The 72,089-nt window shown below is 36.8% G+C and overlaps 4 protein-coding genes across 12 annotated transcripts; 2 read left to right on the forward strand and 2 right to left on the reverse strand.

Annotated features, from left to right (window-relative positions):
• Window positions 1-11,346: 11,346 nt before the first annotated feature.
• Window positions 11,347-24,628, forward strand: LOC127126923 (probable purine permease 11). 3 transcript variants are annotated; one of them, XM_051055958.1, is made up of 2 exons: window positions 11,347-11,376; window positions 23,241-24,628. In XM_051055958.1, the coding sequence occupies exons 1-2, from the start codon at window positions 11,370-11,372 to the stop codon at window positions 24,326-24,328; spliced, it is 1,095 nt and encodes a 364-aa protein (XP_050911915.1). In that variant the 5' UTR covers window positions 11,347-11,369; the 3' UTR covers window positions 24,329-24,628. The 3 variants fall into 3 exon arrangements, with proteins under 3 accessions (XP_050911915.1, XP_050911914.1, XP_050911916.1); XM_051055957.1 differs by lacking the exon at window positions 11,347-11,376 and adding an exon at window positions 22,648-22,916; XM_051055959.1 differs by lacking the exon at window positions 11,347-11,376 and adding an exon at window positions 22,950-23,138.
• Window positions 24,629-24,774: 146 nt separating this feature from the next.
• LOC127126925 (uncharacterized) lies at window positions 24,775-26,013 on the reverse strand. The gene is made up of 2 exons (XM_051055967.1): window positions 25,870-26,013; window positions 24,775-25,651 (listed from the first exon to the last, which is right to left on the reverse strand). Exons 1-2 carry the CDS (start codon window positions 25,999-26,001, stop codon window positions 24,974-24,976), a joined length of 810 nt encoding a protein of 269 aa, XP_050911924.1. The 5' UTR covers window positions 26,002-26,013; the 3' UTR covers window positions 24,775-24,973.
• A 187-nt stretch (window positions 26,014-26,200) lies between these two features.
• On the forward strand, window positions 26,201-38,148 carry LOC127126924 (uncharacterized). Of its 7 annotated transcripts, XM_051055961.1 has the most exons (6): window positions 26,201-26,419; window positions 26,514-26,652; window positions 26,746-26,808; window positions 27,907-28,098; window positions 35,787-35,852; window positions 36,091-36,859. In XM_051055961.1, the coding sequence occupies exons 2-6, from the start codon at window positions 26,539-26,541 to the stop codon at window positions 36,736-36,738; spliced, it is 1,083 nt and encodes a 360-aa protein (XP_050911918.1). In that variant the 5' UTR covers window positions 26,201-26,419; window positions 26,514-26,538; the 3' UTR covers window positions 36,739-36,859. The 7 variants fall into 7 exon arrangements, with proteins under 7 accessions (XP_050911918.1, XP_050911917.1, XP_050911919.1 ...); XM_051055960.1 differs by lacking the exons at window positions 26,201-26,419; window positions 27,907-28,098 and adding an exon at window positions 35,331-35,522 and having other exon boundaries at window positions 26,426-26,652; XM_051055962.1 differs by lacking the exons at window positions 26,201-26,419; window positions 26,746-26,808; window positions 27,907-28,098 and adding exons at window positions 34,518-34,580; window positions 35,331-35,522 and having other exon boundaries at window positions 26,426-26,652.
• On the reverse strand, window positions 32,529-33,955 carry LOC127126926 (uncharacterized). The gene is made up of 2 exons (XM_051055968.1): window positions 33,696-33,955; window positions 32,529-33,453 (listed from the first exon to the last, which is right to left on the reverse strand). Exons 1-2 carry the CDS (start codon window positions 33,825-33,827, stop codon window positions 32,797-32,799), a joined length of 789 nt encoding a protein of 262 aa, XP_050911925.1. The 5' UTR covers window positions 33,828-33,955; the 3' UTR covers window positions 32,529-32,796.
• Window positions 38,149-72,089: the final 33,941 nt, after the last annotated feature.

Below are 72,089 nucleotides of genomic sequence, written 5' to 3' on the forward strand. Positions count from 1 at the left end.
AAATGGCAAACGGTAACACAATATCAACGCAATTTCCATCGAATGTACCATTTTTCAAAGGGAAGAACTACGAGAGGTAGGTTGTGCATATGAATGTTATCTTCAGATTTCAAGATGTGGCTGAAATCGTGAACGATGGAGTGCCTGCATTGGAAGAAAATGCAAACGATGTTCAGTAAGCTGCGCACAAGGAACGAAGAAAAAAAGATAGAAAAACTCCGTTCTTGGTCCATTAATGTGTGCATCCTAAAGTGTTTGAGAAGATCATTGAAGAAGAAATAACAAAGGAGCGTGTGACAAGTTAAAGAACTTGTACGAGGAAGATGAAATATTGAAGAGGGTGAAGTTGCAGCAGCTGAAAAAAGTAATTTGAGATGACTCAAATGAAAGAAGATGAGTCAGATTTAGAATTCTTTACGTGTGTGGTATCACTAATAAACCAGATGAAGGCGTGTGGTGAATTAATCAACGATTTGCAGAAGATTGAGAAAGTGTTGAGATCTCTGACTGTAAATTTTTATTATATTGCAGTGTCTATTGAAGAGTCCAAGAATCTAAACGATGTCGAGATGATCAGATGAATGAAGGTAATATGGATCATCGTGATTAGCCATGAAGATGATCAAGGAAGAAGAGAAAGAAAGATGATGAATGAAACCATAAAGCAAAATAAAAATATATCTAATTATACCATATTGTAGTATTGAATATGCATGGATAAAATTACAAAGATGGTGATGATAATGATGTGATTCAATTGATTAACATGTGATACTTCCACATATATAGGTGTAAAAGCTCAAGCATACAAAGTAGTTACAAAGGAACTAAAAACAATTAGTTAGTTACAACCAAATCAATAATTAAACTAACTTGCTTCTCAAATAATTAACTTTCTAACTAACTATTGCAAAAGATCTTAACAACTATTGAGATAAAATATAACACGTATTGTTGCTCTTGGTTCTCAACCACTTCCAAGCTGATACCTTCACTTCTTCGAGCATTTCCTCCAAACATAATTCAGCATCGCAAAAAACCATTCCATTTCTTGTTTTCTAAATGATCCAAATCCAAGCAAACCATACCGCTGACACGTAATGAGAATACTTCATTCCACTGCTAATCGGTCTCATGAACGGATTGAAATGCATTAAATTGTCATTATTAAAGGAAATTAACCAATTGCAAATTTTACTCTAGATACCTGAAAAAATTAGACCTTCAAAAAAGAGATGCAAAGTTGATTCTTCATCCCCATTATCACTCACACGACGTCTATACTCTTGGCTAAGAACTCCTCGCCTAACTAAATTAATTTCAGGGACAATTCTATCTTGAAATAATCTCCACGCCAACAAAGACACCTTTGACGGACTTTAAAAGAAAATTATTTATGTTATGTTACATTGTATTACCGACGTGAGCATCTCAAACTTCGACTCTAGGTCTCACTATTGAGTTTGTTTTGAACTCAAGTGTGAATTTTCTTAATAAATAATTAATGAAATATTTTATTTAGATTGAGCTACTTAAGCTCATAGAATTACAAATAAAAATATATCTAATCTATCTCAATAAGTGGATTTTACAATCCTAAAAAACATTTAATTTAGACTTTTATTTTAAATAAACAATAAAAAATATAATTTATAAATTTTATTTGTTATAATACACATAGTTACTCCTATTTTAAATTTAATTTATAAATATTGTAAAAATTAGTCGCATTGATAAAGTTATATCAAAAAATTATGTTGTATTTATATATTTATTGATGAAATTAAAGATAACGCACCGACACATACCGTATAAAATAATTTTACATTGTCATCCAATAAAAACTCATTAATTTATTATGTCATCAAAATAATTTTGAATTAAAGTGTGATGTGACAGAATTCATATCGTTGACATTGTAAAATTATTTTACATATTCTTGGTGTATATTTTTTTCCCTTTATTGATATCATATGAGAAAAAGAAAATAATTTATAATATTTAATCAACTTTTAAATAAAGTTTTTTAAAGAAAATTATTAATAGACGTTAAATTTTACAGTTTTTCCATGTTAAAGGGCAAACAAACAAAAAAAATCTCATAATTAAAAAAATAAAATTTAATTTTAACTTATTACAACAATCAAATTGATGTCATATCGATCGAACATCATTTCCCTAGCATCCTTATCAGTTTTCATTCGCACCTAACCAAAGATACTGTCGAGTCTCTCAATACTTCTAATTTTTTCCCCTTCTGGTATTTTTCCATCTAACCAACGAACCAACTCCCTCTTCAGTTGATCGAACATAGTGATGTTCCAAAACAACATCAACATCTAAGGTTTGTCTCTCGCATAAATCACCTTCCCGTATCGGCGACGAACACCAAACTGATTGCCAAATGATGAAATGAGATGAGGAACAATGATTCACACAACACATCTATTTATAACCAAAAAAAATGCATTTTACACTGAGGCACCAATCCAATTGGCGTCTCCTCTCAACTGATACACATGGGCGCCAATTGGATTGGCTAGGGCATGTGCCATAGCCAATCCAATTGACGTCTCCATTCAATTTTTAAGAGGAGTCGCCAATTGAATTAACGCCTCCTCCTAAAAGTGGGGGACTTTGGATTTTTTTTGAAATCAGGGTTATTTTGGGAATTTTCTTGAAAAATTGAATTATTTTCGTAAAAATTCTCTATAGGGTAATGCTAACTTGTGCCCCAAAGACACATGTTAAGAAACCCACAAATAGAAAATTTGTATTGAAAAAATAAATAAAATTATTAATTATAAACTTCTAATAAATTCAATACACAATTTTCAAGAATTATTTCTATATTGATCTCTTAACTTGTGCCCTTGGGGCACAAGTTAGCATTACCCTTCTTTATAATCCTCCAAAACACTTAATCTAGACTTTTATTTTAAATAAACAATAGAAAAATATAAATTTATAAATTTTATTTGTTATAGTAGACGTAGTTACTCCTATTTCCAATTTAATTTATAAATATTGTAAAAATTAGTCGCATTGATAAAGTAATATCAAAAAGTTGGGTTGTATTTATATATTTATTGATGAAATTAAAGATAGTGCATCTACACAAGTGTAAAATTATTTAACACTGTGGTGGAATATATGTCGTTGATTGGTTGGAAGTGTAAAATTATTTACATTGTCGGTGTATATTTTTTTTCCTTTAATATCATATGAGAAAAAATATAATTTATAATATTTAATCAATTTTTAAATAAAGTTTTTTAAAGAAAATTAGTAATACGCGTTAAATTTTACAGTTTTGGCAAACAAAAAAAAATCCTATTAGTTTTGAAATTATAGAAACAACATGATAAATTGATAAATTCCTATTAAATGGTAATTCTCTCAATAACTATTTTTAGAATTAATTTTATTACTAGTTGAGCCTTGAGATTGAGAGTATTGACAGTTCATTTTGGAGTTTTTCCTGAATTGCAGTATAACTAAACCCACACGCGCTACCCTTCTCGGTCGTCGCATCACACTCAGACTAGTCAGTATAGTTTTGGATTTATTCATCTTACAATTAAACCATCCAAATTTGTTGACTGAATCTTATTCTATTCATTTTAACCTTTTATATCTCACCAATAAGGACGTGTTCTTCAAACCCTTTCGTCAATACTCTTCAAAACCCCTCTCTCCTTCACTTTCAACGTCAAAATTCATTCTCCCCTTCTCCACAACATGCCTGGTATACCTCTCTCTCTCTCCACTCTAACCTAATTTCCATGTGATTTTTTAATAAATTCATTAAGTTTTTCACATTTTTATTATTATTATTAGTGTTTTTCATAATTCTGATTGTTTCTAGACTTCCCTTTTGACTTTAGATTCTGCTCAGCAGTTCTTACGATGGCTAGCAGTTCAGGAAGAGATTTGTCCATATCATTCATATTGAAATTAAGGACAAATTCACTGAATCTATCTGACAACGATTGCAAGATCAAATCAGTCGCAAGTTCCTTTCCGAGAGGAAAACCCAATCTCTCAAGGTTCTCCACATACCCAATCATCTTAAGCATGTGGCGACCTACAAAGGCTCCCTCAACTAACTTGCCTTGAAAAAAGGCTTTTAAAACTTCAAACCTTTCATGCCTTGCTTGCTCTTGATAGAGCATCTTCAAGTGTTCGATCATATCGAACGCTGCCATATTCTCATGTTGTTCTTGCAACTCTGAGTTCATGGTAGCTAGCATGAGACAAGCAGTTTCATTGGCATCATCGACATACTTCTTATAAGCATCTCTTTATGCCTTAGGTGCAGAACTAGGAGATTCCTCTTTAGGAACAGGTTTCTGCAAGACATACAACTTTCTATCATGTTTAAGGACAATCCTCAGATTTCGGTGGCAATCCAGAAAATTTGTCCCAGACAATTTTTTCTTGTCAAGGATTGATCGCAAAATATTGTTAGAGGTGTTTGTTGTCATTGTAATCTACATGAAAATAATGAAAATATAAGTATCAATAACATATTTAATTAAGCCTTTAGTTAAATATGCTCCCACTATTTTACTTAAAACAAATGACCCTCACCATTTGATTCGGAAAATCCCGTTGGAATATTTTCTAGTGGGTCGAGATCCACATTTCACTTTGTTTTAAGTCCGCGTAGGCGGATTACACAAAACTATGTTATTTAGGTAGGAACTCCTTCCAATTGTATCTAATACAACTCTCGAATATTTTAGTTGGGTGAATAACTCCTTATTCTAATCCATCACATGGATCATTTCCAACTCTTGCTTCTAAACATATATAATCTTATTATAATTTGTTTAGTTAAGTTTGACCTATTGTTTTAGTAATTGGATATTACAATTATCCCATCGCACCTTACTAATATAGAACATGCACCTCGCGTAGGCGAAACCTACATTATTCAATACTAGTCTTGATGAGTGCTAAAACTTGGAAAGCATAAACTTAATATTTAATTTGAGGGAATTTGCAATTTATTCTTATCTCACCGGCTTATTTATCACATAAATCGTCTCTCACATGCATCAACATACATAATGAAACAATTATGGCCCATAGCGCAATTGTTCTCCCAAGCCAATGAGAGAACCTAAGCTAACCTAATAACGATCTAAGCTTCTCCAAACAAGATCTTCAAGGTTTTCCTCCTTTGATATTGAATTCTTCTCTTTATTCATAATATTACATTACATAAAAGAAACTCGTTTTACATACGAGGGAGTGAGATGAGAAAAGAAGTTACATTAAAAGATTAATAGAGAGGCACGACACGCAGGTCGTATTTTAAAATCCCCAAACAAAATAAAGGAAAACTAAGGCCATAACCGATCACCATAAGACAATAATAATAAACACATTATTATTAATTTAAATTATGTTAATTAATTAGAACCAAATTAAATTTCGGCGACTGATCATACTACGCAGAGTTAGCCGGGGGTTCCGTTGCCCGATCAGTGGACGGTGGTTTCGCTGACCGTTCGGCAGACGGGGTTCAAGGGGGCAGCGCCCCGACTCAAAATTTTAATGAACAATTCATTTGAAATCGAAATTATTTTTTGCATCAACACTTGATACTTTAAAGCATAACTCTTGCGCAATCACAACCCTAATCACGTAACTCTTTGACAGCACAACCCTTGTGCCGTTATAAACCCTAATGCACCAATTTCAGACCGTCAAACACACCTCGATTGTTAATTCAATATGATTGATCAACACATCATTGTTTCACCATACTAATGTCGGATCAAGAAGCAAATGACCATTGATCGCTCAAAGGAAAACAACCATTAATTGTTTGAATGAACGAAACAGAAACAATATATCATATATACCGTATTTTTGCATAAGGATTACTTATATCATATATATAACTTGATCGATCTCAATTGCGTAACCTATGGACGATCGATGTATCGCTGCTTCACCATACTAATGTTGGATTCCGAAGCATAGTCAACATCAATCATCCAAATCGTACACACATGATGCCAAATTTAATTACTCGTTTATTCTTTGATTCATTCTGTCTTTTAATCGTATTAATACAGAAAATATAGAAAATAAACAGTTATCAAATGCATGGTTTCATAAGTGGCCCTGTTACCACTGAAGGAGAAGAGCGATCCAAAACGCAGCGGAATTTAAAATTTTCTCCTTTAGTGATCCTTATGAATGGGCATGATCAGTGATTGTAAACTTTGATGCAAATCAACAGAGCGATCACGAACGTTGAACGATGACAACGCCTCTACTCAGTCCACACGAACAGATTCCTTCAATCTCAGTGCTAGCTGCTAGGGGTGTTCAAATCCAATCCAATCCAAAAAAAAACCGAAAACCGAAGCGAAAAAATCGAAAACAAAAAAAAACCGATTTTTTTTTGGATATGTTTGGACCACCTTGTAGAATAACCGACCGCTTCGGTTCGGTTTTCGGTTGGCTGCATGAAAACCGAACCAATCCAAACCGAACCGATATTTATTCATATAGGATTCTCATTAACTCTAATTAATTAAATACAATAATTGTTCTTGATTTGCTTTTCTACAATGATGATGATTGTTGTTCTGTTACATACAGGAAAATTGAATTGTTTGCAAGATTCTAAAGTATATTAAATTCAATTAACTTAAATTCTTTATTGTAATTCTATTAAAATCATATTAAATTTATTGTTGTTCTTTTGTTCAAATCCAATTGTTGACGGAAAATTAAATTGAATTGTTTTCCTGTCATGTAAATTGATTGTTCCAAAAATTCACCAAGGCATGTAAAAAATATTAAATTGTTGTAGGAAAATTCAATTTAATATTTGAAGTGTCATATTGGAAAATTCACCATCCACGGATTCCACGGGCATGTAAAAATTAAATTGGTTTCATATATATATATATATATATATATATATATATATATATATATATATATATATATATATATATATATATATATATATATATATATATATATATATATATATATATATATATATATATATATATATATATATATATATATATATATATATATATATATATATATATATATATATATATATATATATATATATATATATATAATGTCATATAGAAAATGTCTTTGTCAGAATTTAAAAAGAAATTAAAATTAAAATTATTTTAGATTTAGAAGTAGTGTTTGTTTAAAAACCGAATAAAACCGATCCGAAGTAAACTGTATAAATTGAATCGGATCGGATTGGATTTTTTTTATTGTCATCCAATAACCGAACCAAACCGTATGCTCTTTGTATCTTTGGATCGGCTGATTTTTTGTCTCAAAACCGATCCAAACCAAACCGCGAACACCCCTACTAGCTGTTATGAATGAAGACTTTGAGTGAGAAAGAGAGAGAGAGAAACGAAATTGCAACTGCACAAATGCTTCTGCATAAGGGTTCTATTTATAGAACCACTTGTGTGAGCTGCAAGCTAAAAAGCCCACTTAAGTGTATGTGGCCCATATTTTATAATATGCCAAAATCAGTTAAGTGCGTGGTACCTTACCATATTTCGTATTCTACTTAAGTACACTGTACCTTACGATGTTCTATAATTTACTTAAGTGCACCGTACCTTACGGTGTTCCTTAGTTACTCTATCTTTCATCAATCCGTCCTTTTGTGTGTGACCCTGTAGGTTTTCGCGGCATTGACAATTATATTAAATCACGTATTTAACATAATAAACAGTGAGCAGTGTCTAGCAACACATCACTGCTACCCAAGACACGAAAATGTCATGTGATATGACAAATCCTCTTGTGATAATACTTATGTGTACAATTACCCTTTTACCCTTATGTCTATATTGAACACAAGGCATAGACTGTGTCATCCTTGTCCAGTTCAATATTGGGCCCATAGACATTTATCCTGTTACGCAGAATGGGCAAATTCCATCTAGGTCACTTATGTCCCTCAACATGCTTCGTGGAGTACCCATCAACTGTCTTTATGGTCATCCAGTTACGGACAATGTTTGATCAACAATAAGGCACTTGACTCTACATCTAGGATCCATAGTGGTTTCAGGATGAAAGGTGGTATACACCATTATCACCATGAGAATAACTTATGACACTTTGCATAACATTCTATATAGTATTCTCATAGCGGATCAATCCAGTATAAATATTACTCTTAATATTCATACCTATGTTTAAGACTTGATAACTCCTTATCCATGATCCATGAGATGTGATCATCAGTATATATACATAATAGTCTTAATGCTTTAATATTATCCCACTTCACAATAAAGCTCGAGTACGGATACTTTAAGAATATTGTCCTTATGTTTAATGTGATATCATGATTAAGTCACACTTGATACATTAAACAGACTAGCTATTTTAAGGACTTTATTAAACAAACATAATAAAGAAAAAGCCTTTTATTATTAATAAATAATTTGATACAAGTACCAAAAGTATTAGCCTCTAGGGCTTACACCAACAAGAATTGCCACGGTTTTTATGGGCACTAAAAACACATGTCCTAGGAATTGTGGCAATTATGGAGACATTGCCATCAATGATGCCAGACGGAACCTGTGTTACAGGTAATAGAATCTTTCACCGTCTCTTTTGGGCGCTTAACACATGCATGGTTATACGACAAATACAAGGGTACTTTGCTTATGGCGGTTGCACAAGACGGCAACAACAATGTCTTTCCCATTGCCTTTGCTCTGGTTGAAGGTGAAACAGCTGGTGGATGATGTTTCTTTCATCGACACCTCAGAACGCATGTGGCTTGACAAGCCAATCTCTGTTTAATTTCTGATAGACATGCTACCATTGAGAGTGCCTACAACAACCATGACAATGGATGACATTATCCTCCTTCTACCCATGTCTATTGCATTAGACATATTGCACAAAACTTCATGCGTGTAATAAAAGATAAGAATCTTCGCAAGAAGGTGGTGAATGCTGGGTATGCTCTAACTCAACCGTCATTTCAATATTATCGTGATGAAAGTAGACTGTCCAATGAAGATGCAATAAGATGACTAAATAACATACCAGTAGAGCAATGGACAAGGGCATTTGATGGAGGTTGTCAATGGGGCCACATGACAATAAACCTTGTAGAATGCATGAACGGGGTATTCAAAGGAATTAGAAATATGCCAATAACCGCCTTGGTAAGATCGACCTATTATAGGTTGGCTTCCACGTTCGCAACCAGAGGTGAAAGATGGAGTGCGGTGTTAATGTCTGGGAAAGTATTCAGTGAGTGTTGCATGAAAGTCATGAAAGAGGAGAGCATTAAAGCTAGCACACACGCTGTAACAGTGTTTGACCATCATAGGCAAAATTTTAGCGTCCATGAAATAATGGACCACAAAGAGGGGATACCAAATTTAGCCTATGCTGTTAGACTAAACAGAAGTTGGTGCCACTGTGGAAAATTCCAGGCCTTCCGCATTCCTTGCTCCCATGTCATTGCAGCATGCGCATATACTCGTCAAGACGCTTACAACCATTTATCTGATGTGTACAAGGTCGTCACCGTCATGAATGTATATAATAAAAGCTTCTCGGTACTACCAATGGAGGAATAATGGTCTCCATACGAAGGTGATATAGTTTGACACAATGACGAGATGCATAGAAAGAAAAAAGGAAGGCCAAACAACACACATATCAGGACAGAAATGGATTCGACAGATAAAATGATAAGATTATGTAGTATCTGTCGTCAACCAGGACACAACAAGAACAACTGTCCCAATCGAGGAGCATCATCTGAGTCATAAGCTTTTTGTAACATTGTATTTCCGCAACCTTCAATCATTATATATCATAAAGTTTTTGTTACAACAGGGTTCACAACAAACATCAGTACAAAATAAGCTAACTGAAAACAAAAATATTTTTAACTGATTACAACAATCAAATTGATGTCATCTCGACCGAACATCATTTTCCTAGCATCCTTATCAGTTTTCATTCAAACCTAACCAAAGATACTGTCGAATCTCTCAATACTTCTAATTTTTTCACCTTCTAGCATTTTCCCATCTAACCAACGAACCAGCTCCCTCTTCAATTGATCGAACATAGTGATGTTCTAGAACAACATCAGCATTTGAGGTTTGTCTCTCGTAAAAATCACCTTTCCGTATCAGCAACGAACACCAAACATGATTGCCAAATGATAAAATGAGATGTGGAACAATGATTCACGCAAGACATCTTTTTATAACAAAAAAATGCATTGTACACCGAGGCGCCAATCCAATTGGCGTCTCCTCTCAACTGATACACAACCAATTGGATTGGCTAGGGCATGTGCCATAGCCAATTCAATTGGCGTCTCCATTCAATTTTTAAGAGGAGTCGCCAATTGAATTGACGCCTCCTCCTAAAAGTGGGGTACTTTGAGATTTTTTTTGAAATCAGGGTTATTTGGGGAATTTCCTTGAAAAATTGAATTATTTTCGTAAAAATTCTTTATAATCCCCCAAAACATTTAATTTAGACTTTTATTTTAAATAAACAATAGAAAAATATATATTTATAAATTTTATTTGTTATAGTAGACGTAGTTACTCCTATTTCCAATTTAATTTATAAATATTATAAAAATTAGTCGCATTGATAAAGTAATATCAAAAAGTTGTGTTGTATTTATATATTTATCGATGAAATTAAAAATAGTGCACCTACACAAGTGTAAAATTATTTAACACTGTGGTGGAATATATGTCGTTGATTGGTTGGAAGTGTAAAATTATTTACATTATCGGTGTATATTTTTTTTCCTTTAATATCATATGAGAAAAAACTATAATTTATAATATTTAATCAATTTTTAAATAAAGTTTTTTAAAGAAAATTAGTAATACGCGTTAAATTTTACAGTTTTGGCAAACAAACAAAAAAAAAATCCTATTAGTTTTGAAATTATAGAAACAACATGATAAATTGATAAATTCCTATTAAATGGTAATTCTCTCAATATCTATTTTTAGAATTAATTTATTACTAGTTGAGCCTTGAGATTGAGAGTATTGACAGTTCATTTTGGAGTTTTTCCTGAATTGCAGTATAACTAAACCCACACGCGCTACCCTTCTCGGTCGTCGCATCACACTCAGACTAGTCAGTATAGTTTTGGATTTATTCATCTTACAATTAAACCATCCAAATTTCTCAACTGAATCTTATTCTATTCATTTTAACCTTTTATATCTCACCAATAAGGACGTGTTCTTCAAACCCTTTCGTCACTACTCTTCAAAACCCCTCTTTCCTTCACTTTCAACGTCAAAATTCATTCTCCCCTTTTCCACAACATGCCTGGTATACCTCTCTCTCTCTCTCTCTCTCTCTCTCTCTCTCTCTCTCTCTCTCTCTCTCTCTCTCTCCCCACTGTAACCTAATTTCCATGTGATTTTTTAATAAATCCATTATGTTTTTCACATGTTTATTATTATTATTATTAGTGTTTTTCATAATTCTGATTGTTTCTAGACTTCCCTTTTGACTTCAGATTCTGCTCAGCAGTTCTTAAGATGGCTAGCAGTTCAGGAAGAGATTTGTCCATATCATTCATATTGAAATTAAGGACAAATTGACCAAATCTATCTAACAACGATTGCAAGATCAAATCAGTCGCAAGTTCCTTTCCAAGAGGAAAACCCAATCTCTCAAGGTTCTCCACATACCCAATCATCTTGAGCACATGGGGACCTACAAGGTCTCCCTTAACTAACTTGCCTTGAAAAAAGGCTTTTAAAACTTCAAACCTTTCATGCCTTGCTTGCTCTTGAAAGAGCATCTTCAAGTGTTCGATCATATCGAACGCTGCCATATTCTCATGTTGTTCTTGCAACTCTGAGTTCATGGTAGCTAGCATGAGGCAAGCAGTTTCATTGGCATCATCGACATACTTCTTATAAGCATCTCTTTCTGCCTTAGGTGCAGAACTAGGAGATTCCTCTTTAGGAATAGGTTTCTGCAAGACATACAACTTTCTATCATGTTTGAGGACAATCCTCAGATTTCGGTGTCAATCCAGAAAATTTGTCCCAGACAATTTTTCCTTGTCAAGGATTGATCGCAAAATATTGTTAGAGGTGTTTGTTATCATTGTAATCTACATGAAAATAATAAAAATATAAGTATCAATAACATATTTAATTAGGCCTTTAGTTAAATATGCTCCCACTATTTTACTTAAAACAAATGACCCTCACCATTTGATTCGGAAAATCCCGTTGGAATATTTTCTAGTGGGTCGAGATCCACATTTCACTTTGTTTTAAGTCCGCGTAGGCGGATTACACAAAACTATGTTATTTAGGTAGGAACTCCTTCCAATTGTATCTAATACAACTCTCGAATATTTTAGTTAGGTGAATAACTCCTTATTCTAATCCATCACATGGATCATTTCCAACTCTTGCTTCTAAACATATATAATCTTATTATAATTTGTTTAGTTAAGTTTGACCCATTGTTTTAGTAATTAGATATTAAATTATGCCATCGCACCTTACTAATATAGAACATGCACCTCGCGTAGGCAAAACCTACATTATTCAATACTAGTCTTGATGAGTGCTAAAACTTGGAAAGCATAAACTTAATATTTAATTTGAGGGAATTTGCAATTATTCTGATCTCACCGGCTTATTTATCACATAAATCGTCTCTCACATGCATCAACATACATAATGAAACAATTATGGCCCATAACGCAATTGTTCTCCCAAGCCAATGAGAGAACCTAAGGTAACCTAATAACGATATAAGCTTCTCCAAGCAATATCTTCAAGGTTGTCCTCCTTTGATATTGAATTATTCTCTTTATTCATGATATTATATTACATAAAAGAAACTCGTTTTACATACGAGGGAGTGAGATGAGAAAAGAAGTTACATTAAGAGATTGAAAGAGAGGCACGACACGCAGGTCGTATTTTAAAATCCCCAAACAAAATAAAGGAAAACTAAGACCATAACCGATAACCATAAGACAATAATAATAAACACATTATTATTAATTTAAATTATGTTAATTAATTAGAACCAAATTAAATTTCGGCGACTGATCACACTACGCAGAGTTAGCCGGGGGTTCCGTTGCCCCGTCAGTGGATGGTGGTTTCGCTGACCGTTCGGCGGACAGGGTTCAAGGGGGAAGCGCCCCCTGTGGGATTGCAGGGGCAACGCCCAGACTCAAAATTTTAATGAACAATTCATTTGAAATCGACATCGTTTTTCGCATCAACACTTGATACTTTAAAGCACAACTTTTGCGCAATCACAACCCTAATCACATAACTCTTTGACAGCACAACCCTTGTGCCGTCATAAACCCTAATGCACCAATTTCAGACCGTCAAACACACCTCGATTGTTAATTTAGTATGATTGATCAACACATCATTGTTTCACCATACTAATGCCGGATCAAGAAGCGAATGTCCATTGATCGCTCAAAGGAAAACAACCATTAAATGTTTGAATGAACGAAACAGAAACAATATATCATATATACCGTATTTTTGCATAAGGATTACTTATATCACATATATAACTTGATAGATCTCAATTGCGTAACCTATGGACGATCGATGTATCGCTGCTTCACCATACCAATGTCGGATTCTGAAGCATAGTCAACATCAATCATCCAAATCGTACACACATGATGCCAAATTTAATTACTCGTTTATTCTTTGATTCATTCTGTCTTTTAATCGTATTAATACAGAAAATATAGAAAATAAACAACTATCAAATGCATGGTTTCGTAAGTGGCCCTGTTACCACTGAAGGAGAAGAGCGATCCAAAACGCAGCGGAATTTAAATTTTTCTCCTTAAGTGATCCTTACGAATGGGCATGATCAGTGATAGAATCGTTACCTCTTGTGGCGATTGTAAACTTTGATGCAGATCTACGAAGCGATCACGAACGTTGAACGATGACAACGCCTCTACTCAGTCCACACGAACAGATTCCTTCAATCTCAGTGCTAGATGTTATGAATGAAGGCTTTGAGTGTGTGTGTGTGTGTGTGTGTGTGAGAGAGAGAGAGAGAGAGAGAGAGAGAGAAACGAAATTACAACTGCACAAATGCTTCTGCATAAGGGTTCTATTTATAGAACCACTTGTGTGAGTTGCAAGCTAAAAAGCCCACTTAAGTGTATGTGGCCCATATTTTATAATATGCCAAAATCAGTTAAGCGCGTGGTACCTTACCATATTTCGTATTCTACTTAAGTACACCGTACCTTACGATGTTCTACAATTCACTTAAGTGCACCGTACCTTACAGTGTTCCTTAGTTACTCTATCTTTCATCAATCCGTCCTTTTGTGTGTGACCTTGTAGGTTTTCGCGACATTGACAATTATATTAAATCACGTATTTAATATAATAAACAGTGAGCAGTGTCTAGCAACACATCACTGCTACCCAAGACACGAAAATGTCATGTGATCTGACAAATCCTTTTGTGATAATACTTATGTGTACAATTACGCTTTTACCCTTATGTCTATATTGAACACAAGGCATAGACTATGTCATCCTTGTCTAGTTCAATATTGGGCCCATAGACATTTATCCTGTTACGCAGGATGAGCAAATTCCATCTAGGTCACTTATGTCCCTCAACATGCTTCGTGGAGTACCCATCAACTATTTTTATGGTCATCCAATTACGGATAATATTTGATCAACAATAAGGCATTTGACTCTACATCTAGGGTCCATAGTGGTTTCAGGCCGAAGGGTGGTATACACCATTATCACCATGAGAATAACTTATGACACTTTGTATAACATTCTATATAATATTCTCATAGCGGATCAATCTAGTATAAATATTACTCTTAATATTTATACCTATGTCTAAGACTTGATAACTCCTTATCCATGATCCATGAGATGTGATCATCAGTATATATACATAAAACTCTTAATGCTTTAATATTATCCCACTTCACAATAAAGCTCGAGTACGGATACTTTAAGAATATTGTCCTTATGTTTAATGTGATCTCATGATTAAGTCACACTTGATACATTAAACAGACTAGCTATTTTAGGGACTTTATTAAACAAACATAATAAAGAAAAAGCCTTTTATTATTAATAAATAATTTGATACAAGTACCAAAAGTATTGGCCTCTAGGGCTTACACCAACAAGAATTGCCACGGTTTTTATGGGCACTAAAAACACATGTCCTAGGAATTGTGGCAATTATGGAGACATTGCCATCAATGATGCCAGACGGAACCTGTGTTACAGGTAATAGAATCTTTCACCGTCTCTTTTGGGCGCTTAACCCATGCATGGTTATACGACAAATACAAGGGTACTTTGCTTATGGCGGTTGCACAAGACGGCAACAACAATGTCTTTCCCATTGCCTTTGCTCTGGTTGAAGGTGAAACAGCTGGTGGATGATGTTTCTTTCATCGACACCTCAGAACGCATATGGCTTGACAAGCCAATCTCTGTTTAATTTCTGATAGACATGCTACCATTGAGAGTGCCTACAACAACCATGACAATGGATGACATGATCCTCCTTCTACCCATGTCTATTGCATTATACATATTGCATAAAACTTCATGCGTGTAATAAAAGATAAGAATCTTCGCAAGAAGGTGGTGAATGCTGGGTATGCTCTAACTCAACCGTCATTTCAATATTATCATGATGAAAGTAGACTGTCCAATGAAGATGCAATAAGATGACTAAATAACATACCAGTAGAGCAATGGACAAGGGCATTTGATGGAGGTTGTCAATGGGGCCACATGACAACAAACCTTGTAGAATGCATGAACGGGGTATTCAAAGGAATTAGAAATATGCCAATAACCGCCTTGGTAAGATCGACCTATTATAGGTTGGCTTCCACGTTCGCAACCAGAGGTGAAAGATGGAGTGCGGTGTTAATGTCTGGGAAAGTATTCAGTGAGTGTTGCATGAAAGTCATGAAATAGGAGAGCATTAAAGCTAGCACACACGCTGTAACAGTGTTTGACCATCATAGGCAAAATTTCAGCGTCCATGAAATAATGGACCACAAAGAGGGGATACCAAATATAGCCTATGTTGTTAGACTAAATAGAAGTTGGTGCGACTATGGAAAATTCTAGGCCTTCCGCATTCCTTGCTCCCATGTCATTGCAGCATGCGCATATACTCGTCAAGACGCTTACAACCATTTATCTGATGTGTACAAGGCCGTCATCGTCATGAATGTATATAATAAAAGCTTCTCGGTACTACCAATGGAGGAATAATGGTCTCCATACGAAGGTGATATAGTTTGGCACAATGACGAGATGCATAGAAAGAAAAAAGGAAGGCCAAACAACACACGCATCAGGACAGAAATGGATTCGATAGATAAAATGATAAGATTATGTAGTATCTGTCGTCAACCAGGACACAACAAGAACAACTGTCCCAATCGAGGAGCATCATCTGAGTCATAAGCTTTTTGTAACATTGTATTTCTGCAACCTTCAATCATTATATATCATAAAGTTTTTGTTACAACGGGGTTCACAACAAACATCAGTACAAAATAAGCTAACTGAAAACATAAATATTTTTAACTGATTACAACAATCAAATTGATGTCATCTCGACCGAACATCATTTTCCTAGCATCCTTATCAGTTTTCATTCAAACCTAACCAAAGATACTGTCGAATCTCTCAATACTTCTAATTTTTTCCCCTTCTGGCATTTTTCCATCTAACCAACGAACCAGCTCCCTCTCCAATTGATCGAACATAGTGATGTTCCAGAACAACATCAATATTTGAGGTTTGTCTCTCGTATAAATCACCCTTCCGTATCGGCGACGAACACCAAACATGATTGCCAAATGATAAAATAAGATGTGGAACAATGATTCACACAACACATCTATTTATAACAAAAAAATGCATTTTACACCGAGGCGCCAATCCAATTGGCGTCTCCTCTCAATTGATACACAACCAATTGGATTGGCTAGGGCATGTGCCATAGCCAATCCAATTGGCGTCTCCATTCAATTTTTAAGAGGAGTCTATAAAAAGGGACTTAGAAAACCTGTTTGAATACACAACCAATATTGAGCGAAATATAGAGAGAGAGCTAGGGTTTGTGTCTGTTTAGTCGTGGGACTTGTAGGTCATTCAAGTCATCCATTGGTGATTGAATTGGACTGATTTGTGGTTGTAACTTGTCACTCTAAAGCCGTTAAGCAAAAGTGTGTGTCTTCTTGATCAAAGCTGTGAAGCAAGATCAAGAGTGTGTCTTCTTTATTGAAACTGTGAAATAAAATCAAGAGTGTGTAATTGAAAAGTATTTTCTTTTCTCAAGGGATTGTTGTTTAAAATCACTGGTGTGTGATTGTAGGGAAGTGAGTGGGTTCTCATATCTAAGAGTGCTTAGGTAGAAATTGCACGGGTAGAGATTAAGTGAGAAAGACTGTAACTTGTTGAAGTGTACGAAGAGTCTTTGAACTAATTCTATTTTAGTGAATTTCCTTCCTGGCTTGGTAGCCCCCAGACGTAGGTGAGTTGCACCGAACTGGGTTAACAATTACTTGTGTTATTTGCTTTACCATTCTGTATCTTTATCCATTATGTGTTAATAGATATTAGTGTCGTGACATTACCTTCGACATCTTATATCTGATACCAGAATTTCAAAAGCATAACTCTTGCGCAATCACAACCCTAATCGCATAACTCTTTGACAGCACAACCCTTGTGCCATCATTAACCCTAATGCACCAATTTCAGTCCGTCAAACACACCTCAATTGTTAATTCAGTATGATTGATCAACACATCATTGCTTCCCCATACTAATGTCGGATCAAGAAGCAAATGACCATTGATCGCTAAAAGGAAAACAACCATTAAGTGTTTGAATGAACGAAACAGAAACAATATATCATATATACCGTATTTTTGCCTCAGGATTACTTATATCATATATATAACTTGATCGATCTCAATCGCGTAACCTATGGACGATCGATGTATCGCTGCTTCACCATACCAATGTCGGATTCTGAAGCATAGTCAACATCAATCATCCAAATCGTACACACATGATGCCAAATTTAATTACTCGTTTATTCTTTGATTCAATATGTCTTTTAATCATATTAATACAGAAAATACAGAAAATAAACAACTATTAAATGCATGGTTTCATAAGTGGCTCTGATACCACTGAAGGAGAAGAGCGATCCAAAACGCAACAAGATTTTAAATTTTCTCCTTTAGTGATCCTTACAAATGGGCATGATCAGTGATAGAATCGTTACATCTTGTGGCGATTGTAAACTTTGATGCAGATCTACGGAGCGATCACGAACGTTGAACGATGACAACGCCTCTACTCAGTCCATACGAACGGATTCCTTCAATCTCAGTGCTAGCTGCTACGAATGAAGGCTTTGAGTGTGTGTGTGTGTGTGTGAGAGAGAGAGAGAGAGAAACGAAATTGCAATTGCACAAATGTTTCTACATAAGGGTTCTACTATTTATAGAACCACTTGTGTGTAGGATCAAGCGCTTACCACTGCGCTAAAAGCAATTGCTGTTAGTGAGGGTGCAACTTTATTTCCTTATAGTATGAGCCCTCGGGGGCTGCACCTAAAGCGAGGTTTGTAAGCTCCCTCTAAGCGCCATGGGTTGGGATGTTAAGCCCATTCGAATCCCTAAGGGTGACGCTGGATTTATTTATCCAACAATCTCCCCCCCAGTGTCAGCCGGGGGGATTCGAACCCATGACCATGCTCTGATACCACTTGTAGGATCAAGCGCTTACCACTGCGCTAAAAGCAATTGCTGTTAGTGAGGGTGCAACTTTATTTCCTTATAGTATGAGCCCTCAGGGGCTGCACCTAAAGCGAGGTTTGTAAGCTCCCTCTAAGCGCCATGGGTTGGGATGTTAAGCCTATTCGAATCCCTAAGGGTGACGCTGGATTTATTTATCCAACATTGTGTGGGCTGCAAGCTAAAAAACCCACTTAAGTGTATGTGGCCCATATCTTATAATATGCTAAAATCACTTAAGCGCGCAGTACCTTACCATATTTCGTATTCTACTTAAGTACACCGTACCTTACGATGTTCTACAATTCACTTAAGTGCATCGTACCTTACGGTGTTCCTTAGTTACTCTATCTCTCATCAATTCGTCCTTTTGTGTGTGACCCTGTAGGTTTTTGCGGCATTGTCAATTATATTAAATCACGTATTTAACATAATAAACAATGAGCGGTATCTAGCAACACATCACTGCTACCCAAGACACGAAAATGTCATGTGATCTGACAAATCCTTTTGTGATAATACTTATGTGTACAATTACCCTTTTGCCTTTATGTCTATATTGAACACAAGGCATAGACCGTGTCATCCTTGTCCAGTTCAATATTGGGCCCATAGACATTTATCCTATTACGCAGGATGGATAAATTCCATCTAGGTCACTTATGTCCCTCAGCATGCTTCGTGGAGTACCCATCAACTGTTTTTATGGTCATCCAGTTATGGACAATGTTTGATCAGCAATAAGGCACTTGACTCTACATCTAGGGTCCATAGTGGTTTCAGGTCGAAGGGTGGTATACACCATTATTAACATGAGAATAACTTATGACACTTTGCATAATATTTTATATAGTATTCTCACAATGGGTCAATCGAGTATAAATATTACTCTTAATATTCATACCTATGATTCATGAGATGTGATAATCAGTCTATATACATAATAGTCTTAATGCTTTAATGTTATCCCACTTCACAATAAAGAACGACTACGGATACTTTAAGAATAGTGTCCTTATGTTTAATGTGATCTCATGATTAAGTCACACTTGATACATTAAACGGACTAGCTATTCTAGGGACTTTATTAAACAAACATAATAAAGAAAAAACCTTTTATTATTAATAAATAATTTGATACAAGTACCAAAAGTATTGGCCTTTAGGGCTTACACCAACAAGAATTGCCACGGTTTTTATGGGCACTAAAAACATATGTCTCAAGAATTGTGGCAATTATGGAGACATTGCCAGCAATGATGCCAGACAGAACCTGTGTTACAAGTAATAAAATCTTTGACCGTCTCTTTTGGGCGTTTGACCCATGCATCAAAGGTTTCGCATTCTGCAAACCTATTATTCAGATTGATGGCACTTGGTTATACGACAAATACAAGGGTACTTTGCTTATGGCGGTTGCACAAGACGGCAACAACAATGTCTTTCATATTGCCTTTGCTCTGGTTGAAGGTGAAACAACTGGTGGATGGTGTTTCTTTCATCGACACCTCAGAACGCATGTGGCTTGACAAGCCAATCTCTGTTTAATTTCTGATAGACATGCTACCATTGAGAGTGCCTACAACAACCATGACAATGGATGACATGATCCTCCTTCTACCCATGTCTATTGCATTAGACATATTTCATAAAACTTCATGCGTGTAATAAAAGATAAGAATCTTCGCAAGAAGGTGGTGAATGCTGGATATGCTCTAACTCAACAATCATTTCAATATTATCGTGATGAAATTAGACTGTCCAATGAAGACGCAATACGATGACTAAATAACATACCAGTAGAGCAATGGACAAGGGCATTTGATGGAGGTTATCGATGAGGCCACATGACAACAAACCTTGTGGAATGCATGAACAGGGTATTCAAAGGAATTAGAAATTTGCCAATAACCGCCTTGGTAAGATCGACCTATTATAGGTTGGCTTCCACGTTTGCAACCAGAGGTGAAAGATGGAGTGCGGTGTTAATGTCTGGGAAAGTATTCAGTGAGTGTTGCATGAAAGTCATGAAAGAGGAGAGCATCAAAGCTAGCACACACGCTGTAACAGTGTTTGACCATCATAGGCAAAATTTCAGCGTCCATGAAATAATGGACCACAAAGAGGGGATACCAAATTTAGCATATGCTGTTAGACTAAACAGAAGTTGGTGCGACTGTGGAAAATTTCAGGCCTTCCGCATTCCTTGCTCCCATGTCATTGCAGCATGCGCATATACTCGTCAAGACGCTTACAACCATTTATCTGATGTGTACAAGGCCGTCACCGTCATGAATGTATATAATAAAAGCTTCTCGATACTACCAATGGAGGAATAATGGTCTCCATACAAAGGTGATATAGTTTGGCACCACGACGAGATGCATAGAAAGAAAAAAGGAAGGCCAAACAACACACGTATCAGGACAGAAATGGATTCGACAGATAAAATGATAAGATTATGTAGTATCTGTCGTCAACTAGGACACAACAAGAACAACTGTCCCAATCGAGGAGCATCATCTGAGTCATAAGCTTTTTGTAACATTGTATTTCTGCAACCTTCAATCATTATATATCATAAAGTTTTTGTTACAACGGGTTCACAACAAACATCAGTACAAAATAAGCTAACTGAAAACATAAATATTTTTAACTGATTACAACAATCAAATTGATGTCATCTTGACCGAACATCATTTTCCTAGCATGCTTATCAGTTTTCATTCGCACCTAACCTAAGATACTGTCGAATCTCTCAATACTTATAATTTTTTCCCCTTCTGGCATTTTTCCATCTAACCAACGAACTAGCTCCCTCTTCAGTTGATCGAACATAGTGATGTTCTAGAACAACATCAACATCTAAGGTTTGTCTCTCGCATAAATCACCTTTCCGTATCGACGACGAACACCAAACATGATTGCCAAATGATGAAATGAGATGTGGAACAATGATTCACACAACACATCTATTTATAACAAAAAAATGCATTTTACACTGAGGCGCCAATCCAATTGGCGTCTCCTCTCAACTGATACACATGGACGCCAATTGGATTGGCTAGGGCATGTGCCATAGCCAATACAATTGACGTTTCCATTCAATTTTTAAGAGGAGTCGCCAATTGAATTGACGTCTCCTCCTAAAAGTGGGGTACTTTGGATTTTTTTTTGAAATCATGGTTATTTTGGGAGTTTTCTTGAAAAATTGAATTATTTTCGTAAAAAATTCTTTATAATCCCCCAAAATATTTAATTTAGACTTTTATTTTAAATAAACAATAGAAAAATATAAATTTATAAATTTTATTTGTTATAGTAGACGTAGTTACTCCTATTTTCAATTTAATTTATAAATATTGTAAAAATTAGTCGCATTGATAAAGTAATATCAAAAAGTTGTGTTGTATTTATATATTTATTGATGAAATTAAAGATAGTGCACCTACACGTGGTGGAATATATGTCGTTGATTGGTTGGAAGTGTAAAATTATTTACATTGTCGGTGTATATTTTTTTTCCTTTAATATCATATGAGAAAAAAATATAATTTATAATATTTAATCAATTTTTAAATAAAGTTTTTTTAAAAAAATTAATAATACGCGTTAAATTTTACAGTTTTGGAAAAAAAAAAAATCCTATCAGTTTTGAAATTATAGAAACAACATGATAAATTGATAAATTCCTATTAAATAGTAATTCTCTCAATATCTATTTTTAGAATTAATTTTGATTTTGGAGTTTTTCCTGAAATCAGTATAACTAAACCCACACGCGCTACCCTTCTCGGTCGTCGCATCACACTCAGACTAGTCAGTATAGTTTTGGATTCATTCATCTTACAATTAAACCCATCCAAATTTCTCAACTGAATCTTATTCTATTCATTTTAACCTTTTATATCTCACCAATAAGGACGTGTTCTTCAAACCCTTTCGTCTATACTCTTCAAAACCCCTCTCTCCTTCACTTTCAACGTCAAAATTCATTCTCCCCTTCTCCACAACATGCCTGGTATACCTCTCTCTTTCCACTCTAACCTAGTTTCCATGTGATTTTTTAATTAATCCATTAAGTTTTTCACATGTTTGTGTTTTTCATAATTCTGATTGTATCTAGGGAGGGATTTATCATATTATTCTGTTGCTGGTTAGGTTTAAAATATGTAAGAGTCTTCACTAATGAAAAAATTCCTATCACTTTTTAGATGAGATAACTTGTGAAAAGTTGAGATAGGTAAACTAAATTCAACTTGCATGATTTAAAATTGGCTCTTTCTCCTCCTTTTTATATTTACTTTTCTTTTGATGCTAAACTTAATGTTGCTTTTGATGACAGATAATGAAGAACCGAATATCATAGCGGGGACAATTTCTGAACTACCGTTTTACAGATACAAGCGATGGCAATGGTGGTCTCTCGTGGCACTCAGCATATTTTTTCTTATTATGGGACAATCTGTTGCGGTTATCCTCGGAAGATTTTATTACGACCAAGGTGGAAAAAGCACATGGATGGCTACTTTAGTCCAAACTATTGCTTTCCCCTTGTTGTTAATTCCATTCTTCACAATTCCTTCTCCCCCGGAAGCTTCAACTTCTTCGGTTCCACCTTCCGTTAAACTGGTCGCTTTGATATATTTTGTTCTTGGAATCGTGATTGCTGCTGATAATATGATGTATTCACAAGGACTCTTGTACCTCTCTGCTTCTACCTATGCACTGATTTGTGCATCTCAGTTAGCTTTCAATGCAGTTTTCTCCTATTTTCTCAACTCTCAAAAGTTCACTGTTTTGATCATAAACTCGACCGTGATTCTCACTTTATCTTCTTCATTACTTGCTGTTAATGAAGACGCAGATGCTCCGTCCGGTATCCCAAAGGGAAAATATGTTATTGGTTTCCTTTGTACTCTTGGAGCTTCTGCACTCTACTCTCTTTTGCTTTCCCTCATGCAACTGACCTTCGAGAAGGTTCTGAAAAAGGAGACATTTTCCGTTGTTTTGGAAATGCAAATCTATACTTCACTTGTCGCGACCTGTGCTTCCACAATAGGCCTATTTGCAAGTGGGGAATGGCATACTTTGCACGGAGAAATGAAGGGTTTTCAGAAAGGAGAAGTTGCTTACGTAATGACTTTGGTTTGGACAGCAATAGCGTGGCAGGTTTGTTCTGTTGGTGTGGTTGGCTTGATTTTCCTAGTGTCTTCTCTCTACTCTAATGTTATCAGTACTGTCTCTTTGGCTATTACTCCTATTGCTGCTGTGATAGTTTTTCATGATAAGATGAATGGGGTGAAGATAATTTCCATGCTTATGGCTTTATGGGGTTTTGCTTCATATATCTATCAGAATTATCTCGATGATTTAATGGCAAGACGTGCACGGGCTGTTGCTTCTAAGCCTCACGACGAATCTTCATGTTGAGAATATTCAATTTTTGCATCATCCAAACATATTTTCCACATACCCTTTTCTTTCTGGTTTTAAATCCTTAGGTGCAGAATACTGCTAGTTTTAGAGTTTATTTCTTCTTCAGTCCTACAGAAATAGAGAACTCCTAAAGATACAAGGTTCTCTTGGCCATTCTAGATATTTAATTGTATACTTTTAAAAATAAATGAAATGGTTAATTGGTGTCTCAGTTGAACAAAATTCTCCGCTATTTTGTTTCCAAATATTTGTTCGATGGCTTTTGTGATAAATTGAATAATCTCTTGGTGATTATTGGAATTCTTGTTATTGCAGTTACTTAATTTTTGCTTTACTTTACTTTCATTTTTTCTGTTTTATTTTTAAATTTAAATTACTTGTCAATATTTTTTATTTTACTTTATCCAATCATGTATACCCAAAATAACTTATAAAAAAAGTTGAAATAATCAATGTCGATTGATGAAGAGAAACAAACAACTCCCAGTAGGAGGGGGAGATTCATGAAAATGCCCAGTATACAAATCCATATGATGATATGAATATGAATGACAACATTAGGCTAAGGTACTTCTTACAGCTGCAAATTACAAACATAAATTCTAGAGGAAACATTGATATTAAAATAAACACACACATTCATATAATTGTTTGAGCTGACAGCTTTTTAGCATCTTTATTCATATCACTTCTTTTGGTGGTTGCTTTTCTCCAAAAAGCATACCACCCCATGAAAAGTCCACCGATTAGTATTACAAAAACATCGATGATTGAGTTAGCTGATTGGAGATGCATCAAAACGACCCAGAAGATAAGCGTAGCTTTCTGCGTTCGAGTGAATACCGCACCAACAAGAATCATTGCAGCAACAGCACAAATAAGCACCATAAAACCAAACAATCCGAGCAAAGACGGCCAGATGGAATGGTCGTGATCATGTTCTTTTTGCAGTGGCTGGACACTGGTACTTTTTAATAGGATGCTCCATATGCTGTAGAAAATACCTAGAAAGACAGTAGTTGAGACTACAAACGATGAAATACATGCCACGATTTCCTTACGTATCTGCTGATTGTATTTGTAGGTATAGTCATGCTGAAGCTTTCTGTCTCTTGGTACGTATGTATTGTACCAATGCAGTTCCGAAGTCAGTTTGTGCTGCCAATCCAAATCACAGCCAGGAGCAACACACGATTCATTATTATCCAGGTGAGAGGACCTGTTTCCAATAATGCTATTTTGCTTTACTTTTTTCAAGCAAGTTCTTAGGATCTTACTTCCAAAGAATGCTGTAAAACTGATTGGTGGGAAATCAAACTGCATTGCATGAAACAACATAAATAAATTCATATAGTGTCTTAAATTGTAAGCCAGATTATGCTACTTTGAATCTTTAGATTGAAAAGTCCACATACATAGAACTATTAATGGAATGATAAATTGCTTCAGTTTCAGAATCATTAAACAGAACAAAACAAATAGAAGTAAGATATTTGAGACAACAATTAGAATTGGAGGTAAATAAGATAAGTTACCGAATAATCTTCATTGTAGGAAGAATGGTTATGAGGAAGACGAGCCACTTGGTGAAGGGGTGAGTCGATGCTACTACAAACCAGTTTCTCATCGTCTTCAAGCTTTTTGTCATGTGGAGTTTGAAGATCCATCTTGAGGATACAAGATGAAATTGGGCTGGATCAACAGAGTTAACAGTTATGGTTTTAATTTCCACACCAAAGAAAATTTATTAATATGACAGGAATACTGCATAGAAATGAGTGGGTTAACAAACAAGGCTAATTCAAAGTAAAAGACGCGTTGATGTGAACATGATGAAGGAAATTTCAATGTAAGACAAATGTGGATGTTTGTTGCTGATGTGAACTTGATAAACGAAATTTCAGTGTAAGACAAATGTGGATGTTTGTTGCTGATGTGAACATGATAAAGGAAATTTCAGTGTAAGACAAATGTGGATATTTTTGTGTTGATGTGAATGATGAAGGAAATTTCAGTTCAAGACAAATGTGGATATGTTGCTGTAGTCTGTAGCTGGTGAGAGACTGAGACTAGCGAGAGTGACAGGTAACGCGGAAATTGTGATTTTAGAAATTTCTGCTACATTTCCTCTGAATTCATACTGATCTCTATCTACTTCTGTTCTGTTGTGAGAGTTAAGAGAAAAGAGTTTCTAAAAAATCAAGATGGCGAAACAGGATGAAACGGTTGAAACAAACAACATCATGGAAGAAAAAACACTGTCTGTCTTGTCAGATTCTGCAGGGATAGAAACAGTTACTTCTGAAACGACACCTCCGGTGAATCCTCCACCTTATTTATTCTTGTGCTCTTTCTGATTGTTAATATACTACTACTGATGTTTATCAGTATCAATTTAATTTGTCTAATAGGTTATTAGCACGGAAAGCTCTTCTCACGATGACAAACTATTGAAGGTTCTTGAGAGCATGCAGGTATTAATTGCTTACCGTTTTCTCAGATTTCATATTTATATCCATGTTTCTCATCTATAATCTCTGTTTGTATGTCCAATTCAAACAACATAGTACAAAAGCATTGAAGTAAGTTATGTAATATTTGGATCTTCTACCGAGCTAAAATATGGTATTGCAGTTGTAGACGTCATTAAAATTAGAGAGAAACCTCCACAGTTGTTTCTCTCTTAATCTGATGGTCACTACAACTGCAACATCATAATGAACGTATAGAAGATCCAAACAAGCTAGATAAAAAGTTTTCCTCATAAATCTAGATGCATTACACGCCTTTGAATATTTTGTTAAGCTAGTTATCAATTACATTTGAAGCATAGTTCTCTGCATATATAACTGCATGATTTTCATGGCTCTGATTTTGTATTTTAACGCAGGGGAAAAGATATTATTATTTTTAAAATGAAAAATAATTTGTGATTAATTTTCATTTAAAATCAAAAAATCACAACCGTTCATATCTATCATTTTAAAAATAATCATGATTAAGTTAAATATTTCTAATGATATATGTTTATAAATAATCTGAGATTAGTTTTCATCTAACATGAATCACAATGGTTCATATCTACCATTTTAGAAAGAATCATGATTAAGTTAAATATTTCAAATATTTCAAATGATATGAGTATTTTGTTAAGCTAGTTATCAATTACATTTGAAGCATAGTTCTCTGCATATATAACTGCATGATTTTCATGGCTCTGATTTTGTATTTTAACGCAGGGGAAAAGATATTATTATTTTTAAAATGAAAAATAATTTGTGATTAATTTTCATTTAAAATCAAAAAATCACAACCGTTCATATCTATCATTTTAAAAATAATCATGATTAAGTTAAATATTTCTAATGATATATGTTTATAAATAATCTGAGATTAGTTTTCATCTAACATGAATCACAATGGTTCATATCTACCATTTTAGAAAGAATCATGATTAAGTTAAATATTTCAAATATTTCAAATGATATGAGTATAAAAAATTTGATTGCTATACCTATATGCATGCCTTATAAAGTTGGATATTAATCTTGATATGGTTTTTATGGGGAAAGGCACTCCAATTAAAACTTGTGTTCAGTCACTTTGATGAAAGTGGAGATAGGAAGAAATTATTGGAGTTACAACGTCTGGAGGCCATCGATGAACTATTGGAGTATGATGATTCTGTCAAGCTTGTGGAATCTCGAGGGAACAAGAAAGATGAAGGGAATAACTACCCAAAAGATGCTTTTCAAAGATTTATGGTAGTTATTAATATGTCATCTATATACAAAACAAGATTATTAGATTTTTTCATTTGAATTTTTTCAAATTAGATGAAAATTGGTTCACAAAAAAGAAACGAAACTTTCTAAAATGCATTCCATTGCATTTCAGTATCTGAAACCATTTTTTACATCCTTAGTTTGAAATTACAATGGAATGGAATGGAGCCAATTTTTTTGCTGTTATAAATTTATATTTGAAACATAACTGCAATAATTTGATTTCATGGTTCTCTGTAAATATAGTTCTTTGTCGCTCGGGCTTTCAATCGAAGGATGAGAAATTATAATAATGCACTTTTCTGGAGAAAGGTCAAGGTAAATATGTTTTATGCACATCCAACATCGATTCTAAGAAATATGAACTGTGCACGTCTATGTTACTTGATTCTATGTATCATTGGAATTGGGAAATTTTCAAATAATAAGATGAGATAACATGAAATTAACTTTGATAAAATGCATGCCATTGTACTTATATCAGGCAGACAGAGAAAACAGTCTTCCATTATCCCAGATTGATTTGAAAAATGCCCTACTCGAAGAAAAAGCTTTGAACCGTAAGCATTTTCTACTCTTTGCAGCTGAGAGTGTGCTCGATATTTCTCCACAACAACATGGGATTTTACTAACGTCATGAGGTGGCCTCCTAAGTTACCTAGCAAAAAACTCTACCACTCCATTTGAATTCCAGTTTGGAAAAACCACAGACAATCCAGTACCGTCACTATTAAGCTTTGAAGATGCAGTTTTTGCTTTCTTCCCAGAAATGGCACATATTGCTATGTTCATGATATTCTATATTCTGACATGGATGCTGGTTTTGCCTCTACACTTTGGAGTGCAGATATTTTTGGTGTTAATTTTGATTTCTGCACCCGTCTTTTATTTCCCCGAGCTGATACGAAAGGCAACAGCTTCAGGGGTTCATGTAGCTTGCGGCGGCTCATTCAAGCCGTCTCTGATTGGGTTTACTGCTTTAGGAGCTTCTGGCATCACCCTTATTTTTGGGTTAGTGGCATTGCTAGTGTTTTATTTGATTTGGAGGTTCGTATATGGAAGGAGACCAACAAGAGGTAAAGATATTGAAGTTAGCTTCGATGATTTTCTGTGCTGAAGACTACAATTTAGAAAAGCTTATTTTCATTAGATTACTAAAGTGAAGATCTCACTGTAGTTTCATTAGACTATTAAAGTGAAGGTCTCACTTTAATGTAGTCTGTTTTTCATCAGACTGCTAAAGTGAAGATTTCATGTATGTATTTTTATTTTGGAATTGAATGAAAGAATATCTCTTTTCAAATTCCCTTATCCCTTCTTCCAAATCGTTATAAAAGTTTGAAACTTAAGACAACTCATTAGATTTCTTAACAATAACTTAAAAGTAAAGTTGAAATAATCTCATGCCTTTTCGTGTAGAGAAACAACCCATCACAGGTATCATGCTCCATAATGTATTGTCTCAATTCCAAAAAACACACACATATCCCTAACGCTTGGGCCTTAATGAGTCCGAAGCGTGGACGATGCGTGAAGTCCAACAATGGATATAGGATAGACTCTGTACCATCTCAGAATGTATGGGTTGAGTCTAACTCATCCTTACAAAACCAACTTGTAAGGTGAGGATTGTCCCTATTTATAAATACAACATATATCATATCTCTAAAGAATGCGAGACTAAATTCATCCCTTCAAACACAACACAATGAAGATGTTGGGGGCTGCAACGAAGGCAAATCAAATGTCGCAATTAAGGCGACAAGGGACAGACCGCAATTAAGGCAAAAATTCCAACACACGCACATCCCCCCTCACGCTTGGGCCTTAATGAGCCCGAAGCGTGGACGATGTGTGAAGCCCAACAATGGATCTAGAATAGACTCTGTAACATCTCAGAATGTATGGGTTGGGTCTAACTTACCCTTACAAAACTGACTTGTAAGGTGAGGATTGCCCCCACTTATAAACACAACACATGTCATATCTCTAAGCAATGAGAGACTAAATTCATCCCTTCAAATCCAACAAAACGAAGGTGTTAGGGACTGCAATGAAGGCAAACCATAGTGCCGTAATTAAGGCGACTAGGGGCCGACCGCAATTAAGAAGGAAATTCCAACAAAAGTTATCATTTTTTTTCTTCAATTTCTTGCTTATCTTTGTTGAGATATGATATGATTTGGTTGAGATATCATTATCAGGATTGATGTATTCATTAGGATTGACTGTGTATTGATTTATCTCTCTTAATCAAGGGATTCACATTCTACAATTCTCAATATAAATAAGACCAAGCTGAGAGCTAATCTCTGAAGTCATTCATTATCAATTTCTTATTCTCAAGTTGGTCTAGACAGAAGAATAAGCTTGCTTGGTGCTAAGGTTATACTCAGATTTTTGGTTTTGATTATAGTGACACCTTCTCGCCGGTGGTTAAAATGGCTTCTTTTCATGTTTTTCTCTATAATCATACACCATTGACTGTTGTATCAGTTAGAGAATTTTTTTTTTCATGGAAATTTGGAGGAAGAAGTTTCTCTAGAGCAACCACCTGGTTTTGTTGCTCTGAGAGAGTGTTCTGGGTATGTCTACCGTCTTCACAAAGTCTTGTATGGTCTCAAATAATCTCCTCGAGCATGGTTTAGAAGATTCAGTAGTGTGGTACAACAATATGGCATGATTCGAAGTGAAGCTGGTCACTTTGTGTTTTATAAATACTCCTCTAATAAATGCATTTATATGGTTGTGTATGTTGATGATATAGTCATTTGATCATGGTGGAATTGCGGAACTTAAACAACACCTAGTCCAACACTTTCAAGTCAAAGATCTAGGAAGATTGCAGTATTTTATTAGCATTGAGGTAGCTCTTTGAAGCATGAGTACTTCTAAAATGGCGAAGTACGTGTACCGGGTACATGTACCCTACCCGTGGTACTTCATTTTTTTTTATTATTTGATTTCGAGTGAAATTTGTGGTTTTCTCAAATATCAATATAGTATATTTATGTATTTTAATTTTTATAGTGATGTTTTGTTGTGAACGTAACAATTTAGTTCTCTGTTCATATATTTTATAGAAAACTATTATTTTTTTTAACGTACCTGCACCTTGATTTTTTTTAAAATTTCGCATCCCATACCAGTACCGATACCCGCACCGGATTCTGTATGCGTACCTACACATCATATTCTAAGGCAAGAGTTGATATTTTCCAAAGAAAATATGCTTTGGATATCTTGATAGAATCCGGAATGCTAGATTGTAAGCTAAATGACACTCCTTTGAATCCAAATATCAAACTCATTCAAACTCCTACCGGTCCAGGGAAAGTCTTTTTTATATCCCGGAAGATATAGGAGGTTAGTTGGGAAGCTAATTATTTGATTAGGCGCCTCATACGCCTACCTAGTCTAAAAAGAACAAGAGTGAACACACCCCAAAATGGTATAGAATCTTCTGCTTTTGCTTCTAATTTTGCAGGTCGTGGAGGACAAGGTCGGGGTCGTGGGGGTGGTCGTAGTGGGGGATGTCCTCAGTGCACTTATGGTAAGAGGTTTGGTCACATCGAAGATAAGTGTTACTCTCTTATTGGCTTCCTAGAAAAACCAATAAACACAACTCAGTCTAATGACAGTGGAAAAGACTTTGAGCAGAGAAGCATTAACCGAAATGTGGTATCTGATGATGAGTATGAGGCCTACTTGTAATTTAAGGCTTCACAGGCTTTGTCATCAATCACAATTGCTCATACTGGTAATTCTAGAGTCTGTCTCTCTCACTCTCTGTCTATTGGTCCCTAGGTGTTGGACTCCAAAATTTCCGATCATGTTTCTGGTAATCCATCTCTTTTATCAAAATTATCCCAACCTAAAACCCCTTATCACATTACCGTTGTAGACTGATCAAAAGCTAAAGCTAGTGACATTGGTCAAGCCACTCCTCTCCCATCTTTATTCCTTGATTATGTTCTTTTTGTTTTCAATTGTCCATTTAATTTAATTTAATTTTAATTCTGTTAGTCGTTTGACCAAAAGTCTAATTGTTTATAACTTTTTGATTTGTTGCATACTCTTGAACTCGCCAAAGTAGATCATAATCCGCATCACCTGTTCTGGAATGTGATTAATCTCACATTTCATAAAACAGTACCTGATCCTTGATTTGGAGTATGATTTGCAGCATACTATTAGGGAAGAGGATTTGATAAATATTTCTTGGCTATATTAGGAGTTAGGAATGTTGATAGTTTCATTGATACTCCTCAGGAAACAACACCAGAGATGTTTAGTCTTCTCCTTGCTCATGCAATTGGAGTGACTTTCATTAGATCTAAGTTTCCTCCTGAGAAAAAAGTTCATCGTAACATATAGTATAATAAATTTATACAGGAGGGGGAGATTCATGAAAATGCCAAATTTACCAATCCCTTTGATGATATATGAATATGACTTACAAGAGTTAAGAATAGAAACTTTGGTACCCAATACAACTATAACATGGAAAGTAAAATTCAGCAACATATATCACAGCAGATCAGATGGAATAAGGTACTTCTTACAGCTGCTAATTACAAACATAAACTCTAGAAAAAACATTGATATTAAAATAAACACGTGCACACACACACATTCATATACTTGTTTGAGCTGACAGCTTATTAGCATATTTATTCATATAACTTCATTTGGTGGTTGCTTTTCTCCAAAAGCATACCACCCCATGAAAATTCCACCGATTAATGTAACAAAAGCTTCGATAATTGAGTTAGCTGATTGAAGATGCATCAAAACGACCCAAAAGATAAGCATAGCTTTCTGCGTCCGAGTAAATACTGCACCAACAAGAATCATTGCAGCTACAGCACAAACAAACACCATAATGCCGATCAACCCGAGCAAGGACAGCCAGATGGAAAGGCGGTGATCATGTTCTTTTTGCAGTGACTGGACACTAATACTTGATAATAGTCTGCTCCATATATTGTAGAAAATACCTAGAAAGACAGTAGTTGAGACTACAAACGATGAAATATATTGAACGATTTCCTTACGTATCTGCTGATTGTATTTGTAGGTATAGCCATGCTGAAACTTTGCGTCTCTTGGTACATATGTATTGTACCAATGCAGTTCTGAAGTCAGTGCGTGCCGCCAATCCAAAGCAAACGCAGGAGCAACACATGATCCATTGTTATCCAGGTGAGAGGACCTGTTTCCAGTAATGCTATTTTGCTTCACTTTTTTCAAGCAAGTTCTTAGGATCTTACTTCCAACTAATGCTGTAGAACTGATTGGTGAACACTCTTTTAAAGCACTCAGGAAATCAAACTGCATCGCATGAAACAACATAAATAAATAATAATGGAATTGACATATATTCATATAGCATCTTGGATTCTAAGCCAGACTATGCTACTTTGCATCTTTAGATTGAAAAATTCACTAAGCATAGGACTATTAATGGAATGATAAATCTAATATCAGTTTCAGAATCATTAAACTTCACAAAACAAATAAAAGTAAGATATTTGAGACAACAATTAGAATTGGAGGTAAATAAGATAAGTTACCGAATAATCTTCATGGTAGGAAGAATGGTTATGAGGAAGACGAACCGCTTGGTGAAGGGGTGAATCGATGCTACTACAAACCAGTTTGTCATCGTCTTCAAGCTTGTTGTCGTGTAGAGTTTGAAGAACCATCTTGAGGATAAAAGATGAAATTGAGCTGGATCAACACAGAGTTAACAGTTATGGCTTTAATTTCCTCACCAAAGGAAATTTGTTAATGTGAAAGGAATACTCCACATAAATGAGTGGTTGAGAAACTAGGAAATTCTAAGTAAAAGACAGACACGTTGATGTGAGCATTATGAAGGAAATTTCAGTGCAAGACAAATGTGGATATTTTGTTGCTGATGTGAACATGATAAAGGAAATTTCAGTGTAAGACAAATATCGATATTTTGTTGTTGATGTGAATGATGAAGGAAATTTAAGTGCAAGACAAATATGGATATGTTGCTGTAGTCTGTAGCAGGTGAGAGACTGAGACTAGCGAGAGTGACAGGAAACGTGGAAATTGTGATTTTAGAAATTTCTGCTACATTTCCTATGTATTCATACTGATCTCTATCTACTTCTGTTCTGTTGTGAGAGTTACGAGAAAAGAGTTTCTAAAAAATCAAGATGAAGAAACAGGATGAAACGGTTGAAACCAACAACACCATGGAAAAAACACTGTCTGTCTTGTCAGATTCTGCAGGGATAGAAACAGTTACTTCTGAAACGACACCTCCGGTGAATCCTCCACCTTGTTTATTCTTGTGCTCTTTCTGATTGATAATATACTACTACTGATGTTTATCAGTATCAATTTAATTTGTCTAATAGGTTATTAGCACAGAAAGCTCTTCTCACGATGACAAACTATTGAAGGTTCTTGAGAGCGTGCAGGTATTAATTGCTTACCGTTTTCTCAGATTTCATATTTATATCCATGTTTCTCATCTATAATCTCTGTTTGTATGTCCAATTCAAACAACATAGTACCAAAGCATTGAAGTAAGTTAAGTAATATTTGGATCTTCTACCGAGCTAAAATATGGTATTGCAGTTGTAGACGTCATTAAAATTAGAGAGAAACCTCCATAGTTGTTTCTCTCTCTTAATCTGATGGTCACTACAACTGCAACATCATAATGAACGTATAGAAGATCCAAACAAGCTAGATAAAAAGTTTTCCTCATAAATCTAGATGCATTAGACGCCTTTGAATATTTTGTTAAGCTAGTTATCAATTACATTTGAAGCATAGTTCTCTGCATATATAACTGCATGATTTTTCATGGCTCTGATTTTGTACTTTTACGCAGGGGAAAAGATATTATTATTTTTAAAATGAAAAATAATTTGTGATTAATTTTCATTTAAAATAAAAAAATCACAACCGTTCATATCTATCATTTTAAAAATAGTCATGATTAAGTTAAATATTTCTAATGATATGTTTATAAATAATGTGAGATTAGTTTTCATCTAACATGAATCACAACGGTTCATATCTACCATTTTAGAAAGAATCATGATTAAGTTAAATATTTCAAATATTTCTAATGATATGATTATAAATAATTTGATTGCTATACCTATATGCATGCCTTATAAAGTTGGATATTAATCTTGATATGGTTTTTATGGGGAAAGGCACTCCAATTAAAACTTGTGTTCAGTCACTTTGATGAAAGTGGAGATAGGAAGAAATTATTGGAGTTACGACGTCTGGAGGCCATCGATGAACTATTGGAGTATGATGATTCTGTCAAGCTTGTGGAATCTCGAGGGAACAAGAAAGATGAAGGGAATAACTACCCAAAAGATGCTTTTCAAAGATTTATGGTAGTTATTAATATGTCATCTATAGGCAAAACAAGATTATTAGATTTTTTCATTTGAATTTTTTCAAATAAGATGAAATAAAATGAAAATTGGTTCATAAAAAAATAAGAAACTTGATAAAATGCATTCCATTGTATTTCAGTATCTGAAACCATTTTTTACATCTTTAGTTTGAAATTACAATGGGATGGAACCAATTTGTTATAAACTGATATTTGAAACAAAACTGCAATAATTTGATTTCATGATTCTCTGTAAATATAGGACGTTCAGGCTAGGAATCGTCAGATGAGAAATCATTATCATGCACTTTTCTGGAGAAAGGTTAAGGTAAATATTCGTTGTCAGTCTCTAATTATAAAATTGAAAAATGTTTATGCACGCCCAACGATTCTAAGAAATATGAACTGTGCGCGTCTATGATACTTGATTCTATATATCATTGGAATTGGAGTTTTTCAAATAATAAGATGAGATAACATGAAATTAACTTTGATAAATGCATTACATTTGAAAACTATATATATATATATATATATATTTATTGAGTTTCTTGCACTTATATCAGGCAGACAGAGAAAACAGTCTTCCTTTATCCCGGAATGATTTGAAAAATGTCCTACTCGAACGAAAAGCTTTGAACCGAAAGCATTTTCTACCCTTTGCAGTTGAGAGTGTACTCGATATTTCTCCACAACAACATGGGGTTTTACTAATGTCATGTGGTGGCCTCCTAAGTTACCTAGCAAAAAACTCTACCACACCATTTGAATTCCGGTTTGGAAAAACCACAGACACACCAGTACCGTCGCTATTAAGCTTTGAGGATGCAGTTTTTGCTTTCTTCCCAGAAATGGCACATATGGCATTGTTCATGATATTCTATATTCTGACATGGATGCTGGTTTTGCCACTACGCTTTGGAGTGCAGATGTTTTTTATGCTACTATTGATTTCTGCACCCTTCTTTTATTTTCCCGAGCTGGTACGAAAGGCGTCAGCTTCAGGGGTTCATGTGGCTTGCGGCGGCTCATTCAAGCTGCCTCTGATTGGATTTTCTACTTTAGGGGCTTTTGGCATTACCTTTGCTTTTGGGTTAGTGGCATTGTTAGTGTTTTATTTGATTTGGAGGTTCGTATATGGAAGGAAACCAACAAGAGGTAAAGATATTGAGGTTAGCTCGGATGATTTGTTGTCTCTGATATCAAACGTTTGAGTGACCTTAAATGTATTGTCCTCTGGTTTTTCTATGTAAAAGTATCTGTAATGAGAAAACAGAAAAACCATTTTAGGTTACATTATAAATATTAAAAACTTGGGTAGGAGTGTTAGCAATACGATTTGAATTGTTTTTTTAGATAAACAATTATTTGATTTAATGATAAAATCATATGCGTATACCAAAAAACAGAGTAGATCTTAATCTTTATCACAGGTTTGGGAATGTGGTTAATCTCATATTTCATAAAACAGTACCTGATTCTTATGCTATACTATGACTTGGATGCTGGTTTTGCAATGTTCATGATATTCTATATTCTTACTTGGATGCTGGTTTTGCCACTACACTTTGGAGTGCATATATTTTTTATACTACGATTGGTTTGTTTTCTGCTCTTTCATTTTCCAGAGTTGGTACGCAAGGTTTCAGGGGGTTAGTGTGGCTTGCGGCTGCTCAATCGAGCTGCCACTGATTGGGTTTGCAACTTTAGGGGCTGTTGGAATTTGGAGAATTCTTCATGCCACCCCCAAATTATATCTGCACCCCCCATATTTTCATATTGTCCAAACTGCCCCTGATTGAAAATTGAATGAAAATTCAGAACAAAATTTTTGGTAGTCTTAACAAAATTTCCGATATAGTTTAAAGTTTTCAGTAGTACATTTTAAATTTCTGGTATACCGGATATTTTAAAATTTTCGGTCTGTTTCATTAATTTTCGGAAATTTGAAATTTACACAGAAATTTCAACCTAAATGAAATTTTTGGTAGGGTTATTCTTTTGATTTTTTGGACATTCAGGATTTTGTCAATAGTTTTGGATGACTTTGATTGCATTGACAATTTTGTGTGGTCCATAATAAATGCAAAGTTGTATAAATAGGGGGTCACATGTTTGATAAAAACATCTCAAAAAATGTCTCTTCAATTTTTGATTAAGGCATAAGTGTACTTTAACAGAGCTTCATCTCCTGTAGAATTCTGGTTTTCGGATGGTACCACATCTCTCGCCAGCCTGACATCCAAGTTGAATGAATTGTTGCCTAATATTGAAACTAGAAAGGTGAGAAAGATCGAGTTTCGTGAAGATTGGATTGATACTGACGAGATGGTGAAATACAATCTTATTGAATTAAAGACCGATGAAGATGTGAATGAAATGTGGAGATCATTTCGCCGTAGGATAACAAAGGGACCGATCAAGTTAGATGCTAGACTTTCAAGATCTGTTGACGATATAATGGAGATGTTGAAACATCCATAATCATCTGGCAGTGTTTAGGTTTTTCTTATTTATTATTGTTTTCTTAAGTTATGTTTAAGTTAATGTTGATGTTGCATATGTATTTCAGTAAATGTTGATGTTTAAGTTATGTCAATAGAAGTGTTATGCAATAAAAAATTATGATGAAAAAGTCTGAATAGTATACAAATAATACATAATATACGAAATCCAGGATATACAAAGATGTCTAAATATACCTCCACGGACTATGTTTGCAGCCCGAGATAATCCAATATAAATCTTGCCATTTGGGTTTACCAAACCCATGAGGTTATCCATAATAACTACAATCATCTGGAGAAGTTGCTGGGCAACAATATTACCTGTAGAAGGCGACGACGACACATCATTAACAGGTACCCCAACACCAGAAGGCTTCACATCAGCAGTAGACAGGATGATGTGAGAGTGTGATACAGTTGTAACACTTTAAGTAACCATCCTCACACTGCGATGGATGCTGAACCCTAACTGCCTAATCTCTAATGGCACAATCGGAGCTGATGAAGTTACTCTAAAACCACCAATCAATGTTCGTAGGTGGTATATCAGGAACTAGTCGTGAGATACTCTGAATATAATCATATTGTCGCAGGCACCTCTTAGGAATGTGTCTAGCAACCATGACCTCCCACCGCATATAACCTGAATATAATGATGACTCCTCAAACTCACAATTGACTATATGATCAATGTATGGTGTCCAGATGATATCATCTAGAGTCAGTGCATCGAGCCTCCTCCTATACTCAGCAACACCATCGAGATATGTATGTTGACCTTCCATCTCTTCGCCCGTGGGGATCCCATTGGGCAATGTTGCACCATCTTGTCACAGATGCAGAGAAAATGCTCGTATATCCAACACTGATATCAAAATAGAGACATAACACAATAAATAAGAAATGATATCCGTAACAATTAAATAAGAAATCAACAACAACTAATAATTTCAAGTATACTTGTAACGGTCTCAAATAGCCAACAAGTTGTTTGGTCTCAAAGACCGTCGCCACTCCAAGGGTTGTATACATAAGTGTCAATGTAGCACAACCCTAAGCCCAATTGGTATCCCCGAGTCTACTAAAGAGGCACATGTATCGGCCATTAATATAAACACCAGACTTGTTTTCAAAGAGAGTACATGCTGCTATATGTAGCATGTACACCCTAGCGACAACCTAATAACTCCCAGCCGCTACAAGCTCGTCGTACGTCTTCTGAAGCCAAGACAAACGAAGATGTGCGCCCATGTTGACGCCAAACTCCTCCTACATAGTCGCATCAGACACTCCCAAATCTCGTGCAACCGTCTGACATGCAAGGGACATGCTAAGTACGAGACCTTCCAAAATCTTCCGCCGATGGGGAGATGGAACAATGAGGAGACATCATCCAGAGTGATAGTTATCTCCCCAAACAAAAGATGAAAAAAATATGTCTCCTAATGTCATCTCTCAACAAAAGCACTAAGTAGTGGAACGTCAAACATGGTGAGGGAGCAATGAGCAAAATCAAGCAGCTGAAAGACTTGTATAATCCGACTGATCTGCCTAGGCATCAAAATCTTCGGGAAGTCTTTCATCTTCGACCCGTGCGATGTCACCTTCAGTGTGGGACGCTTCTGTGACAAACAAATATAAACAAAATTAACATTTAGCTTTCATGACACAGTAATAAACAAATTAGAGTTAAACATAAAAGACATATACCTCTCCCTGCCACCCCATATGGTGAGGATACTCGGTAAGCACTGACCGATCAATTGATCCTTTAGGGAATCCTCCATCGGTGTGCACATAGGACTCGATCGAAGGAACTGTAAGCTCCGTGTCAGCAGTAACAGATGGGACCAAATCAATAACATTAACATTTGGCTGGATCACCCGAGCAACCTCCTCCAAACGAGCCTTCTCAACAACAACAACAACTGAATTTGCAACCTCCTCAACCACCGAATCAACCACTCCATCAGCAAAAACAACATTTAGCACCACCTTATCTTTAGGACACAAGTTCAGCCCGTATCTGAGAAGACTCAGCCTCATCACCCCTGACAGCCCTAGCCTGGTCTACCGCTCGATCAACAGCTCTCCCTGGAACAATATCGTTTCTGCCTCTATATTTCACTACAAAAGAAAAAAAAATTAGCAACTACTAGAAAATTTTTAATTTCCGATATAAAACAAAGTTTTGGTACATACTGGAAATTTCAAAATTTCCGATATAAATTTCCATGGTATATATACCAAAAATTTCAGAATTTTCAATACAAAACTAGGTTTTTATAACTATCGGAAATTACAAAATTCTCGGTATATTCAATGAGATTTTGTACCAGAAATATTGAAATTTTATATGAACATTTAATGAAAAGACCGGAAGTTTTGAAATTTCTGGTACAAAATACTGAAAATTTTGAAAAATTCGGTATAATTACTCACTGTTTTTGAAATTTCCAGTACTTACTCCGAATTTCTGGTTTCGCCCTAATAATTTCAAATCCACGCATTTGAACTGTAAATTTCGAATTACTTTGAAATGATTTTACAAGGACAATATTGTCTTTTCATACACGATGGGGGGTGTCAGGTCTAAGTAAGGGAATGTCAAGTTAAATACTCTGGAATTTGCCTTATTTACGGGTCAGTGACATTGCTAATGGTTTACTTGAGCTCGATGATTATATATAAAGGGAAATAAACTAGAGGTAAAGATATAGAAGTTAGCTTGGATGATTTTGTGCGCTGAAGGCCATAATTTAGAAAACTTCTTTTCACTAGAGTACTAAAGTGAAAATCTCACTTTAGTATTTGTATTTTGAAATTGAATGGAAGAATATCTCTTTTCATGTTTCCTTATTTCTTCTTCCAAATCTTTATAAAAGTTTACAACACAAGACAATTCACTAAATTTCTTAACAAGAACTTATAAGAAAAGTTGAAATAGGTGACTAAGTGATTCCAAACACAAGATGGAGAAAATGAATTGTGAGATTTGAAAATTGTCATTAATTAATTTTTTTTTTACTTTTATAAGTGTTTATGTTAGAGGATATGTATTAAATAGAAGAAAATGGAGGTTGAAATAGAAATGCAACAAAAATAAAATAATCAACAAAAATTAAAGAGAGAAGACTTTGGAGAGAGTGCACCACAAATTTATACATGTTTGAGTTCGACCTAATCATTTAGTATAATCTTTTTCTTTGAGAGTTCCACTAAAATTAGACTTAAGATCTTCCTCAAATTAATCAAATATAGTTACAATAAAATTAGACTTAAGATCTTCCTCAAGTTAATCAAATATAGGTAAAAAAAACAGGGGTTCATAATATTTGAGAAGTCACTTTAAATCTCCTTAAGAGTCTTAAAGTTACTTTTGACTTAGGGTCTCCTTTATAGACTAGAGATATCAACTTACGCATGCATCAAACTCTTGCACTTGAATGTAAATTTTACAATTTCAATGAAAAATCAAAATGTCAATGATGCAATCTTGGACAAGGTCGTCAAAAACTTGATGACTATTTTGTATGTGCAAGTATACACAATCAATCTAGTGACAGATGTTTGTAAAGGTACCTATCCCACGATAAATATATTCACTTTAATGATTCACATACAAGAAATTGTAAAATGACACGAGTATATGTAATAAAATAATTAGTCGTTGTGTAACGGTAAACTCATGACCATCAAGCTATGGATAAACTTAACGTCAATAAAACCATAGTCGCCACCGCGCTTTTATTGTTTCCAAAGGAAAAGGGAAAAGTACGAATAAAACCCAAAGGTAAGAAGTTTTCAAATCAAAGCTAATAAAATGCTAGAGATTACAGGTAAGGGGGTTGGTTACACAGAGGGAAGGTGTTAGCACCCAAAGTGTCCTAGGTACTCCTAGGGAGCCCTTTTTTCTATGTGTGTATGTGTTTTTGGTATAAATGATGTTTTAGAAAAAATAGAGTGTAGGGATGAGAAAAGAATTCATTGATTACATTTTTGTATTTGACAAGACCTTCAGACTTGTGCCTACGTACCAACATAAAAATGAGGGATCAAAACCTCGTAGTTCGTGGTAAAAATTTCAAAGTTGGTGAATTTCTTTTAACAAAAAATTAATTGAGAAAGGCACAAAGAGGCCCAAGGTTTGAATCGGGTTGTTAGTTCTTTGTATTTTGAAATTTTAAGTCAATACGATTAGATATATTTACAATTTTGATTTAAGAAAAAGAAGTTCAAAAATTCAATGGCATAAGGCCAAAGTTTCTACTTGAATTAAGGTCTAAGTTTGAAATCACAAGGAAAGAAAGTTTAAAAAAAAAGGGGAGAGATTTTGAAATTTAAGAAGTGGAAGGAGATGAAGAGGCTATCCTAAGCATAAAATTAAAAGTTAAGAGTTGAAAAGATCTGACCAATGAGATGCAATCCAACGTAAGAGAATGTCATGTAGAAACCCATTTTTCCTTGGACTTTGAATCAAGCAAAAATCAATAAGAAATTAGCAATATCATACATCATGAAGATCAAGACATCAAATAAAGATAGCCACATCCAAGCAAGTAAATCCCATAGCTAGCAGTCTTCTTTGTCTTCTTATGTATCAGATGAAATATTCCTTAACCAACTCAGAAGAAAGCATAAAACACAAGATCAAAATAACCATGAGCACCAAGACAAAGTAACAAATGAAAACAGGGTTCAGGGCTTACATCATATGAAAGCTCAGTTCACAATCACTTGGTTTCAAAATGTTGGCATTGACCGAGTTCTTTTTGCACAGGGAATGTTGCCTAGTTCTAAGTCCAAAAGTTCAGATCAAGATCAACAATCCACCAAACATTTTTTAGGGTTTTTGTTATTTATTAAGTATTTTAAGGTCCTAAGACCACAAACAAAATCAAAATGCACAAACAAATATATACAATCACAAGATATGGCTCAATTGAGCAAAGTGAAAATGACATAAACATAAACAAGTTAAATGAAATATAAATGACAATTAATGATAAATGACTGAAAATTAAATTGCATAAAGTAAATGACTTGAAAGTAAAACAATATTAATAAGAGTTAGTCAAATGTTAGTGATGTTTTTATTTTTTAATTGATTAAGTCATTCTTTGGAGAACACTCAACCATCCATTCACAAGTATGGATCCTTAAACCAAGACATCTTCCATAGGAAGGAAAAAAGGTCAATTTTCCACACAATACCATGAAGGATGGGATACTCACAATCTCACTTACTAGAATGCTATGCCTTTAGGGTCAAATTTAGCTCTATGTTAAACAATCATAATTGGACTTATGTAGAAGTCACAACTATCTAAGGTCGGACAATAAAAATTTAGGTGTTAATGCATGTTAGAGATTTGGTATAATGAACCAAGTTCCTAAAACATACCACACACTAAAAGAAAAGATCAAGAGGGATTGACCTATCTCATCCATACATGTATTGGTTCATCTGACACAAGGTCATTAATGAACCAATTAGCCTTAGGACATTTGAGATTTCATTGGTCAATGAAATGAATGGGAAAGAATAGGGATGAAGATGAAGGGGGAGGGGAATGAGAGAAACATAAATTGGTCATGGGAGGAGTTTTATCAAATTAAAATCATTCATTCATTTTGGGAGATGAAATATATATTTCATCAATCCCTTAAATCCAATGATTTTAATCCAACAAAATTCAAATGAACCTTGACCAAGGCCCAAACAAATAGTCAAACATCACAAGACCGGAAAAATGGCTCAATATAATTTTTACACATTTAATCAATTAAAAATTAATTTAAAATGCATTAAAATACAAATTAATTTGGTCAAAACCTAAAAACTCTTCAAAACACTAAATAAATGGCCAAGAAATTTATCCTAGGTCAAACAAGGTTAAAAGACCTTAGGCAAAAAATATCATGATTTTTGAAAAGTCAGAAGTATTTTTAAACAAGTAAATGTATGCACAAAAACATTTAATTCATGAAAATATCGAAATTAATCCAAAAAATAATTTTAATTCAGAATATGGAAGAGAAAAATATTTAAAGATTTTTGGTGAAAGTCCCATATTTTTTGGATTAAAAATGAAATTAATATGAATTAAAAAAAATAAAAGGATTAAACATAAAATCAGAAAATAAAAAGAAATTCAAAAAAACAAGGGCCATCAGATCTCCCTCATTAATTGAGGTGGCAGATCTGATGGCCACGCGTTAAGGTGTATGATGCACTCAAGTCAACCGCGTGACAAAAGTGGTAATCACAATGGAGGATCAGGATTAGAACGTGGAGGGAAGATCTGATGGATAGGAGCAAGCCACCACATCAACGGAGCCCTAGCTCCGGTTGCCTTCGCCGGTGGACCTCACCGGACTGGTCCACCACCAACCACTATGGAAATGAAAAACAAAGACATGAATTTAAAGAAAAATGCTTAAGAGCTCGAATCTGACCTTAATTTTCTCCAATTCCAAGTATATCAAGAGATACAGGGATTTGAATTTTGAGGATCATGATCTGAGTTGCTTCGATTTGACCACAAAGCAACTCAATCTTGTTGCCTACATTGGTAGGACTTCAGTCAACCAAAAATCAACAAGAATAATTGAGAAATAAGGGAGAATCGAAGAAGAGAAGTTTCTGAAATTTCACCTTCGAGTAGCTTCAATTCAACTTGATATTGATCTGAATTTGCTTGATTCTTCCTCCTCTTGCTTGCAGTAATTAATTGAGATGAAAAAGGCAATGAATCCTTGGAGTTTGAACTTCAAAACAGAAGGTGAAATTCAAACTCGATTTCAAAGAAATCCTCAAGGAATTCTATGGTGGGAGGTTCTAAGTTCTCTTGGTAAAGCTTGGGCAAGGTGTGTGTGTTATTTCTGAGGCCATGAGCTTGTTTAAATAGGCAAGGGAATTGATTTTTGCACCACTTGAAAATTTGCTAAAATTGGAAATCATAGTGCATGGATACATGGGCAATGATTTGGGCCTAAAGAATGATGCAATTTAACTTCAATTCGTGCATAAAGAGTACTGAGGTCATCACATAGAAGCATGCAAAGAGGAATGATCATTTGAATCCAAAACTTACCAAAACAAATCCCACAAAGGAGCCATGTGAAAGTCCATCAATTTTGGTCCAAATGAGGTGATCTTGAACTTTATGGAAAGGTGAAATCAAGGGGAACAACTTTCATGTTGAACAATTTTACATTTGAAGCTTGGATCATGATGAATTTTGAGGTGGAAGTTTGGAAAATCAAACATATTTGAAAATTTTCTAAGTACCAAGTCAAATGTTCACTTCTTCCACCTGGAATAACTTTTGCTATGGACTTCCAATGGAAAATGTTACTTCATCAAAGTTGCAGATCTTTCAAACCTATTCAATTTGGTCATAAATTTGACCTCATTTGGATTTGTCACGAAGGGGTTATGCATTTTAGAATTTGAGGAAAATCACTTGTTCAATGGTAATGGCCCAAAATGACCTATAATGTTTCCTCTTGGCACATGCATTTTCAAGTTGAATTTGAACTTATTCCAAACATAAAAGTTGGAGATGACATATTGAATTTGATCATGGAACTTTAATTTCTTTCATCTCATAAAAATTGAGTAAGTTATGGCTCTTGGAAGTTGACCTCCTAACTAGGGTTCAGACAAAATGACCTATAATCTTTCACCATAAAAAGTGACTTTACAAGTAAAACTAGCTCTTTAATTAAACATGAAAGTTGTTTGGAATGTCGTAAGGAGTAACTTGGCTCTTGGACTAATTTTCATATGACAAAAATTGTATGAGATAAAGTCTAGGGAACCCTTGTTTTGATTAGTTGACTTTCTCTGGTCAACCCACCATGAACCATCTTGCAAACTTGACATTATCTTGATATTTGGGACTCATGGAGGATCATATATGTATTAGGTGATGTATAATAAAGTATCCCTTGGAATATTTGATCAAATGATGAAGACACTTGCTGAGGAAGTCACACAAGATACCCAGATGAATTAGGGCTTCCAAGGCAAACAAGCTTCAAACTCTTGATGAATTCTTGATAAAAATGATACGTGAAGACCATGGGGATCCATATATGATGTCTAGAATCATTGTGAACTATCTCTTGATTAGTCTCCTTGCATTGAGGGTCTCAAACCCTAGATATGAGCTTGATGGATCATGGATGAACACATACACTACCTACAAAAGCAACAAACTATACATTGACATATTTTTGGTATTTTGGTTAGTAAATAATAAAAAACAAAGTATGATACAATCAAATGTGCTTGGTGATCTCTCCCAATGCAAAACCAATGAATAAGGGGTAAGGAGGATGCCAATGTGTGATCCCAAAGTCAATGCATATGATGAGATAGCATGAGGGATCTTAGGGTCAAAATTAGGGTCTTACACTTTGTCACGTGGTTGATAAGTGGTTTTTGTTGAAGTTTGATTGATAATTCAAGTGCAAGTATGTAGTTCAGTAGTAGAGAAGTATTTTTTTCGAAGGCATAACCGGTTACCACTAGGACTGAATTAATTCTTGAATTAATTAGCTTCAGATGTAACTGATTACCCACTTTAACGTAACCGATTACGAGCCCGCGTTTTGTGTGTTTCTGCTATTGTACTTGGTCAAAGTCAATTCCAATCATCGTGTAATCTCTATATAAGTGGGTAGGGTGCAATCTCACCCTAGCTAATGAAATTACTCATTCTCACCCTCAATTCTCTCTCTCTCTCTCTCTCTCTCTCTCTCTCTCTCTCTCTATATATATATATATATATATATATATATATATATATATATATATATATATATATATATATATATTATATATATATATATATATATATATATATATATATATATATATATATATATATATATATATATATATATATATATTCTCCACTTTCACTTCCCACATCTAAATTTACTCATTCCAAATTTCACCAACCTTGTGTTTTGTTTGTTCTAACATTTGGCATCAAGATCATGATTCAGATCCACAAATACCTTGTGTGCAACATGAATTCAGTTTCCAATGAAATAATCCTTGCAAATTTACCCATTCTCGATACGAAGAACTATGAAAAGTCGTGCAAACAAATGAAGGTGTTGTTTGGCTACCAAGATGTTCTTGAGGTGGTCAAGAATGGTGTTACTCCTTTGGTTCAGAATGCCACTGAAGCGCAACAAGCATCACATAAAGAAGAGAAAAAGAAGGATTACAAAGCGTTGTTCTTGATTCATCAATGTGTTGATGGTGAGAATTTTGAAAAAAGTTGGTGATTGTGATTCGTCGAAGCAAGCTTGGGAGATATTAGAGAAGACTTATGCAGGGGCTGATAAAGCAAAGGCGGCGAGGTTACAAACTCACAAATGGAAACTCGAATTGATTTAAATGGAGGAAAAGGAGACAATCAACGATTTTGCGACGAGAATAACTTGCTTGGTGAACCAAGTGAAAGCATGTGGAGAAACCATTACAGAGCAGTATGTTGTTGCTAAGATCTTGCATTCTTTAATGCCAAGATTCGATAACATAGTTGTGGGAATTGAGGAGTCGAAGGTTCTTGAAATAATGTGCAAAAAGGAGATGCAAAGTTCTCTTGAGGCTCATGAGAAAAAGATGGAATAGAGGAACAATGATAAGGAAAAGGCGGAGATAACTTTGCAAGTTCGTTTCAATGAGAAGGCCAAGAGATCGAAAGGAAAATGGTCCTTGAAGAGCAAAGGGAATTTTGAGAATTTTGGTGGAAAGGAGTCCCCAAATTCAAAGAAATCGACGAGTCAAAGGGGTGAGAGAAACTACAACAAACATGGTCGTCATGGAAACTTTAGAGGCGAAAGAAAGAGATTTGACAAGAGCAAGGAACAATGCTACATGTGTCAATGGTTTGTTCATTTTGCGAAAGAATGCAATGCAAGCAAGAAAGAATATCAAGAGGATGAAGCCAAGGTTGCAAGGCAAAAGTTTGATATAAGCAAATTGTAGTAACTTATAGATGCCAGACAACAGTTGTAGCAGCTCAAAGAATGCATAAAAATTGGTCTGCAGCGGGTTGAATGATATGGTTGACTGGTTGCATGAAGAAGAAGACGCCACGATGAGTATGAATGGAGTTCAATGCACTGAGGATTGGTATTTAGACTCGGTTTGTTCAACTCATATAACAGGAAGAAAGTATTGGTTTGTAAAAATCAATCGTGCCATGAAGAACAAAGTAAAGTTTATGGATGACACCACTCTAATGGCCGACGGTATCAGTGATGTTTTAATCATGAGAAGGGATGGTGGACATTCCTTGATCAAATATGTCTTGTTTATTCCGGGAATTAAATGTAACCTTATAAACATTGTCCAATTGCTTGAGAAGGGGTACAAAACTCATATGGAAAACAAGGGGTTGCACATTTTGGATACAAAGAGTCTTTTGGTCCTTAAAGCGCATATGGTTGCCAATAGAATCTTCAAGGTTGAGTTGAAGGTTATGAAGCATAGATGTCTTGCTACTGCAGTAAGTAGAGAAGAGTGGATGTGGCATTATCGTCTCGAGCATCTCAATTTTAGAGATCTAAAGAATTTGAAAAAGAACGGTATGGCAACGAGGCTTCCATCTATCAACATACTAGCTAAAATGTGTGTAAGCTAAGCAACATAAAGGAAAACTTAGTAATCATGCAAACCGGAGAACCAAGAATTACCTTGAGGTGGTGTATTTAGATGTTTGTGGACCTATGCAAGTAGATTCCATTTATGGCAATAACTAATTTGTTACTTTTATCAATGATTATAGTTGGAAGCTATGGACATACCTAATAAAGCTAAAAAATGAGGTATTCGAAGTGTTCAAGACGTTCAAGTCCATGGTGGAGAGGCAGAGTGGTTCAAGCTCAAAGTGCTCAAAACGGATGGTGGAGGCAAATATGTCTCAAATGATTTTGGGAAAATTTATGATCAAGAAGGTATTATACGTGAGGTAGTACCACCCTATACACCATAATTTTATGATCAATAATGCATTATACGTGAGGTAGTACCACCCTATACAAAAAAAACGTGTAGCCGAAAGGAAGAATCGTTCGTTATGAACATGGTGAGAAGCATGCTGAAGGGAAGGAACTTGCCGAAGGAGCTACGGGGAGAAGTAGTATCTACAACAACTTATTTGTTGAATATGTGCCCTACTAAGAAGCTGGAAAATGTAACACCGGAGGAAGCATGGTCGGGGTTCAAGCCAAATCTGATCCATTTGAAAGTTTTTGGTTCCATTGCATACCTACAAGTTCCGGGTCAACTTAGAAAGAAATTGGATGGAAAGGGGGAGGTGATGATTCTTGTTGGATATCACTCTATCGGTGGTTACAAACAGTTTGATGCTATTAACAGGAGGATCATAATCATTCAGGATATGGTGATCGATGAAATGAAGCAGCTGAAATAGGGCGTAACCGATTACTAGTAGTTTGTAACCAGTTATCAGTAGGCTGTAACCAATTACCAGAATCCTATAACCGGTTAAAGGTTCAAAAATTTAGATTTTGAGGTTGCAGGAAGTACAAAATAACATATCGTCGAAACTCGTGATGAAGGAAATGTTAGGAGGTCAATAAGGCAAAGGGTTTTGCCTTCGAGACTCCAAGATTGTGAGCTGTTTTGTGACAATGAGGTCAATGATGATGGTGATTTCGTCTATTTTGCACTTATGGCCGAATCTGAACCTATTAATGCGGAGGAGGATTTAAGTGATATAAGGTGGATTTGTGATATGAAAGAGGAGATGGAATCCATTAAGAAAAATAGTACTTGGGAGCTAGTTGATCTACCAAAAGAGAAGAAAGAAATTGGTGTTCAAAGTGAAGGCAAATCCCAAGGGTGAGATAATCAAGCATAAGGTTAGATTAGTGGCTAAAGGATTTTTGTAAAGAGAAGGTATAGACTTTAAGAAGGTATTTTCACCGATTTCTAGGATTGAAACTGTCATACCCCAAAATTTGCCCATTAATATTTCAAGACATTTTTTCAGGGCACTCCGACTCATTTTTATGACACTGATCTTAAAGGAACGAAGGCCCAGCTCACGAATGACCCAAACTGGCCTGTTCGCTACACGCTCGCCTAGTGATAACATGAAATTATATCATATTTTAGGACTTAATTCAATTAAATTTTATCATTATTTATTTCAGTTCACTTTATGTTGTTAGATATTACGCGGTATTTTCTTCCTATTTGTCTCAGGTGGCTTATTTGGAAGCACAAGTAAAAATGGAGGAAAAGAGGTGCAAAAAGGAGAGAAAACGAACCAAATAGCAAAGCCCAGCCCAAAGTACAAGAACACAGGTGTTGCACCTGTGACGAGCGTCACAGAGGCTGTGACGAGCGTCACGCCTTGCACACCCCTGTGACGGACGTCACACATGGTGTGACGAACGTCACACCATTCCCCTACATTTTTGGCGCAAGGAACGCCTCAGAGACGTTGAGCGTTGAGGGAGTGTTGAGCCCTATATCCACGCCATGCTTTTATGCACGTTGAAGACCTTTTGGCAGCGGAAGCGGTTACTGAAGCATATATAAATAGCTACTTGCAAAACCAAAAGGGGCCCCCGAAGCTTTTCCACATTTTTTCCTTTGCCGTTTTCGCTTTTGCATATTTTCTTTTCCAGCAGCTTAGGCATTGTTTTTCCTACGAGTTCTACACTATTTCCCTTGCAATTTCCTATTTCCTTTTTAGCATTTAGTTAATTCTTTTCGCACAATAGTTTCTACAACGGAAACTATTGTGTACCTTTTTACCGGATCTAACCTTACGTTAGGATCTAGTTTATTTCCTTCGTTTTAATTTGTTGTTTAGTTGAAGAATCCAAGAACAAATCCTACCGGCTTGTGGTGGAGTGTTCAGGACTACTGTTTAACTTATTCCGAGTAACCCTAAAGGAAACCCTGAAGGAAAAGCCGGCGACACCGCTCAATTCGATCCGATCGGCCAATTCAAGGTTGCAATTCAATTGCAAACAGGTTTGCGTTACTATCGCCGCTTTATGTTCCGAATTCACATGTGATACCATAATTGAATTCATAAATATATTTGAGGTTTTGCATGTGGACTTAAGTATGCCTGGATACCTTGAATTGTTGTAATGGATGCCGCTGTTTTTCGCTCTGTTTTGATCTTTGCCCATCTGACCTGTTTTATTATAACCATGCTTTGTTTACCTGATACTATTACTGCTTTGGTGCAACTCTTGATTGCACCCCATTTGGTATTCTGACCTGTTTACGGAATTTTGTAAGGGCTCACATACTCCCGAAGAAGGTGGCTTGCTAGGTATTCCACTTTATTTGAGGGATACCCTTATGGAGATGGATTCCGAACTAATTAATTTTAATGGGGAGATTCATCCTAATTGCCTAATTAATTTTAATGTGGAAATTCATCTTAAATACTTAATTGTAAAACATGGCCTTTGAATATGTGACCTTGGACCTCTCTTTGTTGCCTTACGGTATTACGGTATTACGGTCATGTCCCGCGAACGTGGGGATACACTTAGCAAAGACCCTTCGATTAAATCATCATAACATAAATCATAGTCCCTCGGATGTTGCCCTCGAATGATTTTGCCCCTCGATGACCCTTCGGTGTAGCCTACGGTTAAATGATGATCGTCCCTCTTAATGCTAAGGTATCCTTACAAATGTTGCCTTCAATGACCAAGCGATGACCCTACGATGTCCCTTTATATCCAAAGGATAAAATTACTTACTTCTCAATAGTAAGGACAGTTTTACCCTCCTCAGGATAGGAAATGCCCACAAAGACCTCGGATAGGTATAACTCTTAATTGCTGACTCACAACCTAAAACATTTTTCACACGTCACACTTGGTATACATTCACACTAGAATCATTACCAAGTTATACCTTTTCTAAACCGCTTTCAAAATCAAACGAGATAAACACTTTGTATACATTCATACGAGAATCATTACAAAGTTAAACTCTCTTTCAAACATTTTTTAAGCAATTCACCAACACTTTTCAGACAAAAATATAAGTGATCCAGCAATTAAGAGCCCATGGATAACCATGGATACAAAGGGTGCTAACACCTTCCCTTTGTATAATGTACCTCCCGAACCTAAAATCTATTGAGGTCTTTCCTGTTCTTTTCCACCTTTCCTTATTGGATAAAAGAAAAGTCGGTGGCGACTCTTGCTATCCGCGACATTGCGATAAAAAGCAAAATACCCCAAGTCAGTTCACCGAATGACAGAACTGGCGACTCTGCTGGGGACACTAAAAAGAGAGGTTACCTTAAAAACAAGATCACTTATTCCAAATTGTCTGATTTACTTTTAAGGGATTGCTTGGGTATTTTTGAGTGAAAGATCCTACACCCGGATCTAGTGTACCTTAGGTAAGTAGCAATAGATCATCGCGACTATCCGGCGTATACTGGAATGGTTAAAATGATGGCTACGGTTAATGTGACACTTTGGATGTCCTGATGCTCCTCATGTTTACTTGGGGAGAAATTTGGCTTCCGCGTGGTGTCATCAAAGCATTAACCAGACCTTTAGAACCCTAATTGACTCATCCTGGCCATTAGAAAGTAGTGAGATAACTGACTTCGGTTCCGACTGGGGTTGGTTGAGACTCGATACTACACTCCTTGAGATTGGACTTTAGGGAAGCTTCGGTCAACCACTTGGTGTTGCACTGAAGTGGACTTAAAGGAAGGTCAATGATTGGAGATCCTTTTAGAACCCGGTTACTATTCTAGGACAGGTTGAACCAACTAAACTTCAGTGGGGAGGGTACTTACCTATGGAACTCATGCAAGCCTTAAAACCTAGGAATGATGGTTGTGTGACTTGCTTGTGCTTGTTATTTATTTAACCTCATAACATCATAACATCATGACATCATAACATTGTACTAACCATTTCAAGGACTTAGGGATTTAACTTTGCTCTGTTTTGTAAGGCTATGGCTCCCAGGAAGACCATCCGGATCAATTTTGTAGCAATCTCTCCTCAACTGAAGAATTTAGTGTCAGAGCTCCCCGATCATGCCCAGTTCATCAAGAAACACGGTTCTCTCCTCAATTTGGTTACCACTGGTTTCAAAGAAGATATGATGAGAGTTTTATTCCAGTTCTTCGATCCTAAACATCATTGCTTCACATTCCCAGATTATCAGTTGGTACCTACACTGGAAGAATTCTCCAGACTGCTTGGGATACCTATCCTTGATCAAATACCTTTCAGTGGTTTAGAAAAGGTTCCGAAGTCTGAAGAAGTTGCCGCAGCTTTACACATGACGAAGTCCGACATTGAAGCTAATTGGGTAACAAGGAGTGGAGTTAAGGGTTTACTGGCCAAATTTCTGATAAATAAGGCCCGGGAATTCCTAAAAGTTATGGATGTCCACGCTTTCGAAGATGTCCTAGCATTACTAATCTACGGTTTGGTGTTATTTCCTAATCCAGACCAATTCATAAACATGAATGCTATTAAGATATTTCTCACTCATAACCCTGTGCCCACCTTGCTGGGAGACATTTTGCATTCCCTCCACACTCGTACCATGAAGAAGCAAGGGACTCTCATGTGCTGCATACCTTTGTTGTCTAGGTGGTTTATTTCGCACCTTCCTCAATCAGTCTTGAAGAACGAGCAGAATTTGAAATGGTCTCAAAGGATAATGTCGCTCTCCCACCCAGACATCTGTTGGTGTCCTCAGTTCAAGGAAAATGTTACCATCATTGACCGTTGTGGCGAGTTCCCTAATGTACCACTCCTAGGAATAAGAGGAGGCATTACTTATAATCCTGCTTTAGCTCTGCGACAGTTTGGTTGTGCTCGAAGAGATGGTCCACATGAAATGATCATCGAAGGCATCATGTTCGACTATGACAACAATTCCCAAGGCCTCCGTCAAAGATTTGTACGAGCTTGGGGCATGGTGAAGAGAGGTACGTTAGGACAGAAAAATTCTATTCCTATGGAACCTTATCTCAGATGGGTACGCGCCAGAGCTCGTGAACTTGTCATGCCATATCTTGCAATCGGACCTCAGATTGTCGAACCTGAAGCTGAAGGAGGTGCTCCTCAGATCATTCCTTATCCAGATATGCCTACCAATGTTGAGGAACTAAAGAGATCCTGGATCCAGTTGAGAGAAGAAAGGGATACTTTCGAGACTCAGTTCGTCGCAGAAAGGAAGAAAGTGTTAGAACTTACCAGTCAGCTTAATGAGGAACGAAGACTCAATGCGTATCTTCGCCCAAAAAGAAGTCGCCCCTGGGAGACTTGAGCTTTCATTTGTATTTTTATTATTATTCCTTTTGTAATGAACATTGATCAAAGAAATTAGCAATAAACATTTCTCTCTCGTTGGTGATTTACGCAAAGTTAAATTCCAAAAGTCCTTGAAAACATTTCATACATTGCATAGCATAACATAACACTGCATAACAGGTATTCTACAAGTTCAATGTTCTCACGGTCTTCATTGCAAACAGAAAAATGGATCTCGAACAAACTGTCAAAGATCTCCAGACTCAGAATGCTCAATTCCAGGAGATGATGCTAAGCTTATCCAAGGGGCAGGAGGAACTGAAGGCTCTTTTGCTCGAAAAGAAGAAAGACAAGAAAGCTGTGAGTTTCATTAACCCGGGAAGAAGGCGTAAAGGACAGGCCGCAACAGTCAAGTTTGGAATCCCGAATGGTCCAGAAGAGGGGGCGGAGAATGATTCAGAGGAAGAGAATGCTGATTTCTCCAACCCTGAGGATGACGATGAAGATTATGAAAATGAACAGTACTCTCCAAGAGATGATAAGTACAAGTTGTTGGAAGAACGTATGCTAGCTATGGAGGGTCAGAAGGCGCCCGGTCTGGATTTCGAAAGTTTGGGTCTGGTCTCCGATGTGACCATTCCTCGCAAATTCAAAATCCCCACTTTCACTAAGTACGATGGTGCGTCTTGTCCTCAGATGCATCTGAGAGCTTATGTGAGAAAGATTCAGCCGCATACCACTGACAGGAAGCTATGGATCCATTTCTTCCAAGAGAGCCTATCTGGCACACAGTTGGAATGGTATTATCAGCTCGAGAGCTCTGACATCCGCACCTGGACTGATTTAGCAACAACTTTCTATAAACAGTACCAGTATAACTCTGAACTAGCACCTACCCGGCTACAGTTGCAGAATATGACTATGGGATCTAAAGAAAGCTTTAAAGAATATGCTCAAAAGTGGAGAGATTTGGCTGGCAGAGTCAAACCCCCTATGACTGACAGAGAATTGGTGGACATGTTCATGGGTACACTGACTGGCCCATTCTACAGCCATCTATTGGGAAGTTCCTCATCGGGTTTCACTGAACTTATATTAACAGGTGAACGTGTTGAAAGCGGCATCCGAAGTGGAAAGATACAGGCGGCTACCTCTGCAAGCACCAAAAGGTCCTATCAGGGGAGGAACGAATCAAATGCTGTGTACGGTCAAAAGGGTCGTAACAAGAAAAACCGTGACCACGACATTGGAGCAGTTACGATTGCAGCACCACCATCTCAAAACTTCCAGCCCAAACAAGACAGGCCAAGAAGGCAGTTTACCAGGATCAATATGACCTTGGCACAGGCACTGCAGGGGATGCTAAAAGCAAATTTGATTACACTCAGAGATCCTCCTGCGAATCCCAACACTACTTCTTCTCGTTATAATCCCAATGCCAGGTGTGCTTATCACTTCGATAGCCCCGGGCATGATACAAACGATTGCTGGTCACTGAAGAATAAGATTCAGGATATGATCGAAGCTGGAGAAATTGAGTTTGAGCCTCCGGAGACTCCTAATGTCATCACTGCTCCTATGCCTAATCATGACAAGACGGTTAATGCCGTGGATGACGATTCTCACATTTCTAATGTGGCTGACTTAACATCTCCTCTCCAGATCATAAAGAGGAATTTGTTGCAAGCTGGTTTATTTCCAGGTTGTGCTGAAGATTGCAATCTCTGCATACTTCAACCAGATGATTGTTGGGAGTTGAAGAGTGGTATTCAACGGCTGATGGATGATCGTACAGTTCTCTTCGAAAGGATGCCTAAGGCGGAAAATCCCATTGAAGAAATATCTGTGATTGTTAGATCCAAAGTTCCAGTGAAGATTACCGCTACTAAAGCGCCTGTGAAGATTATTGCCAAGCCCAGGGTAGCTCCCCTAATCATTACTACACCTGGCCCGATCCCGTATTCCTCAAGCAAAGCTATTCCGTGGAATTATGGCGGTGATGTTTTCGTCCATGGCGTAAAGCAAATTGACAATTCTACTAATCCTAATGGCATCGTTGGGACTAGTAAAATTACTCGAAGTGGAAGGATCTTCTCTCCGGAAATCTCGCCTCCGGTCCTTGAAACTCGAGGAAAGGAACCAGTCGATCCTCCTCAGTCAGAGGCACCGGTCGAAGTTACTCCTGAAGATATTGCCAAACAAGAAATGGAAGAAGTGCTGAAAATCATTCGCAAGAGTGATTTTGATGTTGTAGAACAGTTGGGGCATACCCCGTCTAAGATCTCAATGTTATCCTTGCTATTATCTTCTGAACCTCATGCCAATGCATTGATAAAATTCTTGAAGACCGCTCATGTACCTCAGGAGACATCTGTCGATCAGTTCGAACATTATGTTGCTCACTTGGCTGTTGACAATGGCCTAGGTTTTTCCAATGCTGACCTGACACCAGCAGGGAAGAATCACAATAAAGCTCTGCATATCTCCATTGAGTGTAAGGGGATCACCTTGTCTCATGTGTTGATCGATAATGGCTCTTCTTTGAATGTGTTACCGAAAGCCGTGCTCGATAAACTTGACTGTAAAAGCATTGAACTGAAACCCAGTGACATTGTGGTACGTGCTTACGATGGTGCGAAGAGTGTTGTCCATGGCGAAGTAGTCCTTCCTATCAGGATAGGACCTCAAGTCTTCAACACTACCTTCCACGTAATGAACATTCGTCCTGCCTATTCCTGCTTGCTGGGACGTCCTTGGCTTCATGGGGCAGGTGCTGTAGCTTCATCTCTCCATCAAAAGCTGAGGTATCCAACGGAGGGCAAGATTGTCACTGTGTGTGGGGAAGAAGAGTATATTGTCAGTAGTGTGCATACCTTCAGATACGTCGAGATGGATGGTGAATTCTTTGAGACTCCGACTCAGTCATTTGAAGTAGTTCCTCCGACCAATCCTGTCCTTAAGCCAACTCCCTGTGTACCCAAGGTTATTCGTGCTCCTCCTGCTATGATTTCTCTGAAGGACGCTCAAGCCGTGGTTGAAGATGGTGGTCGTACTGGCTGGGGTCAATTGATCAACGTACCGTACAAGTCTGACAAATTTGGCCTGGGGTTCAGCTCTGACAAGAGTCAAATTAATGCTGTAGAAGATGCTGACAGCGATTGCGACCTGGATAGCTGGATTTTCCCAACAATTGGTGACGAACTCAATAATTGGAAGGCTGAAGGCACTATCCCGATTTCCTTTAGTCAGGAGTAATTGTTATTTATTTTAGTGTTGCAAATTTTTTTTACAATTGAACTTCTCCAAGCGTTGTGTCTATGCCCGGGGCACAATAGCTAATTTGTTAAGGGTTTTGTCATCTTCATAAGCATATTCGTATTCAATAAATCAATGGACTTTTTGCATTCAAATATTGCGCTCTTTATCTTTTCTGTCATCTTCCAAACGAGCTATGTTTTCTTACACACACTCACGTAACGAATTGCAGATCCATACCCACTCTGGATCCTGTTGACAATAGTTCTACTACTGTTCATTATGACTTTGAAAATCCGATCTACCAAGCCGAGGATGGAAGTGAGGAAGATTGTGAAGTACCTGGAGAACTTGCCAGACTGTTACTGCAGGAGGAAAGGACTATACAGCCACACGAGGAGTCAGTTGAGACTGTAAATCTGGGTACTGAAGTAAACAAGAAAGAAGTCAAAATAGGAGCAGGCTTGGAAAACAGTGTCAAGAGAAGGTTGATTCAGATGTTGCATGACTATGTAGAGATTTTTGCTTGGTCTTATGAAGACATGCCAGGACTGGATACCGATATAGTAGTGCATCGACTGCCAACGAGGGAAGAATGTCGTCCTGTTAAGCAAAAGGTTCGTCGCATGCGTCCTGAAATGTCTGAGAAAATCAAAGCCGAGGTGATGAAACAATTTGATGCAGGTTTTCTGGCTGTTACTTCTTATTCTCAATGGGTTGCTAATGTGGTACCAGTGCCAAAGAAGGATGGTAAGGTGCGAATGTGTGTAGATTACCGAGACCTGAATAAAGCGAGCCCCAAGGATGACTTTCCACTTCCGCACATTGATGTTCTGGTAGATAATACCGCTCAACACAAGGTGTTCTCATTCATGGATGGGTTCTCAGGTTACAACCAGATTAAGATGGCGCCTGGGGACATGGAGAAAACTACGCTTGTGACGCAATGGGGCACGTTCTGTTATAAAGTAATGCCATTTGGTTTAAAGAATGCAGGGGCAACGTACCAGCGTGCTATGGTGGTTTTGTTCCATGATATGATCCATCATGAAATAGAAGTATATGTGGATGACATGATAGCCAGATCTCATACTGAGGAGGAACATCTCGATCATTTATACAAACTATTCGAGAGGTTGAAGAAATACAAGTTGAGGTTGAACCCGAACAAATGTACCTTTGGGGTAAGGTCCGGCAAACTCCTGGGCTTTATTGTCAGTGGTAAAGGGATTGAGGTTGACCCGGCCAAGGTGAGAGCTATTCAAGAAATGCCAGTTCCCAGTACAGATAAAGAAGTCAGAGGTTTCTTGGGACGCTTGAATTACATTGCCCGATTTATCTCCCATTTGACCGCCACCTGCAAACCCCTCTTCAAGTTACTGAGAAAAAATCAAGGGATGATATGGAATGAGGAATGTCAAGAAGCTTTTGACAAAATCAAGAAGTATCTTCAAGAACCTCCAATTCTGATGCCACCAGTTGAAGGAAGACCTCTAATCATGTATTTAACCGTGTTAGAAAATTCAATGGGGTGCGTGTTGGGACAACATGACGAGTCCGGTCGAAAAGATCATGCCATATACTACCTTAGCAAAAAGTTTACCGACTGTGAAACAAGATACTCACTGCTCGAGAAAACTTGTTGTGCTTTGGCCTGGGCTGCTCGCCGACTGAGACAGTATATGTTGAATCACACCACTTTATTGATTTCTAAGATGGATCCTATCAAATACATATTTGAGAAACCCGCTCTCTCCGGAAGAATAGCAAGATGGCAGATGATTCTAACAGAGTACGACATCCAGTATACTACCCAGAAAGCAATCAAAGGAAGCGTGCTAGCCGATCATTTGGCTCATCAAGCAGTGGATGATTACCAATCTATGAATTTTGAGTTCCCAGATGAGGATGTCATGCTTGTTACTGATTATGAAGAACCTGGACCGGATGAAGGACCCGAACTAGGATCCCGATGGACTATGGTTTTCGATGGGTCTTCTAATGCATTGGGCAATGGTGTTGGTGTGGTAATCATTTCTCCCGAGGGTTACCATACGCCTTTCACTGCTAGACTATGTTTTCATTGTACCAATAATATGGCTGAGTATGAAGCATGTATTTTGGGACTCAAGGCTGCTATAGACCGGCGGGTCAAGTTTTTGAGTGTGTACGGAGACTCAGCATTAGTAATCAGTCAGATCAAAGGAGAATGGGACACTAAACATCCGAATCTCATCCCTTATCGAGAGAAGGTGTTGTCACTAATCCCATACTTTGGAGAGATTACATTCGAACATATCCCACGAGAAGAGAATCAGTTGGCAGACGCATTGGCTACCATGTCATCTATGTTCAGAGTCAGATGGGACAATGAAGCTCCCATGATCACCATTGAGCGATTGGATGAACCTGCATATTGTTATGAGCTTAATACTGATGAAGTGGAAGAGAAACCTTGGTTCCACGAAGTAAAAAGATATTTAGAAACTCAGGAGTACCCTGAGGGGGCATCTATCAATGATAGAAAATTCCTGAGGAAGTTCTCTGCTAAATTCTTTTTGAGTAATGGAGTATTGTACAAACGTAACCACGATTCGACTTTGCTTCGCTGTGTGGATAAAAAGGAAGCAGAAAAGATTATGGGAGATATGCACGACGGTATTTTTGGGACTCATTCTAGTGGACATACGATGGCCAAGAAGATTCTGAGATCAGGGTATTATTGGTCTACCATGGAAGCTGATTGCCACCATCACTCCAGAACCTGTCACAAGTGCCAGATATATGCGGATAAAGTACATGCACCTCCTGCTCCATTGAACGTGTTGACCGCACCTTGGCCCTTTGCAATGTGGGGCATTGACATGATTGGAGAGATTAAACCTACTGCTTCTAACGGGCATCGCTTCATCCTTGTCGCTATTGATTACTTTACAAAGTGGGTAGAGGCCGCCTCATTTGCTTCTGTCACCAAGAATGTGGTGGCACGGTTCATCAAGAATAGTCTTATTTGTCGGTATGGTATCCCTGAAAGGATTATCACCGACAATGGTACTAATTTGAACAACAAGATGATTACTGAACTCTGCACGCAGTTCAACGTAAAGCACCATAACTCTTCTCCGTACCGACCAAAGATGAATGGCGCTGTAGAAGCTGCGAATAAGAATATCAAGAAGATCATACAAAAGATGACGGTGACGTACAAAGACTGGCATGAGATGTTACCGTTTGCTCTTCACGGTTATCGCACTTCAGTACGCACTTCGACAGGAGCAACTCCTACTCTTTAGTCTACGGGATGGAAGCCGTTTTACCAGTGGAAGTCCAGATTCCCTCTCTAAGAATCATAAAAGAGGCGGGCTTAGATGAAGATGAATGGATTCAGACTCGACTCGACCAGATAAACTTGATCGATGAGAAGAGACTTGCGGCTGTGTGTCATGGACAGATATATCAGAAGCGCATGACCCAGGCATTTAACAAAAGAGTCAAGAGACAGGTGTATCAAATTGGCGACTTGGTGATAAAGCGCATCACTCTACCACAAGGTGATCCCAGAGGCAAATGGACTCCCACGTACGAAGGGCCGTTTGTAGTTAAGAAGGTATTCTCTGGTGGAGCCATGATACTAGCTACAATGGACGGCGAAGACTTCCCGCATCCCGTGAACACAAACATAGTTAAAAAATACTACGCATAAAAGAGACCCGCTAGGTCGACGTATCTAGGCAAAAGTAAGGGCATCCCGGCGAACCAAAAGGGTTCGGGCAAAAATTAGGGATAAACGTAAAAAATGTGCACCCGGCAAGTCGAAAACCTGAAAAGGCGGCTTGGGCAAAAAGGGGTATCCTGGTGGATTGAAAACCTGAAAAGGCGGTCCAGGCAAAAATTAGGGATTAAAGCGTATGACTACGTCCCGTTCTCAGACAGCTTCATCCAAGTTCAAAGGACTGAACAAGCTAATCACTTCTATCCGACAGCAGGAGATGAGAGGCTTGAAGACATAATGGCAGTAGTGGAATTAAAGTCAATAGGACTTTGTCTGCATAGCTTTCTCTTTATTTTCTTGACAATTTCCTCTTACTAGGATTGCTGTCTCCTTGTACACAAATTGCCTGTTTATGGGTCCTCTTTCGAAATCAATATAATTTTAGTTTCAAAAAAAATGCTTTTGTTTTACTTTCTCTGTTTTGTTTGCATAAGCGTCCATTGATTTAATTCGAATTAATATATGCATTTGGATATGATCGATGTTTACCAAAAATGCGTGCATAAAATAGAAATAGCGATTACTACTAGACTTCAGGATCGAGGAGAAGGTCTAATCATGCTTTCCAATGAATCCATTGCTAATCCTATCCCCCAGCAAAGCCAGTCATTCCCAGAAGAGAGTGGCATTACTAGACAAATGGGTCATCTCTTCCACCCCCAGCCAGGCTTCTGTTGAACATTTTTACCATCAGACAAAAATCAAGCATCCCCGGCTAAGAAAGGGTCATCGATACCAGTATCTCCCAACCAGAAGATTGAGATTTATTTTCCCCAGTAGAGTCCTCTGGAAGGACTTTTCAGATGCATAATTCATTCATTACATCATTTCACAGCATACGCATGCATACATCGTTCGCAGTTATTTTCGGAAGCATAAAACATCTCATGCATCATGACATGGCATGAAGCTAACTTTATTTTTCAGGTTAATTATTCCCCTGATACAGTCAAAACAAAGGTCCATTACATTCAGGATTCAACTACATCTTTCAGATATACTCCATGTCAACATTCATTCTGACATCCTCCTAACGATGGCATCTATAAGCCCATCCCAGACATTTATTGCAAATACAACATATACAAATACTATCAGATATAGCCTAGCATACGGTTCATTCTGATTCAGCTCAACATATGACTCTTTCAACTTAGATGCGATCTAACGTACGATCCATTCCGACCTTCAACAACTCCAATACGGTCTAGCATACGACCCATTTGGACCTTCAAGGCCTCAGATGCTACCTAGCGTACGGTACATTCTGAAGTGTAGTCTGGCGTATGACTACCCCTTTATTATCAGATGCAGCCTAACGGACGGCTCGTCCTGCTACTCAGAGACGGTCTAGCTTACGACCCGCTTGGATGTTCATCCCCTCAAATGCTACCTAGCGTACGGTACATTCTGAAGTGTAGTCTGGCGTATGACTACCCCCCCCCCCTTCATCATCAGGTACAGCCTAACGGACGACTCAGTCTACAACTCAGATACGATCTAGCATACGATCCATTCTGATCCTTCATCCCCAGTAACGATACAGCCTAACGGACGGCTCGTTCCGCAACTCAGATACGATCTAGCGTACGATCCATTCTGATCCTTTATCCCCAGCGGCGTATGACCCATTCTAAATCCCCAGGGAAGTCGACGGCCTAATGAATGACCCACTATACGGTCTAGCGTATGACCCAGTGACACCAGTGACTTCAGATATCTTCTAACGTACGACGCACTCTGAAGCTCTCATCATCAAACTTCCTACATGGCATCTTTAAGCCCATCTCCATCAAGACTAACTAATTGACAAGTGCAAATTTTTGGGGCGTTCTAAGTGTTCAATAATCTTCCACCTCCAGACCACGAATGGCGTACATACCATTTTGACTCTCTCGGTTCAAGAATATTGAACAGGGGCAGCTGTCATACCCCAAAATTTGCCCATTAATATTTCAAGACATTTTTTCAGGGCACTCCGACTCATTTTTATGACACTGATCTTAAAGGAACGAAGGCCCAGCTCACGAATGACCCAAACTGGCCTGTTCGCTACACGCTCGCCTAGTGATAACATGAAATTATATCATATTTTAGGACTTAATTCAATTAAATTTTATCATTATTTATTTCAGTTCACTTTATGTTGTTAGATATTACGCGGTATTTTCTTCCTATTTGTCTCAGGTGGCTTATTTGGAAGCACAAGTAAAAATGGAGGAAAAGAGGTGCAAAAAGGAGAGAAAACGAACCAAATAGCAAAGCCCAGCCCAAAGTACAAGAACACAGGTGTTGCACCTGTGACGAGCGTCACAGAGGCTGTGACGAGCGTCACGCCTTGCACACCTCTGTGACGGACGTCACACATGGTGTGACGAACGTCACACCATTCCCCTACATTTTTGGCGCAAGGAACGCCTCAGAGACGTTGAGCGTTGAGGGAGTGTTGAGCCCTATATCCACGCCATGCTTTTATGCACGTTGAAGACCTTTTGGCAGCGGAAGCGGTTACTGAAGCATATATAAATAGCTACTTGCAAAACCAAAAGGGGCCCCCGAAGCTTTTCCACATTTTTTCCTTTGCCGTTTTCGCTTTTGCATATTTTCTTTTCCAGCAGCTTAGGCATTGTTTTTCCTACGAGTTCTACACTATTTCCCTTGCAATTTCCTATTTCCTTTTTAGCATTTAGTTAATTCTTTTTGCACAATAGTTTCTACAACGGAAACTATTGTGTACCTTTTTACCGGATCTAACCTTACGTTAGGATCTAGTTTATTTCCTTCGTTTTACTTTGTTGTTTAGTTGAAGAATCCAAGAACAAATCCTACCGGCTTGTGGTGGAGTGTTCAGGACTACTGTTTAACTTATTCCGAGTAACCCTAAAGGAAACCCTGAAGGAAAAGCCGGCGGCACCGCTCAATTCGATCCGATCGGCCAATTCAAGGTTGCAATTCAATTGCAAACAGGTTTGCGTTACTATCGCCGCTTTATATTCCGAATTCACATGTGATACCATAATTGAATTCATAAATATATTTGAGGTTTTGCATGTGGACTTAAGTATGCCTGGATACCTTGAATTGTTGTAATGGATGCCGCTGTTTTTCGCTCTGTTTTGATCTTTGCCCATCTGACCTGTTTTATTATAACCATGCTTTGTTTACCTGATACTATTACTGCTTTGGTGCAACTCTTGATTGCACCCCATTTGGTATTCTGACCTGTTTACGGAATTTTGTAAGGGCTCACATACTCCCGAAGAAGGTGGCTTGCTAGGTATTCCACTTTATTTGAGGGATACCCTTATGGAGATGGATTCCGAACTAATTAATTTTAATGGGGAGATTCATCCTAATTGCCTAATTAATTTTAATGTGGAAATTCATCTTAAATACTTAATTGTAAAACATGGCCTTTGAATATGTGACCTTGGACCTCTCTTTGTTGCCTTACGGTATTACGGTATTACGGTCATGTCCCGCGAACGTGGGGATACACTTAACAAAGACCCTTCGATTAAATCATCATAACATAAATCATAGTCCCTCGGATGTTGCCCTCGAATGATTTTGCCCCTCGATGACCCTTCGGTGTAGCCTACGGTTAAATGATGATCGTCCCTCTGAATGCTAAGGTATCCTTACAAATGTTGCCTTCAATGACCAAGCGATGACCCTACGATGTCCCTTTATATCCAAAGGATAAAATTACTTACTTCTCAATAGTAAGGACAGTTTTACCCTCCTCAGGATAGGAAATGCCCACAAAGACCTCGGATAGGTATAACTCTTAATTGCTGACTCACAACCTAAAACATTTTTCACACGTCACACTTGGTATACATTCACACTAGAATCATTACCAAGTTATACCTTTTCTAAACCGCTTTCAAAATCAAACGAGATAAACACTTTGTATACATTCATACGAGAATCATTACAAAGTTAAACTCTCTTTCAAACATTTTTTAAGCAATTCACCAACACTTTTCAGACAAAAATATAAGTGATCCAACAATTAAGAGCCCATGGATAACCATGGATACAAAGGGTGCTAACACCTTCCCTTTGTATAATGTACCTCCCGAACCTAAAATCTATTGAGGTCTTTCCTGTTCTTTTCCACCTTTCCTTATTGGATAAAAGAAAAGTCGGTGGCGACTCTTGCTATCCGCGACATTGCGATAAAAAGCAAAATACCCCAAGTCAGTTCACCGAATGACAGAAACCATTAGGCTTGTTGTTGGTATTTCTCATAACCATAGTTGGCCTGTTTACCAAATAAATGTCAAATCCGCATTTTTGAATGGACCACTTGAGGAGGAGGTATATGTAGGGCAAACCCTTGGTTTTGTTGTGAAAGATCAAGAGCTTAAATTCTACATGTTGAAGAAAACGTTATATGGTTTGAAGCAATCTCCAAGAGCTTGGATTAGAAGAATTGATGGTTTCCTAAAGGATTTTGGCTTCAAGAATTGTGTATCGGAGCATGGAGTATATGTGAAGACGAATGCTAGTGAGGGAGTAATCATTCTTTATCGATATATGAATGATTTATTGATCATAGGCACCAATGGTGAGTGCATTTCAAAGTTACAGAGTGAGCTTATGCATAAATTTGAGATGACAGACCTTGGTCTCATGACTTATTTTCTTGGCATTGAGTTCCACAAGTAAAAAATGGGGTTGCTCATGCATCAAATGAGGTATGTTCTTGAGATATTGAAAAAGTGTGACATGGAGCATTGCAATGTTGCCATTTCTCCAGCTGAACCAAGGATGCAATTGTCTAAGAATGAGGATGAGGAAGATGTTGATCCAACTCAATAAAGGATGTTGATTAGATCTTTGCGTTATTTGTGCAATACGCGACCGAACTTAGCGTTTAGTGTTGGTATTATGAGTAAATTCATGGAGAGACGAAAGGTGTCTCATATGGCAGTAGTCAAGAGAATCATGTGCTATGTCAAAGGTTTTGTTGGCTGCGGAATACTCTTTTCCGCAACAGATACGGGCAGAAAATACAATTTGCTCGGTTTTACCGATTCTAACTGGGGAGAGATAAAGATGATTAAAAGTCTACAGATGGATACATATTTATGTTTAGTGCAACGCCAAGCTCTTGGTATTAGAAGAAGGAACCGATAGTTACACTCTCATCTTATGAGACCGAGTACGTTGCCGCTTTGTTACACGTATGCTAAGTCGTATGGCTTATGATTCAATTGGAGGAGCTGGGCAGTAGTGAGGGTGAGCCTGTCACACTCTTAGTTGAAAATGTTTCCATTATTAATATTGATAAAAACCCAATTGCACATGGGAGGAACAGGCATATGGAGATGAGGTTCCATTATTTGAGGGAGCTAGTTGGTGAAGGGAGGTTACGATTGGGATATTGCAGAAGCGAGGACTAAGTTACTAATTTGTTAACAAAAGGAGTCACAAATGATGTTTTCAAAATGTTGAAGATGAGAATGGGGATGGTAGACTTGTATCACTTGAATTAAGGTGATGTGTTGAAGTTTGATTGATAATTCAAGTGCAAGTATGCAATTCAGTAGCATAGAAGTCTGTTTTTCGAAGGCGTAACCGGTTACCAAGATTGGTGTAACCGGTTACCATTGAGACTGGATTAATTCTTGAATTAATTAGCTTCATGTGTAATTGGTTACCCACTTTGGCGTAACCAGTTACGAACCCAAGTTTTTTGTTTTTCTGCTATTGTACTTGGTCAAAGTCAATTCCAATCATTGTGTAATCTCTATATAAGTGTGTAGGATGCAGTCTCACCATAGATAATGAAATTACTCATTATCACCCTCAATTCTCTCTCTCTCTCTCTCTCTCTCCTATCCTCTTTCACTCCACATCCAAATTTACTCTTTCCAAATTTCACCAACCTTGTATTTTATTTGTTCTAACAATTTTTGCATCAGTTTGTTAGTTGTTTTTTATTCATTTTTATCTGTTTAAATCCTTTTTTTTATCTAGTTCTATATGTGGTTGCGTGTTTTTCTGTCTTCAGTCTCAAAAGAGTGTCCTGGGAAGAAAAGAAAATGAGAGGAGAAAAAAGCGTAAAAGTTTGAAGAAATGATTTTTTCCCATACAAAATTCAGAGACCTACTACGGGTAGCCGTAACATAGGTTACGAGTCGTAGTAGCCCCTGAGGCTCCCTTATAGAAAAGATCAAAGACCTGCTATGGGTGAACCTAGCAGCTGCTACATGCCATATCAGGTTGGCAATTACGATTTTCTTTCTTCTTTTATTCAACTTCTCTTGCCTATTGGAATTCCAACTGTTTTGATTTTAACTGAACACGAAATATATGGCGTATATATATATATATATATATATATATATATATATATATATATATATATATATATATATATATATATATATATATATATATATATATATATATATATATATATATATATATATATATATATATATATATATATATATATTTGAAAATAGGGAGAACAAAGGAGGATTTTTTTTATCTAAATAACCAACTTTTTCAAATAAATACCCAAACTAACCTACATTCCCACATATTTCCCAAACTAACCCACTTTCAAAAAACAAATTCAACACAAAGGTGACGCCAATTGAATTGACGATATTGTACAAAAATTAAAAGGAGTCGTCAATCCAATTGGCAACAATGTACAAATACAGAGGAGAGAGAATATGCCCTCTCTCCTCTGTGTTTGTACACTATCGCCAATTGGATTGGCGACTCCTTTTAATTTTTTCTACATTGTCGCCAATTGAATTGACGCCACCTTTGTATTGATTTTTTTTTAAAAATGGATTAGTTTGAGAAATATCTAGGAATGTGGGTTAGTTTGGATATTTATTTGAAAAAGTTGGTTGTTTGGATAAAAGAGATCCAAATTTTCCCTAACTTTAGTTTATCAAATTTATCTTCTTTGCAACTTTATTTTTCTACCAAGTGTTGTACTACAGACTCCATTAGACCTATCTTAATTCAAGTTTTTCTTGCTTTAATCCAGGTTCTTATTTTTACTGTATTATTATTTTCTTGATCATGTATGCAATCAACATGAATGCTTTATTTTCTTGTTTGATTGCCATGCCTTAACAATCAATTAAGAGTTTAGGGCAATAAGGCACTACGCCAAAAACTGGAATAGACAGCGCACCTTAGAGGGCGCTTTCTTAAAGAAGCGCACTCTAAAGTGAAGAGAAAAAATAAGGAGCGAACAACTGGAATAGACAGCGCACTTTAGAGGGCGCTTTTGTAACAAAGCACCCTCTAAAGTGAAGCGAAAAAATAATGAGGAAATAGAGGGACACCAATAGAGGGCGCGTTTATGAAAGCGCCCTCTAAGGGTACCCTTAGAGGGCGCTTTTAAAAAAGCGTTCTCTAAGTCCATGTACATTTCCAGTTTATAAGGCGCTTTTGGAAAGCCTTAGAGAGCGCTTTTAGAAGCGCCCTCTTAGGCCCCCTTTAGAGGGCACTTTTTTTACACAAGCGTCCTCTAAGGTCCCCTTTAGTAAACATTAAAATTATAACATATACTGCATGTCTCTTTATTTTCCCTCTCTATATGCTATTTCGTTTACGTAACTGGGTTTTCTCTCTACTGCGATTACTCTCTACTGCGATTACTCTCGTCCTCCGTTCGTTCTCCCTCCCTCACCGTCGTCGTCGCTGTCGCCTTTTTCTGCTGCTGCGTTCACGTTCACTGAGTTATCTGCGTCCACCGTCGCTGTTCACTTTCTTCTCCATCGTTACCGTCACCTTGAAGGTATTTCTCTTCTCCATCGTTACCGTTCACTTTCTTCAGGTGTTTGATTAGGGCATTTTCTAAACTGAGTTTTACATTTTGTGCATTATGTTGATTAATGTTGTTTAGGGCAAACGAGCACTATATGGTGTTCATGAGCACCTTGTTGTAAGGTTTTTTATTTCTGATTGAAAACTGATGTCATTTGGAGTGTGTTTGAGCTTGTGCTTGGAAGTTTGATGATTATGGATGCAAGTTTGTTCATGTTCCAAACACCATAAGTTTGCATTGGTCTTTTGTATGCAGTAGGTGTGTGTGAGTTTGTATTCAATAATGATAAAAAAAGAGAGAGTTTAGATTGTTGTAACATGAGAGAAATGGAAGGTATATGAATGTGTTTTTTGTGTAGCTTCACGAATATGGTCATTGTCTTACTTGGGTCTTATTGAATCATTTCTATATTACAGATAAAATGGCTAACCAAGACGATACCCATGACGCGAGTGGATCACGTAACAATGTTGAAAAAGAAATCAAACGAGGATTGTCTGTTATGAAGTCAATCATTCGTGCAAGAGACAAGGGTGAAAAATTCGAAGTACATTGGAGTGCTGAAGACCAACTAATTGAGCCTAACGGTTCAATGTTGGCAAGTTACATTGGTTTCCTTGTTCGACAACATATTCCGATTACATGTGATAATTGGAGAAGTCCGGAATTGAAGGTTGGCAAAGAAAAAATATGGTCTGAGATACAGGTACTTACCATATATTGTTATATGTTTTTTTTGTTGACTATTTGTTGACCATATATTGTTATAATATTACTTATAATAACACACTCCATGTGTATGTTTTTTAGAGATCCTTTCACATTGATGAAAGCCGGCAAAAATATTGTATTCAATTGGCCGGAAAAAGACTCCGAGGATTTCGATCCTTTTTGTCCAACAAATTTCTCAAGGATGAGGAAGGAAAATTTGTTGAAGCAGAACGGCCAATGAAGTATGCGGAGATTATTTCAGCCGAAGAATGGGATAACTTTGTCGCCAAACGAAGAAACGAAAAATTCCATGTAATGTCTATTAATTATGGTATTATACAATTGTTAAGTTACTTGGTTCTAATATGCCTTAAACTTTTTTATCCAGGAAGTAAGCGACAAAAATCGGAAAAGGGCATCAAAACCCGCGTATCCGTACAAAAAAGGGCGTACGGGATATGCACAGTTACAACAAAGAATTGTGAGTATATTCAAATGCTATGAGCTTATACATTATCACAATATGTTATAATTGATGATCTTATAATCTGATTCAATGTGTAGCTAGTCGAGGAGAAAAGTGACGCAACATCTCTTCCGGAGCACGTATTGTGGAAGGCTGCTCGGGTTGGGAAGGATGGGGCTGTCGTTGAAGCGGTTCAAAATGTTTATGACGAATGTGTAAGTATATGTAACATTATTTCTTTAATTATATCGAAAATTTTGTTAGACATATAATTCATTTTTAATCTCCTCTAATAATATTTCAGGAGACTTTATCCCAAACCTTACCTTCAACCGAGGTCCAGGATTGCAGGAGCGTACTTAGTCGAGTACTAAATGTTCCTGAGTATTCCGGTCGTGTGAGGGGTAAGGGTTTTGGTGTGACTCCGTCATCATTTTATAAAAAACCAAAAACAAAAAATCCTACCAACAAAGAGGTGATGGAGACCTTGGCGGAGTTAAGGGCACAAGTACTCGAACTGCAAAAGGAGAATGCAAGGTATAGAGAGGAAATGTGCGGTTCCGAGGCAAAAGATACTTGTGACCGAGCTAGTATCAATTGTCAACCGAAATTTCCCGAGGTAATTATATATGTTATTATGAAATTAAAATAGCACTTTTTTACTTGACACATATACACGTTAACAATAACATTTATTATTGGTTTAGGGCATTACACCTTGTCAGCTGTATCTATCGTCACCAACTTATCGCATAGTTGGCAAGGGAAAAGTGCACAACACTTCGGGTGAATTACTTCACCATAATCCCCTCCCGGTGGGATATATGAAAGTTTCGGTTGACCTTGTATTAGATACGGACGCGCTTCTACCATTACCTGACGTTGTTTCAGAGACAACGTTGATGCGAGATGCAGTCGGATCCTTTGTTGGATGGCCGTCAGATCTAATTTTCCCAGATGCCGAGGTATATATGTTCTAAATGATTATGAATATTTAGTATTCACATTTCAATTCAGCTACAATTATGATATTTAATCAATCCTTATTACATGGTAATGTTAGACTCCTACAAGACCCACACATAAAGCTGGTAAAGGGATTTCAAGACGCATCGAGTCGGTTGCATCTCAAAAAGAGGTACAAATATATATACCCATTGAATTATATACGCAACGATTCTGTTGCATCACAAAAAGTCATGATTTAATTTATATGAATTTTTAGGTTCCCGGTAGAAAGTTGAAAAAAGCTGGTAAGGATATTCCAACGACGTCCGGGACAAAATCTCAAATTATGATGCGTCTTGAGAAAATGGTGGAAGAGTCCGATATTATGCACGGCGCCATCCGTAGTGTAGATTTTGATGAAGGTGTTTTCGGAATTGCTCATTCCGAAATAATTGCAAAGGAGGACATGCAACAACTTTTTGAACACGAAGAATTGGGCATCGCTGTCATTCATACATACATATGGTACTCCGATCAATCTATTATTTACTTAGTTGAACAATTTATTTACACATTTCAATGAGTAGTCTAATGTTTATTATGTTTCTATTTAAGGTATATGTATGACACATTGATGCGGGGAACTGAATTGTGTAACCGATTCAATTTTATTGCTGCTTCCCGTATCAACACAACGTTTATAACGAAAAATCCAACATCCGTAAAGAATGAACTAGTCGATAGATTCATGGCGGCCGGCGATA

The sequence above is a fragment of the Lathyrus oleraceus genome, chromosome 3 (assembly GCF_024323335.1).
Source record: "Lathyrus oleraceus cultivar Zhongwan6 chromosome 3, CAAS_Psat_ZW6_1.0, whole genome shotgun sequence".
Lineage (NCBI taxonomy): Eukaryota > Viridiplantae > Streptophyta > Magnoliopsida > Fabales > Fabaceae > Lathyrus > Lathyrus oleraceus.

What these genes read in the sequence shown, in the direction of transcription:
- LOC127126924 (XM_051055961.1), top strand. Translation starts at nt 26,539, where the DNA reads ATGGCGAAACAGGATGAAACGGTTGAAACAAACAACATCATGGAAGAA. An exon ending in CTTCTGAAACGACACCTCCG is followed by an intron (nt 26,653 to 26,745) that starts GTGAATCCTCCA and finishes TTTGTCTAATAG; the next exon opens with GTTATTAGCACGGAAAGCTC. An exon ending in AGGTTCTTGAGAGCATGCAG is followed by an intron (nt 26,809 to 27,906) that starts GTATTAATTGCT and finishes TTATGGGGAAAG; the next exon opens with GCACTCCAATTAAAACTTGT.
- LOC127126925 (XM_051055967.1), bottom strand. Translation starts at nt 26,001, where the DNA reads ATGGATCTTCAAACTCCACATGACAAAAAGCTTGAAGACGATGAGAAA. An exon ending in CCTACAATGAAGATTATTCG is followed by an intron (nt 25,652 to 25,869) that starts GTAACTTATCTT and finishes CATGCAATGCAG; the next exon opens with TTTGATTTCCCACCAATCAG.
- LOC127126926 (XM_051055968.1), bottom strand. Translation starts at nt 33,827, where the DNA reads ATGGTTCTTCAAACTCTACACGACAACAAGCTTGAAGACGATGACAAA. An exon ending in CCTACCATGAAGATTATTCG is followed by an intron (nt 33,454 to 33,695) that starts GTAACTTATCTT and finishes CATGCGATGCAG; the next exon opens with TTTGATTTCCTGAGTGCTTT.